Source organism: Artemia franciscana, chromosome 20 (assembly GCF_032884065.1).
Source record: "Artemia franciscana chromosome 20, ASM3288406v1, whole genome shotgun sequence".
NCBI classification, from domain to species: domain Eukaryota; kingdom Metazoa; phylum Arthropoda; class Branchiopoda; order Anostraca; family Artemiidae; genus Artemia; species Artemia franciscana.
The window spans coordinates 33,736,674-33,799,983 of NC_088882.1; the positions used below are offsets into that span (position 1 = coordinate 33,736,674).

General features: G+C 36.3%; 2 protein-coding genes across 2 annotated transcripts; both read right to left on the reverse strand.

The window, feature by feature from the left end:
- Nucleotides 1-38,587: 38,587 nt before the first annotated feature.
- On the reverse strand, nucleotides 38,588-45,121 carry LOC136040297 (calpain-A-like). Its single transcript, XM_065724540.1, has 2 exons — nucleotides 44,719-45,121; nucleotides 38,588-42,645 (listed from the first exon to the last, which is right to left on the reverse strand). The coding sequence occupies exons 1-2, from the start codon at nucleotides 45,119-45,121 to the stop codon at nucleotides 42,437-42,439; spliced, it is 612 nt and encodes a 203-aa protein (XP_065580612.1). The 3' UTR covers nucleotides 38,588-42,436.
- An 833-nt stretch (nucleotides 45,122-45,954) lies between these two features.
- LOC136040153 (protein disulfide-isomerase A6 homolog) lies at nucleotides 45,955-47,533 on the reverse strand. The gene has a single exon (XM_065724269.1). The coding sequence runs from the start codon at nucleotides 47,401-47,403 to the stop codon at nucleotides 46,117-46,119; it is 1,287 nt and encodes a 428-aa protein (XP_065580341.1). The 5' UTR covers nucleotides 47,404-47,533; the 3' UTR covers nucleotides 45,955-46,116.
- Nucleotides 47,534-63,310: the final 15,777 nt, after the last annotated feature.

A 63,310-nucleotide genomic window follows, 5' to 3' on the forward strand; every position in this document is an offset into this window, starting at 1 on the left:
TGTTACTGTATTACAGATCATGGAAGAAAACTTGGTCTTAAAAGCGACGCATAATATGACAAGCATGTACTCTAGAATAGGAAGAATTCTTTTCAAACAGAATTCCTAAGGTTTGGATCTTTGATGCTCTAACATCGAAAGATGGGGCTTAAATACTCTAAGCGTCACTAGCAGTGTATAGTGACTAGTGATTTGATTATAAAGTTGATTAAATAAATAAAAAACAGATTTTTTTAACTGAAAGTAAGGAGCGACATTAAAACTTAAAACGAACAGAAATTACTCCGTATATGAAATGGGTTGTCCCCTCCGCAATCCCTCACTCTTTACGCTAAAGTATTTAATTGTTTTAAAAAGTAGAAATGTGGCAAAGAGTCAAACTAAAGAAATGAGAAATGTGGCTAAATAAATGAGAGAAAATAGTTTCTGGATATTCTTAAATTAAAAACAGGAACTGGGCTTCATTTAGTGATAAATAAATTGACGAGAAAAGACTGAAAGAACATTTTAAGAGTGTGTTAAATTTTGATAAAATTGTAGAATGTAACGTAGAAATAATAAATACATGTCTGACAATTTGACATTCTGACAATAAAAACTGGTTTGAACCAGTGATCAGCTGGGTGATCAATGATTAGCTAGAACTGTTGATCAGCTAGTGTTTCTTTTCGTTTTCTCTTTTTTATGAAAATGGTTCAGTAAAAAATATTTCTTAACTAACCAATCATCTTTACAATTTTTACTGCACGTAAAACTCTAAAACCAAAGCATTGCCACTGAAACCTTTCTTAGAAACAAAAACTTTTGATTAAGTTATTAGGAAGAGGATGTTACTGAATAATTTCATTTTGAGTTATTTAAATATTAAATAGTAATCATTTTTAACTATTGTGGACAATTTTTCCAAGTTCAAGAAAGGAAGTCCTAAACTTGGAATATGACTGTTAACGGTCTCAATTCATATGAGCTTTGCTTTTGAGAATACCTCGTTACGTTATACTAATAATTTATCAGCTACCTTTGCTAATTTGTATACTTCCTCCAGCCCTAATAAAAAGACACTTTGTAAGTTTTGAATAATGTTAAGTTTTGAGACACTTCATCTAGAATTGGATTATAGTAGTCCATGATTTGTCCGTTAATGCAACAGATATATGTTCCCACAATTTCAAATTGTATGTAAAATTAATGAGTATTTCTGTGGTAAGCTCAATATGACTAAACAATTTTATCATCAAAACCTTTTTAGGGACATTTAAAAAATATTTCTACAGATAGCAGAAGCTAGAATTAATTTATTTTTGTTTAATTAATCTCTGAAGTACTTGTATATAATAAAAGTCACCACAAGAAATCTGACAAAAAAAATACAATTATAGTCATAAAAAATAGCTTAAAAGGATAAAAAAAAATCAAATCAGACAATACAGAGTGCAAAAAAAGCTTTCGCACCTAATCGTCAATATTATTGGGGTAGAATCCTGTTCAAGCCCAAAGCTCCTTGGAGATTTTCTTAAATGGAGACAGGAAAATGTGGTGAAGCTTGAAATAGAAACATTAAGACATGAAGGGTGACAGATTGCCAAGGTGACAGATTAACCAAGATTGTCCTTGTCTGGCAATCATCTAGGACCAAAGCGAGTCGCCTCCAAATGTGGTGGGAGTTTATTGTAAAGAGAGATATAAGAGAAACATGAACTTTTTTGGAGGGTGTATGGAGGTAGGCTTTAAATAGCTAGGGACGGAGGGGGAGCATGCGAAGCTGTGTATGGTCTAATGTGGCTTGGTGTTCTACTAACTTGCTAGTGATAGCATTTTTAAGCTAGTTGCTTTGTCTTTCCTGCCTGCTATACACCGGACTGCTAGAAAAAGATTTTATTATTTGTTAATCCTCGTTAATATTTTCATTACTAGCTCCTAAGGTTTCAATCTATAGTCTATTCAAAAAAACTTACTTTGTGAAAATTTTTCGGCGAAGTCCCAGAAGATCTGGTTTCAAGAGGTCCCAAGATTCCTGTACTAGTGCTTTCTCTGCATCAGTGATGCCAGTGACAGGGTCCTGTTTGTAGCTCTGTTGAAGTCCTTCTTCAATATATTCCACGATGACATCATAAGCTTTGTGCCATGATCTGGTGGCAAAGCTTGAGAACCTTTGACCTAGGTCATTCTCGAGGAGACGGACAAGAACTTTTCCGAAGCTCTAAAAAAACAATTTTAATATAGAAAATATTGCAAATTCATTGGATAAGCTTGACATCCATTGTGATAAAATTAAACCTTTTCTGATAAAAATATAAAGCTATTAGGTCTTAGGGTCAAAAACAACGTCTAATGCCCTTAGGTATTGGGCCCACAGATTGGAGTTAAAGCTTGAGAAACTTTGACAGAAGCTGTTCTTCAGTAGAGGGACGAAAGCTTTTTCTAAAATTATAAAAAGATAATATCAAAATGGAAAACGTTATAAATTCATAAGAATAATCTTGACGTTCATCTGGGTTAAAGGCTTTGTTTTGTATATGGCACTTGTGACGAGGCGAGAAGAGCTAAGAGCCAAGAGATCATATGGTATAAGCTCTAACAAAATTCTATGAATCAATTGATTGATTTAAAAAGGAAAATAAGAGGCTTAATGCCGGTCAAGATTTAAAATAAGAGCTCTGAGTCACAAAGTCCTTCTAAATATCAAAATTCATTAAGATCTGATCACCCACTCGTAAGTTATAAATACCTAATTTTTTCTCTCCCTTTTGCCCCCCAGATGGTCGAATCTGTGAAAACGACTTTATCAAGTCAAATTGTGCAGCTCTCTGACACGCCTACCAATTTTCATCGCCCTAGCACGTCCAGAAGCACCGAACTCGCCAAATCACTGAACCCCTCCCCCCAACTCCCCCAAAGAGAGCGAATCCAGTACGATTCTGTCAATCACGTATCAAGGACATTTGTTTATTCTATCCACCAAGCTTCATCTCGATTCCTCCACTCCAAGTGTTTTTCCAAGATTTCCCCCTCCAACTTCCCCCAATGTCAAAAGATCTGGTCGGGATTTGAAATAAGAGCTCTGAGACAGAAATTCCTTCTAAAAATTAAATTTCATTACGATCCAATCATCTATTCGTAAGATAAAAATACTCCAATTTTCATGTTTTCCAAGAATTCCGGTTTCCCCCTCCACCCCCCACCCCCCCTCCCCCCCCCCGAATGTCACAGGATCTGGTCGGAATTTGAAATTGGAACTTTAAAGCACAAGATCCTTCTAAATATCAAATTTCATTAAGATCTGGTCACCCTTTCGTAAGTTACAAATACCTCAATTTTCAAAATTACCCCCCCCCCCCCAATTCCACCAAAGAGAGCAGATCCGGTCCAGTTATGTCATTCACGTATTTTAGACAGGTTTCTATTCTTCCCATCCAGTTTCATCCTGATCTCACTGCTTTAGGTATTTTTTAAGATTTCCGGTCCCCCCCAACTGCCCCCCCCCCCAATTACACTTGATCCGGTTGAGATTTAAAATAAGATATCTGAGTTACGAGGTCCTTCTATATATGAAGTTTCATGAAGATCCGATCACTCCTTCGTAAGTTAAAAATACGTCATTTTCTCTTATTTTTCAGAATTATCCCCCCCCCCCCAATTGACCGGATCCGTTCCAATTATGTAAATCACGTATGAGAGAGAGAGAGAGAGAGAGAGAGAGAAAGATGGGTTTATTAATATAAATAACAAAACAAAACAAGCAAATGGCCCGAAGTAAAGCTTGTTTGGGCTTACAACCCCAATACACATACAAATAAAACAATACGAAAAAGAAGAAAAAATAAAAAGAAAAGAAAAGGAAAAGAAAAAAGAAAGAAAGAAGAAGAAAAAATCAATTACCCTGCTTTTCAATCAAAACGGATTTACACTTCAAAAGAGACAAAACAGAAAGAAACTAAAACCACTTTACCAGTATCGCCAAAATCAAAACCAACATCTTGGCTCCACTTGAGGTCCACTCAACTATCAAAACCATAAATATTAAGGCAAAATAGCTTTAATTCCCGCCGAAATTCAAAAAAACTATCCATGTTTCTCAAAGTCGTAGTTAAACAATTCCATGCATGGGGTCCTATATGCCGAACAGAAAATTGAGATCTACGGGTAATAGCAAGCGGACGACGAATTATATCAGACTGTCTAGTAGAATGTGTATGAATATCACTTCCTAATTCAAACATACTTTTAAAACATGTTGGTAAACAATTTTGAAAATATTTATATATAAACAGGCTTCGATAAAAAATAATAAGTCCTGCTAAAGGCAAGATTTTGCATTCAATATACCTCTTTTGTACCGAGTCTTTAAAACCTACACCACATAACACTCGAAGCGCTTTATTCTGCAAAACTCGAACACGATGGAGATGAGAAGGAAATGTACTACCCCAAACATTGCAACAATATAGCAGATAAGGATGAATTAAGGAATAATATATTGTTCTTAAAATATCTCTTGGGAAAATATACTGCAACTTTCTTAAAATGCCAACATTCCTAGCGAGTTTAAGACTAATATAATCTATATGTTCTCTAAAGCTGAGACATTCATCAATTAAAACTCCTAGATATTTTGTACAGTTTATGCTTAAAATACTCATATCAGCAATATTAAGTCTGTCAATCCAAGGGTAATAATTTGAGCTCCTACCATACAATAAAAAGTAAGATTTACTATAATTCAAATTTAACTTATTAAGCTTCTTCCAATTTTGTACAAACTCCAGACAAGAACTAATACGACTCAACAGCTGAATTCCTGTTCGTGCAGCCACAGTTATATGAGTGTCATCCGCAAAGCTGGGAACAATTACTTTTTCCCCGTCACATCCAATGTCAAGATCATACGAAATCATATTAAAAGCTCTACATAAATCATTTATAAAAATTAGAAATAACAGGGGACCAAGAACAGATCCTTGAGGTACTCAAAATTTAACACTACTGACTGAAGAAACATTATCTCCTAGTTGTACATATTGAGTTCTTTCAAGAACTCAATATATGCAAGATATGCAAGACTTCTGCTTATTTTTCCAACCAAGTTTCTTCCCAATCCCTCCAATCTAAGCGTTTTCCATCATTTTAGGTTTCCCCACCCCAAACCTCCCCCAATGTCACCTGATCCGGTCAGGATTTAAAATAAGAGCTTTGAGACACGATATCCTTCTTAATATCAAATTTCATGGAGATCCAATCACCCGTTCGTAAGTTAAAAATACCTCATTTTTTCTAATTTTTCAGAATTAACCCCCCCCCCCCCAGCTACCCCAAAGAGAGCGGATCCGTTCTGGTTATGTCAATCAAGTATCTAGGACTCGTGTTTTTTTTCACCAAGTTTCATCCCGATCCCTCCACTCTAAGTGTTTTTCAAGTTTTAGGTTTCCCCATCCCAACTCCTCCCCAATGTCACCAGATTTGGTCAGGTTTAAAATAAGAGCTCTGAGCCACGATATCCTTCTAAATATCAAATTTCATTGAGATCCGATCACCCGTTCGTAAGTTAAAAATACCTCATTTTTTTAATTTTTCAGAAATACCCCCCCCCCAACTACCCCAAAGAGAGCGGATCCATTCCGTTTATGTCAATCATCTATCTAGGACTTGTGTTTATTTTTCTCACCATGTTTCATCCCGATCCCTCCATTCTAAGTGTTTTCCAAGTTTTAGGTTTCCCCCTCGCAACTCCCCGCCCCCGTCACCAGATCTGGTCGGGATTTAAATAAGAGCTCTAAGACACGATATCCTTCGAAACATCAAATTTCATTGAGATCTGATCACCCGTTCGTAATTTGAAAATACCTCATTTTTTCTAATTTTTAAGAATTACTCCCCCCCCCCCCAACAACCCCAAAGAGAGCCAATCAGTTCCAATTATGTCAATCATGTATCTGGGACTTGAGCTTATTTTTCCCATCAACTTTCATCCCGATCCCTCCACTCTAAGTGTTTTCCTCGATTTTAGGTTTACCCCCCTCCAACTCCCCCCAATGTCATCAGATCCGGTCGGAATTTAAAATAAGCGCTCTGAGACACAATATCATTCCAAATATCAAATTTCATTAAGATCCAATTACCCGCTCATAAGTTAAAAATACTTCATTTTTTCTATTTTTTGCGAATTAACCGACCCCCCACTCCCCCCCCCCAGATGGTCAATTCTGGAAAAAGACTATTTCTAATTTAATCTGGTCCGGTCCCTGATACGCTTGCCAAATTTCATCGTCCTAGCTTACCTGGAAGTGCCTAAAGTAGCAAAACCGGGACCGACAGACCGACAGACAGACCGACAGACAGACAGACCGACAGAATTGGCGACTGCTATATGTCACTTGGTTAATACCAAGTGCCATAAAAATGGAACTGTGTCAAAAAAATTGACAATTTATTGGGGAGGATGACATCCCCCACCCAATTGCAGCTCTCAGCACAAGGGTTGTAAGTTATGCCCCAAGGGCACATAAACTTTTAATGGAAAGTGTGGTCACAAAAACTCCGGAATGGACTCATTTGATTAGAAATGGAATGTTCTATTGCCCTTTTTGTGAGTCCAAGTGGTTAGAGGGCAGACAATCCCCCCCAACGTCGTATTTTCCACAAATGCATCCAATAATCCATTTTCAAGGAAGAGCTAGAGAAAAGAATTGTAGAAAGAAAGCAAGAGAGCTAGTATGGATAATAAAACGAAGGAAATTATTAGAATAATTTAATAATCAGTTCAGTTAGGCTTCTACATATTCTTATTTATCTTATTTCTCCAGTCATTTCAAATAGAAATGGTGGTTGTATAAAGTTTAGAGGGCTTGTGAAATTGGAAAGTTCGAGCGTCCTTTTAAAGAGACGAAAGTGGTTTTATTTATTCTAAACAAAGGTTTAAATATTTTGCATATAACAAATTTGCCTTCGATGGCTGAATAGATGACTTCATCCAGAGGTGACCAAAAGATGATATTGTTTATTATAATTAAAAACATATATTAAAAACATTACAATTAAAAACAGCAGTGGTGAAACTTACTGAAGAAAACAAGGAAGCAACGGGAGCTAATAAAACAAAACATGAACATTTTATCGTGACTTTAATCACTAGGTTTAATCATAAGACATGTCATGGCTCTCGGGTTGAAATCAATATTCAGAAACTACAACATAATTTAAAGTTTTACTTTGAAAGGGTAGGTTTAACCTTAAACTTTTTTTTTTTTTTTTTTTTTTTTTTTTTTTTTTTTTTTTTTTTTTTTTTTTTTTTTTTAGGAGATACACTCCTACAACAATTTATACGTGATTAAGAAGCAAAGACTCGAAAATGATGAGGTAAAGCCAGAAAACTTTCTAAAACTTCACAAGCATTAGCATCTTTGTCAAATTCAAATATCAAATATTTAAAGTTTGTGGAATTACAGAGCTTTTTACTGGATTCTTGAGGAGCTTGAAACCTCTACACTAGGCTCCTCTGATACGCCGAATCTGATGGTGTCATTTTCATTAAGATTCTACGCCTTTTAGTCCTTTTTTCGAAAATTAGACAAATTTTCTCAGAATCGTAGCTTTTGATGGGTAAAACCAAACTTGATGAAACTTATATATTTAAAATCAGAATAAAAATCCAATTCGTTTTGATTTATCTATTAGTATCAAAATTCCATTTTTTTGAGTTTCGGTTACTATTGAGCGAAGTCGCTCCTTACTACAGTTCAATACTACGAACTGTTTGATGATTAGAATTTAAGCTACAAGAAATAACTATTCTCTGCTTGGTCAGTCATAATATTCACTTCTTAATTTTATGCACATAAAACTAACTCACAGTTCTTAAGGCATTCTGAGCTTGGAAATGTAAAATATCAAAAAACTGATGCAGCCATCTATGCTGTTTATAAAAACATATTTCTTTATGGATGGCGTTGATTGTAAAATAATTCCCACTAAAATCTTTCCATCCATCTCAGTTTTCTACAGTTCAGAATTTAATTAAAAAAATATTAATTTTTGTCTCGAAACTATGCTGAGAAAGAACAAAAAATAATCAAAAAGTATGCTCGGCCTTTGTCTATCAGTTATGATATCTTGTATGCATGGACCTGCCACAACCGACTCCCTACCCTTCACTTTTTTTCTATTGTTCGCTTGCATGCTATGATTTTAATATTAAGATAATACTAATATTTAACTAAATGGAGTCTAATTTCCAGTTTACAAACCAAGAAAGATCAAAGCCCGTAAGATACGTCTGTTTTCAAAAATCACAAACAGTAAAAAAAACTGCAAGCCAAAGTTTAGAATCTGTCCAATACCGTATTAATCCAACTAAATGAATTAGCAGGAGAGTCCCTAGAAACATATAGTCAACATTCTATGCACCGTCCAATAAGATCCCCCTCATTCTCCCCCTTACTTCAGATAAATTTAATTATTTATTTATTAATAAATATTCAAAAAAAAAATTACTAGCGATCAGATGAGAAGTGAAAGGGCCTAAAGTTGCAGCCTTCTTCATTTACTGTGTAAAATATGTTCGTATTAATGCATTCACTCAATGATTTTAGCGACATTAATGGATAATCAAGTGTGAAATGAAAGAGAAAAAATGGGAAGTAAACAAAATGGTGGTACGCTCCATCCTCCTGCGCCCTGTCTGTGTTGATCATTTTTGCAAAGAATTTTCATTCATATATTCTTTCCTGTACAGGATAAAGCATTAAGTTTGCAAAAACCAGACACAGTAACAAATAGCAAACTTAAGTTTATTTTTCGGTCAATTTTTTACCCTAAAAAATGGATTGAATTAAAATGTTTTAATTCCAACAACCTCTGCTCTACGGAGTCCCATAATTTCCTCCCCCAATACTTTTGACAAAATAAATTGCTTATGTGCTAGAGTTAAACCATTTTTCAGGTTCCAATTACCAGGGACTAGATGAAAAGTTAAAGGTTCGAAAGGTGTGTAAACGCAAATCCCAGGAAACTAGAACTGCATGTCTATGATTGACATTTATAAGAAATGTATCTCAACAGCCCTAAACAGACAATTCCAATGTCCCCTTGACTTTAACTATCCGTCTAGCCTTGCATGAAAGGTCTTTGCCGAACTTACTCGGATGTTAGAGTTCGAACTGAGAAGTTTAAACCTCTAATTGACCGAAAAGGGTACATCTCAAGCCAACTCAGACTATACATACCCTTTCTTTTCCTCTGGGTGTCATATTAAGACCCCAGCAAAGCTTCCCAGTCAATCGGCTTTAAACTACCATATCCATTAAATCAATTCAATAATTAGTTCCATTTAAATTTTTTTTATAATCTATTTATACTATTATTATATCTCATACAAACAATAAAACCAAATGCAAGTATATTAAATTCGATTAAATAGTTCAATTATAATACATTAATTATGTTAAAATACTAAAACAGACTTTTTTTAATTTTAACCAAATCATTTTTCAGAATAATGAAAGGTTTAGAGTTGCACCCATTTTCGTTGCCATGCTAAACTGTGCATAAACATTAGCAAGTTAATTAAGTTTTATTTATTAATTAGCAAGTTAAATTTGCAAGTTTATTATTGATTAAGTTTGACAACTTTTGATCAATAACAATTCAAAAAGTAACATCCCCAGAATCAAAAAGGCAGCTATACCTTTCAAGGAAAGTTAACCTTTTGAACTGACTGATGAAATCTGTTTTTAGCCTTTTTTCTTCTGATACGCCTTTTCAATGAAGTGCAATTTTCTATTTCTGTCTTTAATCGTTGGTCTAAACAATCTCAGACAAACAGAGATAAATACAAAAATTATATCAGTTATAGAAAATACTTCTCCAGAATAGCCTAACTATAGAACAAACATATCAACTAAAGAACATATAAATCATAGGCAGCTCCATAGCGCTTCCAAGCTAAGAGCTATGTGGGTAAAATGTATTATCATTTTAAGTTTTTTTATACCAGGGCATTTCGTACAGAAGCTGTAGTAGAAACTTCAAAAAGGGCTCATTCGATTGGAAACTCGAATCACACCAATCACAATTTTGAGATAGCCGTTTTGTTCAAAGTAATTATGTCTTTGAGGACAAATTCCCCCCCCCCTCGAACTATCAGGGCAAAGGTTGTAAGTTATGCCCTGGGAGCCTATAAGGTATATACAGAAAAGGTGATCGTATAAACTTCGGAGGGGGTCATATGATTGGTAATCAGAAGTTCTCGTGCCCTTCTTAAGATTCAGAGTGATAGGAGGGTAGATCCCCTCCCCCTAAACTACATATTTTCCAAAAATAAATGTTGTAGAAATTTTGAGATGGCCATTTGTTGTCTTAGAAACTTCAAAAAGAGCTCCTTCGATTGGAAATTACAAGGGCTAGTGCTCTTTTTAATAGTCAAAATTGATTGGAGGGTAACTAACCTCCCCCCCTCCCACACTACCACAAATTCCCCAAAGACATTCAATCAATATTTTCAGATAGCCATTTTGTTCAACCTAATTAAAAGGTCCGGAAAGTACTTCTTTGAGAAAGATAGCTCCCCTCCTCCCCCCGAGCCCTCAGGGCAAAAATTGAAAAATATGCCCTGGGCTTATAACGTATATATGTATATTGGGTGATCGAAAAAACTTCAGAGGGGATTCATTAGATTGGCAATCCCAAGTTCTGGTGCCTCTTTTAAGATTCAGCAGCCAGAAGGTGAATACCTCCCCCCCCGCCATCACGCACACCTCATATTTTCCCAAAATGCTACTAATAGAAATATTGATATGGCCATATGTTGTCTTAAAACTCCGAAAGGGGCTCGTTCAATTGGAAATTGAAAGGGCTAGAGCATTTTTTCATAGTCGAAAGTGATTGGAGGGCAACTATTTTCCCTCCCCTGCCCATCATTTCCCCAAACCCAATCAATAAAAGTTTTGAGATAGTCCTTTTCTTCAACGTATTTGAAAGGTCCAGAAATGATGTCTGAGGATGACAACCCTCTCCCCCCTCCAAGAGCCCTCAAGACAAGGGTTGTGTTATACCCTGGGAGGTATAACAGTATCCTAGTATCCCTTTTAAGATTCTAGTATCCTTTTTAAGATTCAGAGTGATCGAAGGATGGATACCCACCCACACCTCATATTTACCCGAAATGCATCTGAAAGAAATTTTGAGATGGCTATTTGCTTTTGTAGAAACTTCGAAGAAGCCTCATTCGATTTGAAATGTAAAAGATTTGTGGCATTTTTATTACTCAAGAGATTGGAGGGCAACAAGCATCCCCCCCACCCAGCACATCAAGTCCCAGCACATCTAGTCAAAATTTTGAGATAACCATTTTTTCAGGATGGTTGAAGGGTCTGGAAATTATGCCTTTGAGGATGACATCCCCCACCCAATTACAGCTATCAGCACATGGGCTGTGAGTTATGCCCCAAGGGCATATAATCTTTTTATGAAAAGCGTGGTCGCAAAAACTCCGGAATGGACTCATTTGATTAGAAATAGAATGTTCTATTACCCTTTTTATGAGTCAAAGGGGTCGGAGGGTAGCCAATCCCCCCTCCCCAGCGTCGTATTTTCCACAAATGCATCCAATGGAAATTTTGAGATAGCCATTTGTTCAAGAAAACGTCCAAGGATCATATAATAAGGCCTTTGGGGTTGACAGAATCCTCCAGAATCTGAGGGTAAGATTTGTAAGCTATGCCCCAGGGACATATCAGGTTCTTACGAAAGGGGTGATTTTTCAAACTTTAGAAGAGCCTCATTTGACTTAAAATGAAGAGTTCAAGTTCCCTTTCAAGTCAAACATTATGGAGAGCAGCTACCCCCCCCCCCCTCTCCCTGACGTCCTCTTTTCCCAAAACGTATTTAGTCGAAATTGTGAGATAGCTATTTTGTTACCAAAATTCCAAAAATCATATAACAATGTCTTTAGGATGGACCTAATCCCCCCAGAGCCCATGGGCAACAGTTGCAAGTTATGCCCCAGCGCATATAAGGTTTTTATGGAATGGTTTGTCGTATAAGCTTTGGATCGGTTAGAGCTCATTTCATTGGAAGTCGGAAGTATTAGTGTCCTTTTTAAGAGTAGAAAACTAATGGAGGGCCATCAGTCCTTTCCAAGCCTATCCTTCACCAAAACATATCCGATCAAAATTTTAAGGGATTTATTTTCTTCACCCTTGTTGAAAGGTCCAATAATTATGCTTTTGGGGATGTAAGCTTCCCCACAGTCCTCGGGACAATGGTCAACTAATTATAAATTCCGAAATACTTGATTTTCTGCTAAGTTTTGATTTTCAGTTTGGATTGAAGCGGGTAAACCACGCGATGAGTGGCTGCAATATTTGCTACAAATACTACTAAAACTACCCCCACTGCTAAAACCACACTACTCCATTTGGCGTATTAAGGGGAAATTTGAACTAAACCAAAACACTCCATATGCAAGCACATTGTAAAAATAGTGTATCCCAAGAATTGATTTTTGTATTAAGTTGGAATTTTTGAGAATAATTAAAGGGAAAGATCATTTCAACTACTGCTAATACTACCGTTACTGCTGCATTTACTACTAGTACAACTACTTCTATTGTAACTACTTGTAGGGCTAAGAGCATTGAGGTGAAAGTTCCAAGAAGTATATGAACATACAGGTTATCAAAGGTCATAGCAATGTCATAACGATGGCTAATTGTATTAAGTTGAAACTTCCTGGACTTTATGAGATGGATGTTCTACTGACCAAAATGAAAAAGGATGATTGTAATGCTGCCGCTATTCAATATTATTACTAGTGATATCAATACTACTACTGTGACTACTATTACAACTGTGCCTAGGGTTATGAATGTGAAATTAGTACACGCCCTCTACATGCATATTGTCAAAAGTGTTAAACAGCAAAATCTTAGGAACAGTTTGTTATGTGAAGTTGAAACTAACAGGGCTTGTTGTGAGGGATGTTGAACTAACAAAAAGAAAGTATTTGCAGCTTAATAATACTGTTTCTACTCATACTACTGCTACTGTTACTATCATTACTACTGCCACTAAAGCTCAGGCAACTACAATTTATTTTATTGCTACTGCTACATCAAGTAAAAATAAGGATATTAAAGCAAAAATCTTTGAATATACAGAAACTGTATGCAACTAACTTGAAACACACTAAGCCCACACAGGTTGTCAAGCAGACGCATCAGAAATACTTCAAGAGCGGTTGACGGTGTGTATTAAGCTGAAACTTTCCGCGAGTGTTGAGGGGAATGTTGAAGAAACCAAAGGTGCTATGCGTATACTGCTACCACAATTAAACGAAAAACTGTATGCATGCAAGTTTTCAAAAGGGTATATAAACAATATCATAGGTAACACCGCTCTGTAATAGCTACGAATATAATTGACCTTTAAAAGGAGCTAATTTGATTCAAAATTAATAGTTCTGATGGCTTTTTTAAGTGTAAAGAGATTGGAGGGCAAGCAGTCTTTCTCTCAAACCATTCATTTTCCAACCGCGTCCACTCAAAATTTTGATACAGTCGGGCTCAGCATAGTAGAACGGTCCAGTAATAATGTTGTTAGAGATATTAGGTGTGTCAGCCTCCCACAATGATGCAATTGGCCCATTATGTATTAAAACCAAATGTTGCTTTAAAATAAATCAAAAGGCATTGTGTTTATAGTTGCCAATAAGACACCTCAGCAATATATCGAGAACAATTGGGGGTTCTAAGTTGAAACTTTATAAGATACTACTATTCCTACTTCTGCTCTTACAATTTAAATATATCAAACAGTTCGTGGTAACCAACTGTAGTAAGGAGTGACCCAGCTCAATAGAAAACGAAACTTTAATAAACGAAATTTTAATGCTAAAAGATACATCGAAAGAATCGAATTTTTATGCTGATTCTAAATATATATGCTTCATCAAATTTAGTCTTTTTTATCAAAAGTTATGAGCCTGAGAAAATACGCATTATTTTGGAAAAATAAATAAGTAAATAAAACAAAACTAGTAATAAATAAATCAAAACTAGTAGTTTTGAACTTAAAAACTTAAAAATAAATAAAACAAAACTAGTTTTTTTTAACTGAAAGTAAGGAGCGACATTAAAACTTAAGGTCAATCTCCTAGGTTGAAAGCAAATTCTATTTCCAATAACATTGAAATACGTTACGAGATTTCCTCCTTTCTCATTGGCTTAATTGCTCCTTGAGGGTTGTACCAGAATATCTAAAGACTGTTGACTTTCCCTGAACATTGCCACCGGATTTAAAGGGAATTTAGATTTTTCACATGTCTAATTGGTAACAGCTGACCATTTGAATTTGGTTGATTACAAGTCAGATAACAGTTTAGCATTTTAATTTTCACAACGGGCAGAAAAAAAAATACAAAAACAAAAAAGGGACGGGAAAACCTGAGACATTAGTAAGTTCTATCTCAACGTTATAGTAGAATGTATTACTCTTATTCGTTTACAAGTTACTATTTCAAACAGTTCGTGGTAACAAACTGTAGTAAGAAGCGACTAGGCTCAATAGTGACCAAAACTCTAAAAAACAAAGTTTTGATACAAGTAGTTACATCAAAAGAATTGCATTTTAATGTTAATTTTAAATATATAAGTTTCATCAAGTGTAGTCTTATCGGTCAAAAGTTACGAGGCTGAGAAAATGTGCCTTATTTTAGAAAATAGGCGGAAATACCCTCTAAAAGTCACAGAATCTTAAAATTTCACACCATCAGTCAGCATATCCGAGAAACATACTGTAGAAGTTTCAAGCCCCTATCATAAAAATGGTGGAATTTTGTATTTTTGCCAGAAGACAGATAACGGGTGCGTATCTTTTGTTTTTTTGTTTTTTTTTCCTCAGGGGTGATCGCGTCGGCCTAGTTGTCCTAGAATGTCACAAGAGGGTTCGTTCTAACGTAAATTAAAAGTTATAGTGTCCTTTTTAAGTGACCAAAAAATTGGAGGGCACCGAGACCCCCTCCAACACACATTTTTCTCCAAGGTCACCGGATCAAAATTTGAGATAGCCATTCTGTTTAACTTAGTCAAAAACCTAACAACTATGTCTTTGGGGATGACTAAATTCACCACAGTTCCCGGAGGAGGGGCGGCAACTTATAATCTTTGACCATCGTTTACACATAATAGTTGTTAATTATGAAGTGTACAGACGTTTTCGGGGGGACTTTTTTGTGTTGGGGTTAGGGTGGGTCGGGGGGGGGGGGGCAGGTTAAGTGGGATGATCTTTCCACGGAGGAATTTTTCATGAGGGAAGAGAATTTCCATGAAGGGGTCGTAGGATTTTCTAGCACCATTTACAAAAAGACAATGAGGAAATTATTTTTTTTTCAACTGGAAGTAATGATCAACATTAAAACTTAAAACGAACATAAAATATTACTTATATAAGGGGGTTCATCTCTTCCACAATACCTTACTCTTTACGCTGAAGTATTTGTAGTAACTCTAACTAGTTATTCTACGGCCTTTGTGATTCAAGGGTCATTCTGAAAGATCTGGGACAAAATTCAAGCTTTAGTGTAAAGAACGAGGTATTGACGAGGGGGCAAACCCCCTCACATACATAATGAAAATACACAAATATATAAGTTCGTTACATAAGCTAATTCGTAAGGTACGTATGTTTATTACTAACAAAAACGTTTGTAAAAAAATAAAACAAATCTAGTTGTATTTTTAAGTAACCAAAAATTGGGAGGTAACTAGCCCTCCCCTCCCACCCCCTTTTCTTAGCGAAATCGTCCGATCAACCAATGAGAAAACCATTTAGCTTGTAATTAACATAAAAATTGCTTCTCCAGACTAAACATCCGTATGAAATATGGGTAGATTATTGCAAAATATATCGTGCGAAGAGTACGTTCCGGCAGAATATGCTTCAATCTTTTGAGGATGCCAACTCCAAGTGCAACTTTGGTGGGGATAATGTCGTTATGATACTTCTACGATAGATTACAATCAATATGGAAGCCGAGGTACCGCAGTGATATAGCTTGTAAAATAGGTTTTTCACCAAATAGAGCTTTACTACTTACATCAACAGAATCACCCACTCCACAGAATTTCAGTAAAAAAATTTCTTTACATTCACACACAGCAAACTTAAACTTGTAAACATCTCGAATCTTTTGAGAGTAATATGAGCTTTTGCTATTAAATTATCTGCAGATTTTGCAAATTTTGTTAGCAATAATGTTAGTAATATATGTATTCTTTAGATAAACGCGCATCATGTTCACGTAAACTAAATAAAGTAAAGGGCCCAGCACAGACATTTTGCTATTTATAATGTTAGATATTGTCGTATGAGTGTCTACACCAGGTAACTACTTTAACCCATGAAATACAAGGCTATCAAGCATGGACTCTTGATCATAATTATCAAGCTTTTTTTCTATTCGACCAATTCTCTCCTCCAAATTTTCAATTTGAAATCTCAGACTACCTAGTAGAGCCTGCTCAATTTTTGCAAACTATGGATTAAACTCGAGCGTGATTGAATCATAAACCTTGCTGATTATCAGTTCAGTACCTTCTTTGTTCAGTGAATTTGAATCATTGAACTTTTCAGTAACTGAAAGTAAATGAAAGTAAGGAGCAATATTTAAAACAAACAGAAATTACTCCGTATATGAAAGGGGCTTTTCCTCCTCAACGCCCCGCTCTTTACGCTAAAGTTTGACTCTTTATATTAACTTTATTTTTAAAACAGTAAGAAACTTTAGCGTAAAGAGTGGGTCGTTGAGGAGGAAAAAATCCTTTCATATACGGAGTAATTTCTGTTCGTTTTAAGTTTTAATGTTGCTCCTTACTTTCATTTAAAAAAGCTTGTTTTTTTTATTTAATTTCTGGACGTTTTTTAATTAATGCATGTTTTGATCTTGGCTCTCCATACATAATAATTAAAGCGAAATTTGCATATGAATTAATTGCAATTAATCGGAATATTTTGAGAAAAAGGAGCGAGGGAGGAGGCCTAGTTGCCCTCCAAGTTTTTGATCACTTAAAAAAGCAACTAGAACTTTTAATTTTTTACAAACGTTTTCATTGGTAAAAAGTATACGTAACTTACGAATTAACTTACGTAACGAACGTCTATATTCGTATGCTTTTAATGCGTATATGAGGGGTCTCAACCCTCGTCGATACCTCGCTCTTTACATTAAAGCTTAGATTTTGTCCCAATTCCTTAAAAATGACCTCTGAATCACAAAGACCGTAGAATAAATAGTTGAAATTACTAAAAAATACTTTAGCGTAAATAGTGAGGTATAACGAGAAGGTAAACCCCTGATATGCTTAATAATTTTTGTTCGTTTTAAGTTTTAATGCTGATCCTTACTTTCAGTAGAAAAAAACTTTTTATATTTATTTTTTCGTTGTTTTTTCAAATAATGCTAGAAAATCCTGCGCCACCTTAATTGAAATTCTCTTCCCCCATGAGAAGTTTATACATGGATATATCCTCCAACGTACCCCCCCAAACTCTCCCCCTAAACCAAAAAATCCCCCTGAAAACGTCTGTACACTCCCCAGTAACCATTACTATATGTAAACACAGGTCAAAGTTTGTGACTTGCAGCCCCTCCCACGGAGACTGCAGGGGAGTGAGACGTCCCTAAAGACATAGTTATTAGGTTTTTCGACGATGGTGAATAAAATGGCTATCGCCGAATTTTGATCCAGTGACTTTTGGGAAAAAATTAGTGTGGGAGGGGGACTAGGTGCCCTCCAATTTTTTGGTCACTTAAAAAGGGCACTAGAACTTTTAATTTCCATAAGAATGAGCGTTCTCGCGACATTCTAGGACCACTCAGTCGATACGATCACCCCTGAAAAAAAAAGGAAAAACCAACAAAAAAAAAAAAAAACAAATAAACACGCATCCGTGATCTGTCTTCTGGCAAAAAAATGTGAAATTTCACATCTTTGTAGATAGGAGCTTGAAACTTCTACACTATAGTTCTCTGATACGCTGAATCTGATGGGGTTAAGATTGTATGACTTTTAGGGGGTGTTTCCCCTTATTTTCTAAAATGAGGCAAATTTTCTCAGGCTCGTAACTTTCGATGGGTATAACTGGTCTTGATGAAACTTACATATTTAAAATCAGCATTAAAATGCGATTCTTTTGATGTAACTATTGGTGTCAAAATTCCATTTTTTAGAGTTTCGGTTACTATTGAGCCGGGTCGCTCCTTACTACAGTTCGTTACCACGAACTGTTTGATTGGTTATATTTTCCAGCAGATGACTTTTATTTTCTCAAGCTGGGCTTCAGTTGTAGCTAATTGTTCGTAAATCAGGGTGATACTTGAAGACACCAAGTTAGACCCTAATTTATCTCTTGCTTCCAGGGCTTAAAAGGTCTTAGAAAAAGTTTCATAAATTTATGTGGTATTAGCAAGTTTTTGTGGCCTTTTGTATTTACGAAGTGACATATAGTGATCGTAAATTATGTCAGTCTGTCTATCTGTCTTTCCCTGTTTTGCTAGTTTAGGCACTTCCAGATAAGCTAGGACAATGAAATTTGGCAGGCGTATCAGGAACCAGACTAGATTAAATTAGAAATAGTCGTTTCCCCAATTCGATCATCTGTGGGGAGTGGGTAGACGGTTAATTCAGAAAAAAAGACCGGTTTGAAACTTGGTGGAAAAAAATGAGAAAAAATGAGAAAAAATCCTAGATACGTGATTGACATATTCGGAACGGGTCCGCTCTCTTTGGAGAAGTAGGGAGGAGGGTTAAATTTGAAAAATGAGAAAAATCAGTACCAGACAAGATTAAATTAGAAATAGTCATTTATCCGAATCGACTGTCTGTAGGGGGGGGGAGTGGAGGGACGGTTAATTCGAAAAAATTAGGTATTTTTTAGTTAGGAAGGAGTGATCGAATCTTAGTGAAATCTCATATTTAGAAGGATCTTGCAACTCAGATCTTTTATTTTAGATCTGGCTGAATCCAGTTTCATTGGGGGGAGTTGTGGGGGGGACAAGAAATCTTGGGAAACGCTCAGAGTGAAGAGGTCAGGATAAAATTTGATGGGAAGAATAAGCACACATCCAAGATACATGACCGACGTAACTGGACCAGATCCGTACTCTTTGGGAGAGTTAGGGGGGTAACTCGGAAAAATTAGAAAAATGAGGTATTTGTAATTTATGGACGGGTGATCAGATCTTAATGAAACTTTATATTTAGAAGGATCTTGTGCTTCAGCACTCTTGTTATAAACCCTGACCAGATCCGGTGACAGTAGCCAGAGGCGGAGGGGGAAACCGAAAATCTTGGAAAATAATTAGAGTGAAGATATCGGGATGAAACTTGGTGGGTAGAATAAGCAGGTAATTAAGGTATTACCTTAATTATGGTGGATGAAACTTGGTGGGTAGAATAAGCAGGTAATTAAGGTATTACCATAAGGGTAATTCCTCGCTCTTAACGCTAAAGCTTTTAATTGTTTTAAAAAGTAGAATTGTGGCAAAGAGTCAAACTTTAGCGTAAAGAGCGAGGAATTGCGGAGGGGACAACCCATTTCATATATGGAGTAATTTCTGTTCGTTTTAAGGTCGATCTCCGAGGTTTGAAGCCAATGCTATTTTCTTATAGCAGTGAAATGCGTATTAACAGCAGACATGAGCAGGTTCTTTGATGAAAAAATTATTGTGGCTTCATTGAAAGCTTCAACATGAATAGGCCGAACAAATTTGCATTTTTATTCTTTAGAGCTTCATAAAAAATTAATTAGTGGGGACACCTCTAATTTTTAAAAGTAGTAATAAAATTACTTTTAGAAGATGTAGAGAATTGTAAAGTAGCCTCTCGATTTGATACAAGATTTAAAATTTTTGGCCGTGAATTTTTTTTATTATTATCATCAGTTCCCTTTAAAATTTGCCATTTAAGATATTCTTCCTTTACTATTTAAACGGGTTGTACTAATCATACAGCCTTGATTTTTGTGTCGTTTTGTAGATCTTATATTGATAAATAATCCCAAAGATTCTTAAGTTTTTACTTATGAGAGATGATTTTTAGCAATAATTCTTAGTATTCAAGATTTTCTCCTTTCTCATTGGCTTAAGCACTCCTTAAGGGGTTTACCAGAATATCATTAAGAATGTTGACATCTCCTTAGCATTACGACCAGATTTAAAAGGAAGTTGAAAACATGTATAATTGGCAACCACACCTTGAGGCAATATCATTTTTAACACCTCATACGAATGGGAATTTGTTAGGTTACAAAGCTGTTACAAAGCAGATAACATTATTGGCCTTTAAAAGTAAAGAAACACCGATTGTAGGCCTATAAAATGTATGAACATTATTTTTAAAAAGAACATTATTCTTAAAAACACATCATTTTAAACATTATTGGCCTTTAAAAGTAAAGAAACACCGATTGTAGATCTATAAAATGTATGAACGTTATTTTTAAAAAGAATATTATTCTTAAAAGAACATTATTCTTAAAAACACATTATTTTAAACATTATATGCCTTTAAAAGTAAAGAAACACCGATTTTACGCCTATAAAATGTATGAACGTTATTTTTAAAAAGAACAATATTCTTAAAGACACATTATTTTAAACATTATTGGCCTTTAAAAGTAAAGAAACACTGATTGTAAGCCTTTGAAATGTATGAACATTATTTTTAAAAAGAAAATTATTCTTAAAAAGAACATTATTCTTAAAAAGAACATTATTCTTAAAAACACATTATTTTAAACATTTTTGGCCCTTAAAGGTAAAGAAACAGCGATTGTAGGCCTATAAAATGTATGAATGTTATTTTTTAAAAAGAACGTTATTCTTTAAAACACATTATTTTAAACATTATTGGCTCTTAAAAGTAAAGAAATACCGATTGTAGGCCTATAAAATATGCGAACATTAGTTTTTTTATCTAAAGTTGTAGGATATTCGTCCATTTTAGTTCCACGGGATCTCATTTTATTCCCAATAGTGCCGTATCTTAGAATATTTTGGTTTTTCCCCAACATCTCATATAGTTGACGATTTACAGGCTCGTTCATAAATGACTGATTACCCCGGTTTGGAACCGGGGTAATCATATACTTTGCTTTACGGAATAATGCATATACTATTAAATTAATGTCATTTAAAGTCATATGTTCCTGAAGGTACATAATAAACATTGGGCAACCTTGCCCTGGGGTCATAAATACAGGTAAGGGAGGAAGGAAACCCCTTAGGGGTATTTAATAAATTTTTGAATCTACTTATATTTATATAGTATTCGTCAAAAACAAGAGCTAAGAGCTCATATGGCACTTGTGACGAGGTCAAGAGGAGCCAAGAGCCAAGAGCTCATGTGATATGAGCTCTAGCAAAATTCTAAGAATCAATAGCTTGCTTTAAGAGGAAAATCAAAGACTTATTGCCGGTCGGGATTTAAAACAAGAGCTCTGATTCACGACGTCCTTCTAAATATCAAAATTCATTAAGATCCGATCGCCCACTTGTAAGTTAAAAATACCTAAATTTTTCTAATTTTTCCTCTCCCTTCAGCCCCCCAGATGGTCAAATCGGGGAAAACAACTGTAAAGAGTCAATTAGTGCATCTCCCTGACATGCCTACCAATTTTCATCGTCCTAGCACGTCCGGTAGCACTAAAATCACCAAAGCACTGAACCACACCACCTAAGTCCCCCAAAGAAAGCGGATCCAGTCCGGTTGCGTCAATTACGTATCTACGGCGTTTATAAGCGTTTTCCAAGATTTCCGGTTTCCCCCTCCAACTCCCCCCCCCCAATGTCAACAGATCTGGTCGGGATTTGAAAGAAGAGCTTTGAGACATGAGTTTTTTCTAATTATCAGATTTTATTAAGATCCGGTCACCCATTCTTAAGTTAAAAACACTTCAATTTTTCTAATTTTTCCAAATTAACAACTTCCAGCTCCCCCAAAGAGAACGGATCCATACCAATAATGTCAATCTCATATCTAAAGCTTGTGCTTATTCTTCCCATCAAGTTTCATCCCGATCTCTCCACTCTATGCGTTTTCCAAGATTTCCGGTTTCCAAGGTTTCTGTTTTTCCCTCCAACCCTCTATATCATTGGATATCACTATATCACTTTCCTAAGTTAAAAATACCTCATTTTTTCTAATTTTTCAGAGTTAACCCTTCCCCCCAACTCCCCCAAAGAGAGTGGATCCGTTCAGTTAAGTTAATCACGTATGTACGATATTTGCTTATTCTACCCACCAATTTTCATCCCGATATCTTCACTCTAATTATTTTCCAAGATTTTCGGTTTCCCCCTCCGCCTCTGGCTGCTGTCACCGGATCTGGTCAGGGTTTATAACAAGAGTGCTGAAGCACAAGATCCTTCTAAATATAAAGTTTCATTAAGATCTGATCACCCGTCCATAAATTACAAATACCTCATTTTTCTAATTTTTCCGAGTTACCCCCCCCCCCCAACTCTCCCAAAGAGTGCGGATCTGGTCCAGTTACGTCGGTCATGTATCTTGGATGTGTGCTTATTCTTCCCGCCAAATTTCATCCTGACCTCTCCACTCTGAGCGTTTTCCAAGATTTCTGGTCCCCCACACAACTCCCCCCAATGAAACTGGATTCAGCCAGATCTAAAATAAAAGATCTGAGTTTCAAGATCCTTCTAAATATGAGATTTCATTAAGATTTGATCACTCCTTTGTAACTTAAAAATACCTAATTTTTTCGAATTAACCGTCCCTCCACTCCCCCCCCCCTACAGACTGTCGAGTCGGATAAATGACTATTTCTAGTTTAATCTTGTCTGGTACTGATTTTTCTCATTTTTCACATTTAACCCTCCTCCCTACTTCTCCAAAGAGAGCGGACCCGTTCCGAATATGTCAATCACGTATCTAGGATTTTTTCTCATTTTTTCTCATTTTTTCCACCAAGTTTCAAACCGTTTTTTTTTCTGAATTCACCGTCTACCCACTCCCCACAGATGATCGAATTGGGGAAACGACTATTTCTAATTTAATCTAGTCTGGTTCCTGATACGCCTGCCAAATTTCATCGTCCTAGCTTATCTGGAAGTGCCTAAACTAGCAAAACAGGGAAAGACAGACAGACAGACTGACAGAATTTACGATCTCTATATGTCACTTCGTAAATACAAAATGCCACAAAAACTTGCTAATACCACAGAAATTTACGAAACTTTTTCTAAGACCTTTTAAGCCCTGGAAGCAAGAGATAAATTAGGGTCTAATTCGGTGTCTTCAAGTATCACCCTGATTTACGAACAATTAGCTACAACTGAAGCCCAGCTTGAGATAATAAAATTCATCTGCTGGAAAATATAACCAATCAAACAGTTCGTGGTAACGAACTGTAGTAAGGAGCGACCCGGCTCAATAGTAACCAAAACTCTAAAAAATGGAATTTTGACACCAATAGTTACATCAAAAGAATCGCATTTTAATGCTGATTTTAAATATATAAGTTTCATCAAGATCAGTTATACCCATCGAAAGTTACGAGCCTGAGAAAAGTCATACAATCTTAACACCATCAGATTCAGCGTATCAGAGAACTATAGTGTAGAAGTTTCAAGCTCCTATCTACAAAAATGTGAAATTTCACATTTTTTGCCAGAAGACAGATCACGGATGCGTGTTTATTTGTTTTTTTTTTTTTTTTTTTTTGGTTTTTCCTTTTTTCAGGGGTGATCGTATCGACTGAGTGGTCCTAGAATGTCGCGAGAACGCTCATTCTTATGGAAATGAAAAGTTCTAGTGCCCTTTTTAAGTGATCAAAAAATTGGAGGGCACCTTGTCCCCTCCCAGTCAACTCTTTTTCAATGAATTTGGAACCAATTTTATTCGAGAACACCAAGACTGCTTTCGATGTGTTGTTTTTTGAAATGCAAAATGAATTGAAATGCCAATTTGATTAGGTCAAAGTTTGTTGGGAGTATATCAATTTAGCAAAGTTTTTATGTGTATGTTTTACTGTTAATTCAAAGGGTGGGTGGCGAAACAAAACAAAAGACCCCCCCCCCGCCCACAGCCCTAGAGAAAAGGTCTTGAAGTTAAAAAAAAATCGCATTGTTTACGCATAATATTTGTTATGAAGATGCAGGCCTAAAATTTTTTGGGGGTAGGGGCAAAATTTCTGCAGAGGGTTTTTCCATGGGGGTATTTTCCATGGGGAGGGAATTTTCTAGGGAGTGAATTTATCAGGGAAAATCATACACTACGGGAATTTGCCAGAATTCTTGTCACTTAAAAAGAGCACTAGAACTTTTAATTTTCTTTAGAATGAGCCCTCTTCTGATATTCTAGGACCACTGGGTTGATGTGGTCACTCCTGGGGAAGACAAACAAAAATAATAATGTGGAATTTTGTTGTTTTTTTTTTTTTGCTAGAAGAAAGATGACGAATGCGTGTGTATTTTTTATTATTATTATTGTTATTTTTTTTTTATTATGAAGTATAAAGACGTTTTCAGGGGGACTTTCATGTTGGTGTGGGAGTGGGTCGGGGGAGAGGGTTACGTTGGAGGATTTTTCCATGGAGGAATTCAACATGAGGGAAGAGAATATCCATGAAGGGGGCAAAAGATTTTCTAGCATTATTTAAAAAAAACAATGAGAAACTAAATAAAAAAAATCACCTGGAAGTAATGAGTAGCATTAAAACTTAAAACGAACATAAAATATTACATTTAGAAGGAGGGTTCTTCTCCTCCACAATACCTTGCTCTTTACACTAAAGTATTTTTAGTAATTTCAACCATTTATTCTATGGCCTTTGTGATTCAGGGGTCATTCGTAAAGATTCGGGATAAAATTCAAGCTTTAGTGTAAAGAGCGAGGGATTGACGCGGGGTCAAACCCCCTCATATACGTAATAAAAATACACAAATAGAAAAGATCGTTACATAAGTTAACTCGTAAGGTATATATGTTTATTACTAACAAAAATGTTCGTACAAAAATAAAAAATCTAGTTGGATTTTTAAGTAGCCAAAAAGAGGAGGGCAACTAGGCCTCCTCCCCCACTCATTTTTTCGTCAAAATCATCCGATCAAAACTATGGGAAAGCCGTTTAGCAAAAAAAATAATAATATACAAATTTCATTTTAATTATTCATGTGCGGTGAGCCATAAACTTTATCTCATTATTTGCATGAAAACAGTTTGGATAGATAGTTTACCAAGATGTAAAAATCGTAAGCAACAAGACTTTTTTCAGCCTTACTGTTTTTATATACCATTTTATAATAAAATTAAATAAAAAAACAAGTTTTTTTAACTGCAAGTAAGGAGCGACATTAAAACTTAAAACGAACAGAAATTTCTTCGTATATTAAAGGGGTTGTCCCCTTCGCAACGCCTCGCTCTTTACGCTAAAGTTTGACTCTTTCTATCAACTCTACTTTTTAAAACAGTAAAAACTTTAGCGTAAAGAGCGAATTCCTCCATGAAAAAATTCCCCCACATAACTCCCTCTTCCCAACCAAAAAATCCCCCTGAAAACGTTTGTACACTTCCCAATAACCATTACTATATGCAAACGTTGGTCAAAATTTGTAACTTGCAGCCCCTCCCACAGGGACTCTGGGGGAGTAAATCGTCCCCAAAGACGTAGTTATAAGGTTTTTCGACTATGCTGAAGAAATTGCTCTCAGAATTCTGATCCGACAACTTTGGGAAAAAAATGAGCGTGGGAGGGGCCTAGGAGCCCTCCAATTTTTTGTCACTTAAAAAGGGCACTAGAACTTTTAATTTCAGTTCGAATAAGCTCCCTTGCAAAATTATAGGACCACTGGGTCGATACGATCCCCACTGGGAAAAAAAAACACGCTTCCGTGATTTGTCTTCTGGCAAAAAATACAAAATTTCAAATTTTTGTAGATAGGAGCTTGGAACTTTTAGAGTAGAGTTCTCTGAAACGCTGAATCTAATGCTGTAATTTTCGTTAAGATTCTATGACTTTTAGGGTGGTTTCCCCTATTTTTTAAAATAGGGCAAATTTTCTCAGGCTTGTAGCTTTTGATGTGTAAGACTAAACTTGATGAAACTTATATATTAGTTAAAAATTATATATATATATATATATATATATATATATATATATATATATATATATATATATAATGAGGTATTTATAAACTTATATATAATAAACTTATATATATATAGAAAAAATGAGGTATTTATAACTTACGAGTGGGTGATCGGATCTTAATCAGTTTTGATATTTAGAACGACCTCGGGACTCAGAGCTTTTATTTTAAATCCTGACCGGCATTAAGCCTCTGATTTTCCTTTTAAATCAATCTATTGGTTCTTAGAATTTTGCTAGAGCTCATATCATATGAGCTCTTGGCTCTTCCGGCTTCGTCACAACTGTCATGTGAGCTCTTAGCTCTTGTTTTTACCAGTAATTCCAACCGAGTAGACGTCTGACGGACGATGATAAAGGCCCTACTCGACAGGTAATTTTGACCCCTACATGCTTCTTAGAATCTGTTGTGACTGCGCCAGAAAATAGGGCCATATGGCCAAAAATACTACGGATCTTAAAGAGCCATCTTATAACCCCTCTTATAATTTAAAAATGAGCGTTTACCCTAGACCACACTATATAATAAAACAAAGCTCATTTAGTAACAAAAAAAAATTATGCTGATCTTCAAAAAAAATCATGTTGTCAATAATAACATGTAGAATGATTCGTCTCAAGCACCCATTCCAACTGTATGAGGGGTTGCCTAAGGCACGTTCATTTCAGTTTTAACTAAAATATGTTGGTAATTCCGAATCAACTACCGCTGAAGCCTGTCGGACAGCACACATAGAAAAGAACAAAAGCCGTAGCATCAACTCCTTCGTAAGGATAAGAATAAAATCGTTTCACCCAAACTCCAGCATAAAATTTTTAGTCACCTTACTTAAGTAAAGAGCGACCCTTGTCATTACTAACTGACACCCTAAAAACAGGGAGTTTCATATACATATAGAATAGATCTTGCTTTTCACGTTTATTTATTTCAAAGATGCAATATTTATTTGGGTACTTGTCGGTTATGGAAACACATTCAAGGACTACGCTTAGGTTACATCTCAGAAAACCGTTTTCATAGCTACAAAAACAAGTGAGAGATGATAAAATGCCTGGTAAAATTCTAGTTTAGTGACTTCTTGCTATCTCGGAAAGGGGTTAGGTTAGGAAAAATGAAACTTTCAGGGATGGGTCTACAGGCTAAATTATATCCCGCGGAAGGTATTTTAAAGTACGCACCTCCACTCCTTCTCCCTCTAGAGGGCCGAAAACCTATTTTGCAAGGTTTCACTTTTATAACACACATATTTTTAAAGGTCATCAGAGGTCAGGACCCTCTAGAGCGAGAGGGAGTGGAGGCAGGTACTTCAAAAAACCTTCCTGTGACATACTTTAGCCAGTAGACCCATCCCTGAAAGTTTCATTTTCCTAACCTAACCTCTTTCCAAGATAGCAAGCCTTGATAGCCTTGGACTTAAAATGCACTGGACTTGTAATTCATTATATTTTCATTTAATCCATACACGGTATTCTTGACTTAATAGTGCGCCCTCCCCCCCCCTACACACGGGAATGAGATTTGTATGATTTATACGATTGTTGATTCATCCACTAAATTGTCTATTATTCACACTTTCTTTAAGTTGTGCTCCTTACTATAACACAGAACCCCACAATGTGCCTTGACAGCTGATCAAACGTACAGAATTTACGTTGGTAGGCTTTAAGTCTTCCATCGGCAAAAGAAAAAATTCCAATTATAGGCCTACGACGTCTATTGAATCACGACAGCTTATTTAAAAATCGAGAAGTGTTTTTATTGATGAGTAAAATATTAGTGGGCACAACACTGGAAAATCTCATTTTCAAAACAGAGAGAACTTAAAAATCAGTAGTTATGTGTGATGTAATACACACTCGAGAAATGAAGTTTGGTTAATGTTAATCAAATAAAGCAAAGTATAATGAAAATATAATACTTTATTAACTAAATTGTAAAAACTACAACTTAGAATTAAGCGCCCAGAACGCAGAAATGTCCTCCAAAATCGCGTTGAAATGAGCTCTACCTTCTGTCTTTACTGCCGCCCGCCATATTTGATGTTAGGATACCTCGGTACCGTTGGAACCCCGTATCCAGGAAAAATATAATTGCCTGTTCGTCGGTCCTTGGGCAAATCCCAAATCTGAATTTGAACATCCATGATGAGACACTATATTCTATCAGTATAAATTGCAAACGATACCGGTTATCGTCCTTTATTATCTTCGCGGTCGAAACTCTCGAGTCTAAAATTCTCGATTGTGTACTATATAATACATAAGTACATAAAAATCCACGGTTCTTACGTATTATACGAGAAACATTCGAGACATTTTCCGGTTTTGATCATGGGTAGTTTGCAATGTATGCAATGCAATGTAGAATATAGTGTCTGACCATGTATAGCTATATTTTAATTAAATATTTAATTGGTATTTTGGGTAGGCCCAGTTTGTTTAGGTTACGTATTTAACGTATGCTATACTTTACCCCCCCCCCCTCCCCCCTGATGTGCAAATATATAACCCAAATTTGTTTCTAAAATATTTATTTTTATCTTACTTAGGTATATTTCATTAGCATTAACCAAACTTCATTTCTCGAGTGTTTCTCGTATAATACTTAAGTACCAAATCCAGTAGCCCCACAGGCCAGCACACAGGGTGGGAGTGAATGGGTAGGTATTCAATCTTCATCAAGATTTGTACAATAGTTCTTGCAAATCCCACCGTATAACTCGGGTATTCTGACATATTTCTAAGCTTGTCCCCGCTACTCTGAATAATTTGTCCCTACGAAAAGCATTTCTATGTATATCCCTAATTTATCCGACCGAGAGATTCGTGTGTAACCCAGCTTCTATCCCTTTCTTACTTCCGTGATTACCTATACATTCCTTTCAAAATAAAAATAGCCTTTTAATTTGGTTTAACGATCTTCGATGAAAGCGTAACAGTTGTCTTACTTTGAATTATTGTAGTCTAGATTTTTTTTTTCAGGGTCATTTAACTTTTAATTCAACTAAAAATCTATAGTAGAAAGAATGGCGTAAAACCCTTCATCTAAACTTCACCTAATTAAAATTCAGTTTCAAATCGGAGAGCAAATTCAACTTACAAACAAATTGGAACTGATTCCAGAGGACCTGTCAAAACTTGTTTTCACCCTCTTATCCAACCGTCTTTTTTCCTTCGAAAAGCAATTACTCATAAAGAAAAATATTAATCAGTTGATACACACGTATAGGGGAGATGATGGGTGTCTTTAATCCCAAGGTTCTTACAAGTTTCATAATAATTTCCAATACGTTTCATATAGGGAGTCGGTTTTTATGGCGCTTGGTATTAACCAAGTGACATATAGTAATCGCAAATTCTGTCGGTCTGTCTGTCGGTCCCGGTTTTGCTACTTTAGGCACTTCCAGGTAAGCTAGGACGATGAAATTTGGCAGGCATATCAGGGACCAGACCAGATTAAATTAGAAATAGTCGTTTTCCCAATTTGACCATCTGGGGAGTGGGGGACCGGTTAATTCGTAAAAATAGAAAAAAATGAAGTATTTTTAACTTACGAACGGTTAATCAGATCTTAATGAAATTTGATTTTTGGAAAGGTATCGTGTCTCAGAGCCCTTATTTTAAATCCCGACAAGATCTGGCGACATTGGGGGAGGGAGTTGGGAGGGAGAAACCTAAAATCTTGGAAAACACTTAGAGTGGAGGGATCGGGATGAAACGTGGTGGGAAAAATAAGCACAAGTCCTGCATACATGATTGACATAACCGGAACGGATCCACTCTCTTTGGGGTAGTTGGACGGGGGGAGGGGGGTAATTCTGAAAAAATAGAAAAAAAATGAGGTATTTTTAACTTACGAACCGGTGATCGGATCTCAATGAAATTTGATATTTAGAAGGATATCGTGTCTCAAAGCTCCAATTTTAAATCCCAACCGGATCTGGTGACATTGGGGGGAGTTTGGGGGAACCTAAAATCATGGAAAACGCTTAGAGTAGAGGGATCGGGATGAAACTTGGTGGGGAAAATAAGCAGAAGTCTTTGATACGTGAATGACAAAATTGGAACGGATCCACTCTATTTGGGGGAATTGGGGGGGGGAGGCTTAATTCTGAAAAATTAGAAAAAATGACGTACTTTCAACTTACGAAGGAGTGATCGGATCTTCATTAAACTTCATATTTAGAATGACCTCGTAACTCAGATCCCTTATTTTAAATCTCAACCGGATCCAGCGTCATGGGGCGGGGGTTGGAAATCTTAGAAAATACTTAAAGCGGAGAGATCAGGATGAAACTGGATGGGAAGAATAAAAACAAGTCTAAGATACGTGACTGACATAACCGGACCGGATTTGCTCTCTTTAGTGGAGTTGGGGGGAGGGGCGGGTAATTCGGAAAAGTGAGGTATTTTTAACTTACGAACGGGTGATCAGATCGTAATGAAATTTGATATTTAGAAGGATCTTGTGCTTCAAAGCTCTTATTTTAAATTCCGACCAGATCCAGTGACATTGGGGGGAGTTGGAGGTGGAAACCGGAATTCTTGGAAAACGTTAAAATTGGGGTATTTTTATCTTATGAATAGGTGATCGGATCTTAATGAAACTTGATATGTAGAAGGATCTTATGACTCAGATGCTCCATTTTCGACTCGAGTTGGATCCAGGGACATAGGGGGTTGGAGGAGGGAAACAGTAATCTTGGAAAACGCTTAGAGTTGAGAGATCGGGATGAAACTTGATGGGAAGAATAAGCAGAAGTCATAGATTTCTGATTGACATAATTGGAAAGGATCCGTTCTCTTTTGAGGAGCTGGGGGGGGGGGTGTTAATTTGGAAAAATTAGAAAACTTGAGGTATTTTTAACTTAACAACGGGTGACGAGGTCTTAATGTTATTTGACATTTAGTAGAAATCCATGTCTCAGAGCTCTTATTTCAAATCCTGACCAGATCTGTTGACCTTGAAATGACCCCCTACAGCCCTGAAGGAAATGTTTTTAAGTTATAAAACCTGCCCGTTCTTTTTTTCTTTTTATTTGTTATTGTGTTCATACGTTTTTTGGTGGGGGAAGGGAGGACAAATTTTCTGCTGGGAGATTTATCCATGGAGAGAAAAGTTCCCAGGAGGTGAAATTTTCAGGTGAAATTTTACACTGGGTGAATTGGCCAGAATTCCTATAGGAAATTTTTTTATATGTCTTGTTTTCTATTTAGTGATTCAATTTTTCGCGTGGAGATGTTAAGGGTAATTTTTCCAGGGAAAATTTTTGTTAGGGTTGAATTGTCCAGAAAGCATTTCTGTAGGGTATTTTTCCGTGGAGGCGGAGGAAAGTATCCTGGCGCTAGTTAAAAACGATCAGAAAAAAACAAGGTAATTCAAAATCAGAGTAATTTTTCAGGGAAAATTTTTGCTAAGGTTGAATTTTCCAGAGGATATTTTTATGGGGAGGGTTATTTTTCCTTGCAGGTGAAGCAAGGTATCCTGGCGTTATTTGAAAAATGATCAGAAAAAAACAAGTTTCTTCAACTGCAAATACAGTGATAACAGTGGTCAAACATGGTTCTGAAGCATCTGCTATCTGAAAAGCGGGTGAATAATTGCTATATGATTTTTAGAGAAAATGCTTACGGACTGTTCTGGTTATCCAGCTGACTGACCAAATTTCAAACAGTAGGCTGTACGAAAAGAGTAGTTCTATCCTTTTTTCCTAGGCTATAATAACAAAAAGGTATAATGACAGCTAAGCCAGAGACACCAACAAAAATAACGAATAAATCTAATTTCGGCGGTTAGCACTACGACTTTTGTGACTGCATGTATATGTTGTGCCTCGTGAAAATGCAAACAGTGACGTCATATTGAGTTCGCTTCAGAAATAGGGTTTCATTGAACAGGAGCAAAAGGAGGAGAATTGGGGTTTTCTTGCTTTAGATGAAGGATGAAAAACATATGATAAGAAAGATAAAACATTACCTATGTAATCAGACGGGAGGGTCAAACCATCCCAAAAATACTTTCTGGGGTGTATACAACAACACATCCAGAGAGCAAATACAAGTAGCATTATGACCACGTGTAGGGCCATAATAGTGCATGCCACATACAATGCAAAAACAACGAAGTTGGACAAATCTGTAAAGAACCATTTTTTTTTTTTGCCGCCCCAAATAATATTTAATACTAATTTATAAAATAGTTACGATTCCTTAATCAGCTATAATGGCAATTAATTCTCGCTTATCATTTTTTTAAATGGCAACTTGTTTTTGTTATTATCATGCTTTGTCAAATCCTTACTAGGATGCACCTTCTGCTGCAGCCAGGATCAAAATCATAATTACCATTCCAAAATTTGCTTGAAAGAGCTATTGTTGTGCCCTTAAATATTTTAGCCCGATACATAATAGCAAAAATCACTTATCCCTAAAATTGGTTATTCCTAAAATCCAAATGTTGTTTTGAATCTCTGGTATAACAAATACTAACTAAATTTGAAGAAATTAGGTTCATATGTTTTCAGCAAGAGATCAAGAGAATCAAATCTTTAATTAAGTGTAATGGTGAATATGTCATATGAGAAGGCTTGTCGAGTTTGTACCGAGTTGGAAACTGACGAACCATTAATCTGCCCTTGTGATTGTAAAGGAAGTATTGCTTATGCCCACAGAACTTGCATGACGAAATGGATTTTTATATCTGGGTCTGACATGTGTGGAATATGTAAAATTAAACTGGGGAAATGGACCAAACGTCATAGCCCAATATATCTGTTGTATATTGCCATAAAATACTTTGTTTTACTTTACATACATTTTAAATTACTTTATGCAGTTATCCACATGATATTATTAGAAGTCTTTAGAAGCCACTGTATTAGAAGTCATTATTTCGTGCTAACAACAGTAACAGTAATAGTAGGCTTTTCCTCCTCAACGCCCCGCTCTTTACGCTAAAGTTTTTTACTGTTTTAAAATGTAGAGTTAAGTAAAAGAGTCAAACTTTAGCGTAAACAGCGGGGCGTTGAGGAGGAATAGCCTTTTTCAAATACGGAGTAATTTCTGTTCGTTTTAAGTTTTAATGTCGCTCCTTACTTTCATTAAAAAAAAACCTTTTTTGTTTTGTTTAATTCTCTCGAATATATCCAAGTAGTTGCGTGGTAAATATTAAATTAAAGTTTACGTTAAAAATTTAATGAGATGGATGTGCCTATTTGTTATTGCATAACAAATCAAATCTTGGTGTAATGTTTGAAACTGCTGGACGTAAGACCTCTTCAACATTTTTTATCGGGATTTAATGTGTGTTAAAGCTGAAAAAGTAACTTCACATAAATATGTGGTGTTGAATGGAAGAAGTACATTTAACGCCATACCAGATCTGTTGACATCTAAAAATATTAATAGGACGATTTTAGGAAAATGGTGGCGTGGGAGGGGCCCTAGCTGTCCTCCAATTTTCTTGTCACTTTAAAGGGACACTAGAACTTTTCATTCCCGTTTAGAATAAACCCTCTTCCGACATTCTAGGCCCAATGGGTCGATGTAATCACCACTGGAAAAAACAACAAACAAATAAAGACACATCCGTGATTTTTCTTCTGGCAAAAATTACAAAATTCTACATTTTGCAGATATGAGCTTGGAACCTCCACAGTAGAGGTTCTTTGATACGCTGAATCTGATAGCATGATTTACGTTAAAATTCTAATACCTCAAGGGGGCCTTTCCCTCTTTTTTGAAAATCTGGCAAATTTTTACAGTCGCGTAGCTTTTGATGGGTAACACTAAACTTAGTGAAACTTATATATTTGGAATCAGCATAATAATTCAATTCCTTTTTTATATCTATTGGTATCAAAATTCGGTTTTTTAGAAATTTGACTACTATTGAGACGGGTCGGCCCTTATTTAGAGTTTGTTGTCACTAACTGTTTGATTACCCATCAAAATCTAGATAGAGATCATTGAAATATTGATTGTTTTTCTCTGCTACCAAATGTTTTGTATTCATAAAACTTAACAGTTTCATGAAATGTAATTAAAAAAATAGAATAGGTTTTTCAACTAAAGTAAGGAGCACGTTTATAACTTAAAACAACTATAGATTACTTCTTATATAAGGGGGACTGTCCTCTTCTCGACACCTTGCTCATTAAACAAAAGTTTTTTAGTGTTTTGAAAAATCTTTTTTTTTCCAACTGCAAATCTCCTTAAAGAATTTGGTAAAAGCCAAACCTCACAGTAAAGATTTAGGAGCTAAGAAGAAGGCAACTCCCTTCAAATTAAGAATAAATCGCTTTTAGTTGAAGAGCTCTTTTCTATTTAATTTCTGATTGTTTTCCAAATCATACCCAGGCCTAACCAAGAAATAACTTGTGGTACCAGTCCCTTAAATCCCTGGTTAATTGCTTTTAAAATGTGTAAATCAATAATTTTACTTTGATTAATATCGTCCTATGTTTGAATTTGCAATTTTAATGTTGGAAAAGTTTTAATATACTTAAAACACTGGCGATGAATAGTATTTATTTTTGAAAAACCCTTGTTAATATTGGGTACTAAAGGATTTCGGTTGGGTGAAAGGGAATATTATTGTTTTGTATGGATGGAAACTCTGTGAGACTTTTGATCCTTTACATAACTGAAACAACCACAACCTTTACAGCAGAATTTTTTATCGATAAATACATTACATACATTTGTTTAAATACATTGAAGTACTTCATATTAATAGAAAAATAAAATATTACTATTTATGATTACTGAAAACTAAGTTTCAAGCAGTATTTGCCACCCCAATGAAATTTCCTGGCGGGGCCGATGATGACCTGCCATGCCTTTTCCACCTCTGTGCTGGTAGACATGAGGATGTAGCATTTCAGCTGTATAGAGAAATATTTTAACTAATTCCTACTCCCCCTACTTTTTCCAACATTTACCTGTAGCCTCGTGAAGAGTAAGTTGTTTTTTCACTAAAATGTGCTTTTATAGGAATCTACCCTACCCCCACTTAAACAATGACTCACCCCCTTCCGTCATTTTGTAGATGATACACAATTACAGATCACCAAACGTAGCCAAATGTCATGACAAATAAAGTGAGGAAATAATCCAATAGTGCCGCCATGTGTGCAAAATTCTTTTGCAAACTGGAAGTCTAATATATAGTTATTTATACTTTTAAATCAATTAAGTATAATTAATATTAAATATTTTAAAGTATAAAAAAGTATTAAAGTATAATTATATTAAATCAATTAAGTTTTAATTATACTTTTAAGTTGATTGGATATTCGTCCTCTTTGGGGTAAAGACAAATTTGCAGAAGTAGATTGCACAGTTATATTATGGTATATGGTATATAAATGATTTTATATCGTTAGATTCATTAGTTCTACATTTGCCAAGCCATATTTTTAACCAAATTAGTTATGTTATAATTAATTAACTTTAATAATCATAATTATATAAAATTAAATATAAATATTATAAAGTAATTATAATTAATAAAAAAAAATTACTATGTCAGTGAGCAAGAAGTTTTTCTAAGCCTCTTCCAAAATCTCCCTTATAAATGTATTGCAGCCATTTCGAAGTTGCTTACAGTTCTAGTTGAAAACATCTAATTTAGAATAATGTCATAATATGATACATTTTACAGTAAAAAAACGGATTTAAAAAAAAACCAGTTGTCTTATTATTTATAATTGGATATAAACATTAATATAGACATTAGATTTTAAGGAAATAAAAGAAATACCATTTTTCAACTTAAAACGGTTATATTTTTTTTACATTTAAAGGTTAATCCTCTATACAAAATTTGGTACTTGTATGGTTGCACTGAAGGGATTCTGAGATAGCCAAATTCTGAGATAGCCATTTTATTCAGCGTAGTCAAAAAATCTTATAACTATGTCTTTGGGGACGCCTTACTCCCGCACAGTCCCCATGGGAGGGGCTACAAGTTACAAGCTTTGACCAGTGCTCACATATAGTAATGGTTATTGGGAAGTATACAGACGTTTTCAGGAGGATTTTTTGGTTGGGGAGAGGGGTTTACAAGAGGGTGGTATGTTGGGGGAACTTTCCATTGAGGAATTTGTCATGGGGGAAGAAAATTTCCATGAAGGGAGCGCAGGATTTTCTAGCATTATTTAAAAAAAACAATGAAAAATAAATATGAAAAGTTTTTTCAACTGGAAGTAAGGAGCAGCATTAAAACTTAAAACGAACAGAAATTATTACGCATATGAGGGACTCACCTCCTCCTAATACCTTGCTCTTTACGCTAAAGTATTTTTAGTGATTTCAACTATTTATTCTACGGTTTTTGTCATTCAGGGGTCATTCTTAATGAAATGGGACAAAATTTAATCTTTAGGGTAAAGAGAGAGGTACTGACGAGGGGGGTGAACCCCTCATATATGTAATAAAAACATGAGATTACGCTAAATGTTTTTACTGTTTTAAAAAGCAGAGTTGAGAGAAAGAGTCAAACTTTGGCGTAAAGAGCGGGGCGTTGATGAGGAAGCAGCCCCTTTCATGTACGAAGTAATTTCTGTTCGTTTTAATTTTTTAATGTCGCTCCTTACTTTCAGCTAAAAAAAAACATGTTTTTTTTATTTAATTTACTATAGGGACTGGATATTGCAATATACTAGAGACGACCTCTTAATTCTCCTGTATTGCTATATTCTCCCAGTTCTTATGGCTCAAATTGCATCGGAAGCAGTGAGGTTTAATTGATGCATTTATTATGTCGTGTTTGGGCTTTTTTTTGCAGTTTTAAGAGCTATTCATAGTTTAACGTTAGCAGTGCTCTTATTGTTAGTGAAATGAGAAATACCAGAAATATAGTAATTATAATATTGTACCAGGAAATTGGCGAAAATAATCCATACTGACTTTTCAAATATTTTACTCTTTGGTCCTCATTAGTAAAGAGTGGTATATGTAAATCTAATGCCTCCTTTAATTTTGTCAATTGTATTGTACCTTTGATTTTCTTGATTTCTGGCCTGATAGAGGATTTTGATTCCTCATTGTTTATATTTGGGATTGCGAATGACAGATTTATTCCTTGAGAGTTTATTACTTTCTAGTCGGTAACCTTGCTTAATAGTGATTGTTCCAACGTCCTGTAAGAGTAGTTCAGTTCGATGAATGGAGTCAATTTTCTCTGTACTGTTGTAACAGGATAGGGTTCCTACTGTCTTTTGGGTACAGTAAATAACCATAGAATATTTCGTAGATTGATAAATTTTTCTCTTTTCGTGCTTCCTATTAGAGCTTCACACGAGTTAGGAATATCTTGTTACTGTGATTCTTTTAGAGAAAGGTCCAAAATACATGATCCTATTTTCACGTTATAGATTGCGAAAAGTTGTTCATTAATTTTCGTGATATGCACCTTCTGTTTGATATAAAATAAAATAAGTTTGCAAATTTTGGCTCTACTAGCAAATGAGCACCAAATGTTAAGTGGGTTTTTATTTTATCTAGAATATTTTTCAAGCTTGAGGGGTCAACTAAGTCGTAGGATAGACTTCCTGCCGTTAGTTCAAATAGTGCGAACTGGATCTTACTGATATCAGTAGCCATATTTAATACTGACATTGTTACTATATCAACTGAAATCATCGTTAAGCTTGAATCAGAAATCACTTTTCACAATCTTCAAGGGTTATACGGAATCGACGATTGGTCCAAAATGTCTGTAAAATGTTTCGGCAACCACCAGCAATTGCTCCGCGAACCCAAGCTCCTTCAAAGCTGTTTAGCTCCCACTTTTTCTTGCACTCCTCATCTTCCACTACCTCGTCGTAAATTTCTGGACTTGAGTGGACTATCTCCATCCTTGAGAAATATTTTTTGTAATCCTTAAAGCTCATCTAAAACTCCCCGTTAGTGTTGAAAGTCAGGCCAACTTTTTTTTCTTCGTCAGGTATATTTTGCCGTTGCCCCATTGATTTCTTATTCGTACCATAGGGATCTTACCACTCAAACGAGGAGTTTGAATACGGATTAGCCTGATGTCAGTAATAGTGTAGGCGTGACCATTGATCAATCCAACTGGTGTTTCTGCTGCGACAACGTTTGAGTCTGGCTTAATCGCACAACTCGTAAGAGATTATCTTTCAAAAGATTTGACCGTTATTTTGAAAATAATAATAATAATAATTTATTTATAACCCACAAAAAACATAAAACTGTGGAGTAACCAAACACAAAGAAAAAGAAAAAAACAAGAAAAAATAAACATAACAATATAAATAACATAACAGCATAACAACATACAACATAAATAAATTACCTCAATTCAAAAAATGGCCAAAGAGGGTCAAAAATACCAATCATTTACTGAGTTTTAAGAGATATATTCTTCAGATAAATGTTTCAGTCGCGAGGGCGCATCAATGATGTCAAATTTAGAAACGACTGTATGATTCTGATGCCACCGAGGTAGACGCATGGACTATCTCACGGATGGACTATCTCCATCCGTGAGAAATATTTTTTGTAATCCTTAAAGCTCATCTAAAAATCCCCGTTAGTGTTGAAAGTCAGGCTAATTTTTTCTTTTCTTCGTCAGGTATATATTGCCATTCTGATGATTTGTCACTCCAAGCTCCATTCCACTCAGCCTCGTTGCCCCATGGATTCCTTTTTCGTACCATAGGGATCTTACCACTCACACGAGGAGTTTGAGCACGGATTAGCCTGACGTCAGTGATGCTGTAGGCGTCACCAGGTAATTTCTTTGTATCCTTATTGCGAAGGAGGAAAGCAAAACCAGAAAAATAAAAAACAGCAGGGGCACAAAAACTAGAGTAAAGACGGCAAAGTCCTTTTCGGTTATACCGACCACGATTTGGTGAAATTTTTCCGTAACCAGCTCGCATACTTTTCAGCAAGCTGGACGTAATAGCTGAGCAAGTAGACGAAAGTGACGTGGAAAACGAGAGACCCAACCATTTAATAATTGCTGAACATGGTATAGTTGAAGAACCCAAGCAAAGGGGTGATGCTAGTAGAAGACTCCCAAAACACAAAAACTCACATTTAGAGGCATTAACTGAAAGACCTACTGTGGATAGTGCGGCTGAAAGCCGGTCAAAGTTGGTAATTAGACCAAGTTTTGTCTGGCTAAGAAGCAGAACATCATCAGCATATGCAATGTGACTAATGCCTAAATTATCATTGTAAAAAATTGACGGTTGAAGACACGAAGCTAAAACACATTTAAATATGCTCGGGGATAACACGGTACCCTGCCTAACGCCTTTTTTAACAGGAATATACACCCTTACAGTACCATTTCACTTCAACCTAACTGAAGAATTAGCATACCAATACTTAAGCACGGAAACAATAGAAATGTTAACACATGAGGCTGCTAGAGAAAACAAAGCATTTGAATGAACTACATTGTCAAAAACACTAGATATGTCAACAGTCAAACAATACAAGGGACTTTTTTGAGCAACAGCTTCTTTCATAGCCGACCCACAATATGGTGAGCTTGAACGCAGCCCATACCTTTTCTAAAACCAAGCTGGAAGGGCGTAAACTTGCACATGGAGTTAATGGCCGGTAGCAGTACATATTCAAATAGCTTACTAACAAAACAAGACACAGTGATAGGATGGTAATTAGAGCAAGCACTGGGGTCTAATAGCTGCAAATGCTTCAGCAGTTCAGGATAATCATAAGCAAAAAACTTGAAGCAAAGACCATCACTATCCAGAGACTCGGACTTATTAACTTGCTGAAGAGCTCGAAGTATAACACCAGATTCCACCGATAACACTTGAGATTGGTTCATGCGAATTGGGAGGATGGATTTGACAAGCTTTGTAAAATGATTGTGGAGATTAACATTAAATGAAAGCAGAATAATTTTATAATGTAAAACAAAGTCACATAGCCGAAGAGACGAATTAATTGGAGGTGAACACTTTACACTGTTTATAACACGATCCCAGGATTTCTTGTCACAAGGACCATCCCAGGCGTTCAGTCTCGCTCTACGCGGGGAATATTTGTACTCTCGTTTGGTTTTCTGTTTTATTTGATGTACTGAACCAGGAGGAGGACGATCACAGGCTATCTACGGAGCCAGGCTATCACTTACGGAGCCAGAACTTAGCTTTTTGTTTAGCCATCTTCACTTTAGGATCAACTTTCCAAAAGGGATTGCGAGTACCCATTCGTACGCGCTCGGAGGGGACAGCTTTTTTAGTGGCAGACTTGAGACAGAACACTATTTGCTGATAATACGAGTTTATATCTATCCGAGTTGAAGTTGTACATACAGATGTTTGCGATAAGTGGAAAGGCACTTTAATAGATGATAATAACTGGGACAATGTCAATACATAAAGTGGAACATTGGTATTTTCCCAATTTAACTTTGAGAACCACTTGGGAGAGTTACGCTGCACAAAGCTCACCATGGAGCAAGATAGTTGGCACGTGATGGGTGAATGATCGTCGTCGATTTTAGAGTCCACATGAGCTATTGATGAAAGTAGAGTTGAATCTGACACAATTACATGATCAAGGTTGGAATTAAGACCACCACGATTGTGAATATTAGTAAATAGAAGATCTTTATCACCAAGATGGAATCCTCCGGGTAGTGAATCGAGAAAGATTTCAGATCGATCAGAATTAGATAATAAGTCCGTGTTAATGTCGTCGGCGAGAACCCATTTGGTATTTTGTTTTGAAAGGTCTTTAAGTAGTTTTCGTAGGCGATTACATGCTTGTGAAAAAACTAGACAGTGACTGCACAGTCTTTTTATTACAAGGGAAATAAATGTTTATAAATGTGGTATCACCACATTTTATTGCTAAGATGTTAGCGTCACTTTGCAATAATATCGGCTGAGTCTTGTGTCTGAAATAGATGACCAGACCTCCTGATGGTCTACCACAGGTTTTCTGGGTGGATCTCAAAAAGATATAATGGGTCAAAAAACGCTTTAGGCGATCAGCATTCACTTTAGAGAGAAGGTGCTCAGGTAAAAACACAATATCATTTTCAAGCAGCTCACTAATCAGTAGATTCTTGTCTTTTGTACCATTAAAATTAAGGGACACAAAGCTAAACACAGTTTGAGTATTTATTTATTAGCATTGTTTGGAGCTGATTGGAGAATTTTGCATTTAAGACTAAAACTTACGTGTTCCATAGTGCAATTTGCACATTTTAGCGAGGCTTGGCAAGGGTTTTCTTTGGAGTTCACATGAGGGCCAGAACGTCTGGAACACTTGGGATGTGCTGGTGAGCCGGGACAAGCTCCAATCAGGTGATCAGTACTTTGACAGCGAAAGCATCGACTCGGAATGAATTGAAAGGTTTTTTTTAATCCCATCATTTTATAAATAAACTGAAGTGAGTGAAACTGGATTGTGATAGCTATTGGCAGTGTTAGTTCTGAGGATAGAACTAATTGGAACTAAATAATCTTCAATCCCTTCGCTGTGATTATCACTTTTGTATAATAAAAGTCTTGATAAGCTGTTGCATGGAATGCCATATTGGAAAGGACAACAGCATACTCAGCTAAAGCGAACCAAGTGTATACATAAGGTTCACAATATTTGTTATGACGCACATAAAGATAAACAGCAAATGCAGCTCCAAGGCAATTGACGAGAAAAGTGGTAATTTGTAACTGTCGACTTTTCCTCTCCAAAGTGGATTCGTTACTTCTTCTGTAAATGTGCAACAGGACTAATGTGAGCAACATGTATAAAGTAGCGCATATTACAAACAGTGTAAAACAAGCAGCATGAAGTTCATGGATAAAAGTAGAAGAGATCAATGAAAGGCCCAAAAGTGATAAAATCTCAGCAACATTTAATACTACCGTCATCCAGGTTAGCCGTATAGATGAAGGTACTAAAATTGTCTTATAATGTTCTAGGTAGACAGACGCCACAAACAATCTTGGGGCAGTGTTTAGTGCTATTCCTAACTTCCAAACATGGCTTTGGGGGTAATGACCAATGGCACTTGAAATAGAGGGCAGATAATTGACAACACCACAATGAGTAGCAGTAGTTTGTCTGAAACTGAACAAAAGAGACCAGATTATTCAAAATGAAAAACAAAAGAAGGGTAAAGAAAGTGTAGCTATGGCCGCAAGACGAAAAGAAAGTCTTATTCTATTTCGAAAGACCGGCTCCCTCCCATCTCCTTCCTCCTCTTCTTCAAAGAGACTTTTCATTTCATTTGTGTAAAACAAGCTTCCTTTGAGGAAAGTCAAACATGCTTTTTATTGTTTAGTTCATACAGTTCTGCCACTCCCTCAGTAAAGTCCTCCATGGCTTCAGAGGTGGTGCCACTTTTAAGGGCTTCATAGCTACCATATAATTTTGCATCAGCCTTCTCTAACAATGCACTCCAAAATTCATTTTTCTCTTGGGATTGAAGGTAGACTAACTTACCGTTATACGTTGGTAATTTGTCATGCATGACATCATCCACCCGATGGCCATACTGTTAAAACCTGAAGTGGAAAATTCCAGCATACTCGCCATCGTCAAAGGACTGATCATCAGGTAAAATTCGTTTAAAAAAAACTGTATTGATTGTAAGATTTGTCATATCAGCCAATATCCACCAATCACCAAGCTCTCCTTTTTGAGTATCAAATCTTCAAGCATCGTTCACCACAAACTTTGGATCTGAACATATTTCATGGGGATAATTGCTGATTTTTTATTAACTTCACATTCCAGAATACACGTTTCAAAAATCATTTCTACATTCCAAATCATTAGGTCTCGTCTTATTTTCGATTTTAACTCTTTTCTTATGATAAATTCTAATCCACTATGCTGATGGTGTTTTCTACCCTCATGAACAAAATCATAGTCAAGAAACATAACATCATTAATATTCCAATCATTTAAGAAAGTTTCGCTTAAAGCTAAAGCTTCAATTTTATTTTTATTAATTATGTCATCTTTGAACTCAATGCTACTAAGTAAACCTCTGCAGTTAAAACTATAAAAACCTACATTACTGCATGCGAGGATAGAATCATCCATAAATGAATATTTGTTTTTCGGGGCTATCTTCCAAAATTACTGCTTCTTCATCCTTAACATCCCTAATGCACTCCAGTATCTCAAAAGGATTTTCCTCTAACAGTTTAGTTCTGCTTGCAAGATCAGGTAAATTATGTAAACTCAATATCATAAATCAACAAAAAAGCCTCAATTCAGTTGATCAACAATTTAACAAAAGACCACTCAAAAAAGAAAAAAAAGAAAACACATAACAACCGCACACGTCGGAGAATTCCATTGCTTTTCGGTGGAAGTATGTTCATTCTATTCAACAGAGAACACGCACATTTTGGCAACAATGTGCGCACACCAACACATTTGCGCATTTATGTAGTGACTATTATGAACAAATCCTAACAAATACCTAATAATGACAAAAAAAAAAACACAATTTATTCGACTGGTGGGACGTTATGCCACTTCTTTATTTGTTTCACTCCGTCCTGGTCTATGTAGCATAATGTGGTTGGTACCGTGGGTGGGATCCATGCAACAAAACCTTTATCTTTCATTTCTTTCTTTTTTTGATTCAGCGTAGTGCGAATCTCCCTGCTGGTTTGACTAACATCATCACTGAAGAAAACTCCATTGTAATCAAATTTTGTCGCTTTATCAAGTTTTTTTTTCCAGGACTGGGCACGTAATTTCTTATTCGCTTGAAGTACCGAGAATTTGTCATCCGAGTTCATGAGTCGTATTTTAACAAATTTGTCATGTACTTCTTTAACTTCAAAATTAATTTTTAGTTGTAAGAAGGTTTCCAGCAAATGTTCCATTTTCGTCGAGGCCTCCGGTACTGAGGCAGCCTTTAAATTCCAAGCAATAATGTTGTCTTTTTTTTCCAAATTCTCCAATATGAGGACCCTATCAGTGAGAGGGCCTAATCCATGGGCTTCTTTCTTTCGTATATCTTTTAATTCTGCCTGAATCTTTGTTATTGTATCCGAGTGGGTTGCAGTTACGATTTCAATATCATCTACTTTGGAAGTTAGACCACTAATGTCTGAACGGATTTCGGATAATTCAAATCTCAAACATCGTATTTCTTACCGCGTTGCTTTAACTGTTTCTAGAATCTGATGGACCGAACTGGTCAGCACGTCAATCGAATCACGTATTGTCCCTTGGGCTGTTGAATCTTCCACAGATAATCGTGTGGATTCCATATCATTACGTCTCTTTTTCCTGGTCATAATAACTATTCACAGGTGTTCACAAGATTAGCATAAAATAAGTCAAAATGCGCGCTCTCTGATACTGAGATGTTAACTCGAGGAGAACATTGAATGAACATTGAGCATTGAAATGTTTAGTTCATACATTTCTGCCCCTCCCCCAGTAAAGTCTTCCATGGCTTCAGAGGTGGTGCCGCTTTTAAGGGCTTCATAGCTACCATATAATTTTGCATAAGCCTTCTCTAACAATGCACCCCATAATTCATTTTTCTCTTGGGATTGAAGGTAGAATAATCTATGACATCATCCACCCATTGGCCATACTGCCAAAACCTGAAGTGAAAAATTCCAGCATACTCGCCATCGTCGAAGGACTGATCATCAGGCGCAATTCGTTTAAAAAGAACTATATTGATTGTAAGATTTGTCATAGCAGCCAAAAGCCAACAATCACCAAGCTCCCCTTGTTGATTATCAAATCTTGATGCATCGTTCACCACAAACTGTGGATCTAAACATATTTTATGGGGTCTTAGCCAACGAACTCTTCTAAATGGTCGTTTGCTGTAGAATAAAGAGAAGTCTTCAGCTGGGAAAGACGAATCTTCGAAAGGCTTCAGCCAAGCAGTATTCTTTGCTTTTTTCGTAGTCTTGGGGACTGGATCTGCTTTTTCCAGGTATGGGTCTTGTATGTTCATCAATCAACATAACTGGACAAGCTTTATGGTTGTGTCCAAGGTAGCAAACATCCACTTTACCACGGTTGTAGTTGAACGACGGGGTAGCACTGGTGGCTTTTTCAACAACGAGTTTTGTCAGGCTATCAAGCAGTCCACTTTCACTTCCCTCTCCTCCTCCGGCACTTATAGACTCAGGGACAACGGTAAATGTGATAAATGCATCCGTGTTTAACAAATTGGCCAATTATATTTAATGACGAATGAGTAATATATGCCCCAATGTAACCGGACGTGATCTAGACGTTATAGGATCTGTGTATCTAACTATACACAAGGATAATGGGAACTTTCCTAGTCAATTTATAATTTGCAAAAACCATATAGGCAATAATAGGAGCAAATTTTTAAAAAGGAAATAAAGTATTATTAGATGTAGCAAATACAAAATTGGTCTACCCGACGGATAAATAAACAATCATAAATAACATCCAAACTAAATCGGTAAAAGCGAAAATAGGCAACATGAAGGAATATAGAGAAAAACAAATATATATCTCTATATATATATATATATATATATATATATATATATATATATATATATATATATATATATATATACGACAAAAATTCCAAATAGAAAAAGGAATTTTTCCCATGACAAAATTTTTGTTTCAAATTTATAAATTAAGATATTTCTAATACTTGGATATTGTTGTTTTGCATTTTTTTGTTTTTTTTTTCTGCATTTACGAGAGAGAGTGTACAGCTACCTATTATATGCCAAAATAAATGATCATTTGTTTTAAATGTGGCTTGGGTTTTATTCTAAAACATTGTATACGAAATTTATTTCTTAGCAAGAGTTACAAAAACTGACTAAACACAAGCAAACAACTTGTAAAATATTTCTAATTGGAAAAATAAATTTCCAAGAAAAAAAGGAATATCAGATATTTAAACGGTGAATTAACACAACTATCAAAAAAAACTATTTGATTTAAAGCGGCGAATTATAATTCATCTTTCGGCAGTTCATCCAATTCGACGTCGGAGAGATCAATGTCTTCTTCGACTTCTAAAATAGCATCTTTTCCATCCCAAGGTTCAACATCCCAAATTTTGGGCAATTCAGCACCTCGAATGGGAGCTGTCGATCCTTTGCCATACGAGAGATCCCTTAAAAATTCATTGATTCCATCACTAGAGAAGGGGCCACGGAACGTCAAATACTTCATCTTCTTATGACTTATAACAGCCATAGCTGGAAATCCAAAACCACCAAGTTCTAGAGCTTCTTCTAATTCTGGCTGACTGCTTGCTTCAGCCCAAAGCCATCCCCACATTTTCTTTTTGTATTTTTCTCCCATGGTTCTGAGAATTTTCAAGTAGTTATTGCGACATTCAGATTGACAGTCGTATATGTTTGGCAGAATTGAAATAACGCAAAGTGGATGATCGACACAGGCAGACTTGAAGACTGACTCAGATGTTATCTGTTCTATTTCCGGAGCCGGTACACTTTCTGCTGCTTTCTCAAGAGCCCAGGAAACAATATCTTGTGAAACTCTGCCACCATCATAATCTTGTGCTGAATGTTTATCCTTCTTACCAGATGGGAAATACTTGATTGTTGGGTAGCCTTGAACACCATACTCTTGCGCCTTGATTGAGTGAACTGTCGCATCAACAGCTCCCAGTTTGACTTTGCCTTTAAGTCCAGTGGCTGCTTGAGCCCAATGAGGTGCCAAGTTCTGACAGTGGCCACACCATGGTGCATAAAATTCGACAAGCCACAAATCATCGGATCCAAGAACAAGTTTGTCAAAGTTGTCATCAGTCAGTTCAATAACATCGCTACTACCCGAAGAGCTACTCTTTTTTCCATCCATTTGATTATTGACTTTCGCTTTTAAAGCTTTGAAAGCAGCATCAATGAGCCCATCAGCAGTTCTTGCTCCATTGTAATCTTCTGGCTTCTTTTTATTTGCTCCAAAAATTGTAATTGTTGGGAAACCACGCACACCGAACTCACCACCAAGTGAATTATGCTCGTCAGCATTTACTGCACCAACTTTCACAACACCCTTCAAACCTTTTGCAGATTTAGCATATTCTGGAGCTAAACTTTTACAGTGTCCACACCAAGGAGCAAAAAATTCTACAATCCAAATGTCATCACTTTTTTTCACAAGAGAATCAAAATTTGAAGGGGTCAATTCAACCACATCACTATTGGAAGGATACAAACATGATCCATAGTGGAGCACAAACAAAATACCTAAGAATTTAAAGTTCATTCTTCGACAGCCTTTTGATGAAGATTCAGAAAATTTTCTTTAAATTGTCAATATATTCAAGTCAGCTAGTTCATATGTTATCTTGTTAAGAAGTCAAACAGATTTCAAAGCAAGGAATATCAAGTTTTAAATTTTACCAATTTTACTGAAATGCTTAGCAAATAATTCTGCGATATTCTTTTTTTCAGTTGATTCATTAGCGTCATTTCCATTATTAAGAAAAGTCGGTATAGCTCTTTGTTTATTTTTATTTAATTTATCACGCAAGATTTCCCACATTTTCTGCTGGGACGCAGCTGAAGATATTTCCTTCTCATAATAATTTCTTTCACTTTCTCTCAAAGTTCTAGTCAGAGTATTTTTGTAAAATTTGAATTTCTGGATGTTTTCATCAGACGGATAGTTGCATTTAATATTGTATAGTCTATTTTTTTTCATTAATATATTTTAACAGTCTCCGGGATATCCATGGTTTTTGTGGCATTGACTTGAGTGTTTTCCTTTTAACTTTCGGATATATATAATTACAAACATCATTATTTTTAAAAAGGAAATAAAGGAAAATTTTTAAAAGGAAATAAAGTATTATTAGATGTAGCGAATACAAAATTGGTCTACCCGACGGATAAAAAAACAATCATAAATAACATCCAAACTAATTTGGTAAAAGCGAACATAGGCAACATGAAGGAATAATGAGAAAAACAAATATATATATATATACTAGCTGTTGGGGTGGCGCTTCGCGCCACCCCAACACCTAGCTGGTGGGGTGCTTCGCCCCATCCACACTCCAATATGGATTAAAATATACATATACATATATGTATATATGTATATATATATATGTACATATGTATATATATACATATATGTATATATATATATATATATATATATATATTTGGGGTGGCGCTTCGCGCCACCCCAACACCTAGTTGGTGGGGCGCTTCGCCCCCCCCCCAAGCCCCCCCGCGCGCGTAAGTCGTTACGCGCCATATTAGTTACGCGCCATTGTAGTTGTGTCCCTGTGTCCCACCTGTGAATATAGATAGATTTATATATGTGTTTCAAACTACGTAAAAATTGCGAATATACAACATTTTTGGCTTTCCCACTACTGGGAGCTTTCCGTTTCCAATTGTCAGCAATTGATCTGAAAATGTTTGACCAGAGTCATCGTTTTGCAATCGGACACGCATATTTGTAGTTAATTTTAATATTTTTACGTGTGCCCATAAATTAGAATTTTTCAGGCAAGCATTCATTCCGTCTGCAGGAGTTAAACTACGTAAAAATTGTGAATATACAACATTCTTGGCTTTCCCATTGTCTGTGCATATACAAAGCCGTATGCACTAATAATGACGTCATATGCAAACGCTCTTTTTACAAACAAACAAACATGCATACACACAACTCGTTTTTATATAGATAGATAGATAGATAGATACAATACAAATTAACTGCGTAAAACTTGGGAATATACAACATTCTTCGCTGTCCAATTGTCGCTGCATATAAATAAATTGTCAGGTTTACCGACCCTCGAACATGCAACCTACAATTGTCCATGGGAAAAACAATCAGTATTAAGATCTATACCACATTTTTCTAATGATTGACCTTGAGCTTTGTTAATGGTGATTGCAAATGCTAATCGGATTGGGAATTGCAATCTTTTAAATTGAAAAGGCAGATCCGTTGGAGTCATGGGAATGCGAGGAATAAGAACAGCCTCACCCTCAAAAGGCCCTGTCAAGATTGTGGCCTCTATTAGGTTTTCCATTGTTTTTTTTTTTACGGCAAGTCGCGTGCCATTGCAAGGCTTTGGTGGGTTGATATTTCTTAAAAGTATTATTGGTACGCCTATTTTTAGTTGTAGCACGTGTGGTGGAAACCCTGAAAGATCTATGGAATTTAAAAATTCAGATGGATAATTAACCGCTTCATTTGGTTCCAAAACTGTGTCGACTGACTTGCAAAGGACTGCCTGGTCTCGAATCTTGGTCAAAACAATATTGTTGATTTCGTGGACGTCTATATTTTTGGGTGCGAGAATCGCTCTTTCACTTAGCCATTTATTATTTTTATAATTTTTTAGAATATTCGGAAATACTTTTTCAATCAATTCATTTTTGGACGTCACTAAATTACAGAAATCAGCAGGTAGTTGTATACGTCCTGAAATTGAGTCTATCGTATCATAAATGTCTTTTTGTTCCGACGTTAACTTGGAAATGTCATTTTGTACATACGACAATAGATCACTCGTAATGTAACTTTGTTCACGATCCAATTCTACACAGGTCGAAACAGCAGCGATACGGTTAGGTGAAGGCATTCCCAAATCCTGAAGAGGTTTGTTTGCCATACGTACGCACAAATCTTCTATAATAACTAAAGTGTAGTTATAAATTTCTGATGTAAAATCAAAAGTCATATCTGACGTCTCTAACTGTATTCGATGGAGTATATCTTCGGACATTTTTGACTTATATTTTTCCCATAACTCTGTAGGAGCTGATGGAGAGAAAGTGCACGAATTTGACTTGGGGTTGACGTTTCGCACGCGTCATTGATGCAGTTATCCCAGTGTTGGTCATTCTCCAATAAATTCAGAGCTTGGCATGCACTACGGTAATTGTCATGTATAGTACTGTTTACAGTTCTCAAATACTCAAAGGATGTCGGACCGGGTACATTCACCAAAAGCAGGCGTAGAAAGAAGCATTCATGTCGATTGGGGTGAACGGTGTAGAGTCTTCCTATCGTGGTATCTTTGAAGATGGCAGGTTGGCCGTAAACCCACTGGTTATCTACTTCGATGGTGGTACCGTTGCCATTGTAGGTTCTTCAGTAATTTTACAATTAGAAATTTCTCTTTCAACGGTTTTCTTACAATTAAAAATTTGTCTTTGAACGATATTCTTAAATACCTGTTTCCTGGTCGTCATTTATATTCCCTGTGTCCCGGTCGTCATTTGTGTCCCGGTATCCCAGTCTGTAATTTCTCTTTGATTTCTCTTTGAGTGTTTTTTCTTTTTAGTATTTTTTAGTTTTTTACATTTTTTCTTTTTTCAGTTTTCTTTTTCTTCTTTATTTTTCAGCTTCACTATGAAATACATATCGCCGAACCTTTGTTTTTTTAACTAAAATCTGGTAGGCATTGATGACCTTATCCAAGTCAAAATCCCAAACCCAATCATCATCACTATCATTTTCAATTTTGATATGTTTTGACTCTCGCTGTCCAGGTGGATCTTCATCTAACTGCGCGGTTTTGCGTTCTTTAGCCTCAAGCCTGTTTCCTTGCTGTTCTTTTGATTCCTCGGCACGCTTTCTTTTCTGACTTTCTCTATCAGCAGCAAGTTTTTTGGCATAGACTCTTTGAGCATCTTCATCGGCTTTTGCCATGGTAAGTTCATCAGTCATTGTAAACTTAAACATTAATAGATTTCTATGTGAACATATGTCTTAAATATCTTGAATGACGTCACCGTCAAAGCAAAAATGACGACAACTAATTTCATGACGTCAGCCGACACAGAAACATGACGTCACCTGATCCACAGATCCACAGACAGACAACTTATTTTTATATATATAGATATATATATATATATATATATATATATATATATATATATATATATATATATATATATATATATATATATATATATATATATATACCCCAACACCTAGTTGGTGGGGGCGGTTTGCAACACACACACCCCCAAGCCCCCCCGCGCGCGTAAGTCGTTACGCACCATATTAGTTACGCGCCATTGTAGTTGTGTCCCTGTGTACCACCTTTGAATATAGATAGATTTATATATGTGTTTTGAACTACGTAAAACTTGCGAATATACAACATTTTTTGCTTTCCCATTGTCTGTGCATATACAAATCCTTATGTACTAATAACGACGTCATATGCAAACGCTCTTTTTACAAACAAACAAACATGCATACACACAACTCCTTTTTATATAGATAGATAGATAGATAGATACAATACAAATTAACTGCGTAAAACTTGCGAATATATAACATTCTTCCCTGTCCAATTGTCGCTACATATAAAAAGATTGTCAGGTTTACCGACCCTCGAAATGCAACGTACAATTGTCCATGGGAAAAACAATCAGTATTAAGATCAATACCACATTTTTCTAATGATTGACCTTGAGATTTGTTGATGGTGATTGAAATGCTAATCGAATTGGGAATTGCAATCTTTAAAATTGAAAAGGCAGATCCGTTGGAATCATGGGAATGCGAGGAATAAGAACAGCCTCACCCTCAAAAGGTTCTGTCAAGATTGTGGCCTCTATTATGTTTTCCATTGTTTTTTTTTATGGCAAGTCGCGTGCCATTGCGAAGCTTTGGTGGGTTGATATTCCTTAACAGTATTATTGTTACGCCTATTTTTAGTTGTAGCACGTGTGGTGGAAACCCTGAAAGACTTGTAAAGGACTGCCTGGTCTCGAATCTTGGACAAAACAATATTGTTGATTTCGTGGACGTCTATATTTTTGGGTGCAAAAATCGCTCTTTCACTTAGCCATTTATTATTTTTATAATTGTTTAGAATATTTGGAAATACTTTTTCAATCAATTCATTTTTGGACGTCACTAAATTACAGAATTCAGCAGGTAGTTGTATACGTCCTGAAATTGAGTCTACTGGGAGCTCTCCGTTTCCAATTGCCAGTAATTGATCTGAAAATGTTTGACCAGAGTCATCGTTTTTTAATCGGACATGCATATTTGTACTTAATTTTAATGTTTTTACGTGTGCCCATAAATTAGAATTTTTCAGGCAAGCATTCATTTCGTCTGCAGGGGTTGATCTAGGTATTATAGGTAATGTTTGCCTGAAATCTTCCACAAGCAATATTAATGTGCTGCCAAAAAGTTTCGAATTCCCTCGCAAATCTTTCAAACATTGATCCAGAACCTCGAGGGATTTTTTGTGTGCCATTGTGCACTCGTCCCAAATAATAAGTTTGCATTGCTGCTATACTTTACCCATCCCAGATGATTTGGAAATATTGCACGTGGGAGTTTCTGTAGAATGCGAATTCAGAGGCAATTTCAAAGCGGATTGAGCAGTTCTTCCACCAGGCAGCAACGTTGCGGCTATTCCAGACGACGCAATTGCCAATGCTATATCATTTTTGATCGAATTGATGCCAGAATCAGTTTTATCACAAACGTTTTACCAGTACCTCCTGGCGCATCCAAAAAGAAAATTTCTCCCACGTTGTTATCGACAAAATGCATTATCGTATCATAAATGTCTTTTTGTTTTGACGTTAACTTGGAAATGTTATTTTGTAGTTACGACAATAGATCACTCGTACTGTAACTTTGTTCACGATCCAATTCTACACATGTCGAAACAGCAGCGGTACGATTAGGTGAAGGCATTCCCAAATCCTGAAGAGTTTTGTTTGCCATATATACGCACAAATCTTCTATAATAACTAAAGTGTAGTTATAAATTTCTGATGTAAGACCAAAAGTCATATCTGACGTCTCTAACCGTTTTTGATGGAGTATATCTTCGGACATTTTTGATTTATATTTTCCCCATAACTCTGTAGGAGCTGATGGAGATCAAGTTGTTAGTATGATGCCAAACAATGCACGAATTTGACTTGGGGTTGACGTTTCACACGCGTCATTGATGCGGTTATCCCTGTGTGGGTCATTGTCCAATAAATTCAGAGCTTGGCATGCACTACGGTAAGTGTCATGTATAGTATCATTTACAGTTCTCAAATGCTCAAAGGACGTCGGACCGGGTACATTCACCAAAAGCAGGCGTAGAAAGAAGCATTCGTGTTGATTGGGGTGAACGGCGTAGTCTTCCTATCGTGGTATCTTTGAAGATGGTAGGTTGGCCGTCGACTGACTTACCCTGTTTTCGACATTCAAATACTTTATTTTTAGTATTTCATGTGGAATACGAATGCACTTCAGTATACAGCAGTTTTTTTGCAAAAGAATCATTTTTGCATAGCGAAAAGAAAGCAGTTAACTTTGTATCCGGTGGATTCAGGGCTCTTTGTTGCATGTTGGTGTCGAAGAAATAAACACGTTGACCATTCTGTAAATGTACCACTAAGTGAACAACGGCTGGACTACGTTCATGTATCGGAAATGAAAGAATTCGCCAAACAGCTTCATTACTGCTTATGTATCTTCAAGCCTGATATTGTACGATTTCGTCGATATCTTTGATTTCGGACTGCAAGAAAAAACTGCCATGTCACTGCCTTTGTTGACGTATTTACATATGTATTTGATTGCCTTTACGGAGTTACAATATTCAACGTTTATGTGTGCATTAAATGTTTTTGATAATAATGGGGAATATGGAACAACCCACTGGTTATCTACTTCGATGGTGGTACCGTTACGCTTCTTTATTATTGCTGTTTTACCGCCATCTTCAGTAGATCGTCTTCTATATTGTGGGTAACTATCATTGCCAGTAATGCTGTTGGATACTAAACGTCGAGGATATTGCTTTGTGCACCTTCCTTTGGCCATGCATGGTGAATTTACGTTCAATGCACCGCAAGATCCATGTATCATATTTTTTACAACAATATCATATAACCCCTTATCGACATTTTCATCAGGTATTTCAGCGGAAATCACATCATCAATTTCGTTAGACGTAATTTTATTATGTAGCCAGATTAGTATATATGCGTGTGGCAAACCTCGTTTTTGCCATTCCACTGAATACATCCAGCATCGCACTGACCCAAACACTTCAAGTTTTACTATGTAGTTTATCAGTGATTTCAACTTTTGCTGGAAGACACGGGCCGTAATGTCATGTCTATGAACCTGCATCTCACAAATGAATGTATTGTTCAGAGCGGAGCTTGGTCTGATTCAGGCGGATATATAGCAAACGTTCTGATTCAATTGTTGCATACATATCAACGATATATTGGTGAAATCGTTCATTCAATGCTTTCCTCGAGTTAACATCTCAGTAACACTTGCTGGTAAATTTCTTACAACTAAAAATTAATTTTGAAGTTAAAGAAGTACATGACAAATTTGTGAAAATACGAATCATGAACTCGGATGACAAATTCTCGGTACTTCAAGCGAATAAACAATTGCGTGACCAGTCCTGGAAAAAATACATTGATACAGCGATAAAATTTGATTTCAATAGAGTTTTCTTCAGTGATGATGTTAGTAAAACTTGCAGGGAGATTCGCGCTACGCTGAATCAAAAAAAGAAAGAAATGAAGGATAAAGGTTTTATTGTATGGATCCCACCCACGGTACCACCCACATTATGCTACATAGACCAAGACGGAGTGAAACAAAAAAAGAAGTGGTATAACGTCCCACTTGTCGAATAAATTGTGTTATTTTTTTTATTTTTTTCTCATTATTAGTGATTTGTTAGGATTTGTTCATAACAGTCATTATATAAATGCACAAATATGTGTTGGTGTGCCCACATTGTTGCCAAAATATGCGTGTTCTCTGTTGAATGAAAAAGAATGAACATACCTCCACCGAAACGCAATGGATTTCTCCGACGTATGCGGTTTTTATATGTGATTAGCTTAGTTTTCTTTTTTGAGTGGTCTTTTGTTATATTATTGATTAACTGGAGTGAGGCTTTTTTGTTGATTTATGATATTGAGTTTCCTTAATTTACCTGATCTAGCAAGCAGAACTAAACTGTTAGAGGAAAATCCTTTTGATATACTGGAATGCTTGAAAGATGTGAAGGATGATGAAGCAGTAATTTTGGAAGATAGCCCGAAAAACAAATATTCATTCATGGATGATTCTATCCCCACATGCAGTAATGTACGTTTTTCTAGCTTTAACTGCAGAGGTTTACTTAATAGCATTGAGTTCATAAATGACATAATTAATAAATATAAAATTGAAGCTTTAGCAGTAAACGAAACTTTCTTAAATGATAGAAATATTAATAATGTAAAGTTTTTTGATTATGATTTTGTTCACGAGAGTAGAAAACACCATCAGCATGGTGGATTAGGATTTATCATAAGAAAAGAGTTAAAATCGAAAATAAGACGAGACCTAATGATTTGGAATGTAGAAATGATTTTTGAAACGTGTATTCTGGAATGTGAAATTAATAAAAAATCAACAATCATGATATCTTTATATCGCCCACCTTCCGGAAGTACAGATCAATTTTTGATGCAATTTGAAATTTTATTAAATAAAATATCACAGATGAATAAGCAAATATTTATTTTTGGTGATTTCAACCTAGACCTAATGAAAATTCAAGCAAAGCAAAATGATTCGAAGATAAGAAAATTTTTTTAACTAATGCTTTGTCAAGGACTGCTCCCATCATGTCTGATTTCAACTCGAATAGATGATATTGGAGCAACATTAATTGATAATATTTTTTCTAATAGTATTTGTTTTTCAAATTTTTTCATATTAAACGATATCTCAGATCACGGTTTGATAATTTCTGAATTTAATTTGGCCAGATCTAAAAAAAATAAACATAATGAAAGAACAGCTCGTATAATAAATGATGAATCAATTGCACGTTTAATTATTAAGCTAGGAGATATAGATTGGAAGGAAGTAGTCAGTACTGAGGATGCAAACAAGGCATTGGAAATGTTTTATAAATCATTTAATGATGTTTATAATGATATATGTAAGAAAGTTAAAAGGAAAACACCCAAGTCAATGCCACAAAAACCATGGATATCCCCGAGACTGTTAAAATGTATTAATGAAAAAAATAGACTATACAAAATTAAATGCAACTATCCGTTTGATGAAAACATCCAGAAATTCAAATTGTACAAAAACACTCTGACTAGAACTTTGAGAGAAAGTGAAAGAAATTATTATGAGAAGGAAACATCTTCAGCTGCGTCCCAACAGAAAGTGTGGGAAATATTGCGTGATAAATTAAATACAAATAAACGAAGAGAAATACCGAATTTTCTTAATAATGGAAATGACGCTAATGAATCAACTGAAAAAAAGGATATCGCAGAATTATTTTCTAAGCATTTAAGTAAAATCGGTGAAGAATTGGTTAGAGATCTTTTGGATAAGCCTTCAGATTATACACGATTTATGCCCCAAAATGAAGATAAATCATTGTATATGCTATTCATCATTTGATGAATACCAAAAAGCTATTAGTGATTTAAAGAGAGGAAATTCTGCTTCAGTAGATGATATATCGACAAATCTCTTAAAGAAAATATCAGGTGTAATATATGAGCCTCTTGCAGATGTTATAAATAAGAGCATAAGAAATGGTGTCTTCCCTGATCTTCTGAAATAGGCTAAAATAATCCCTGTATTTAAAAAAGGGGAGGCTCAAGATCCCAATAATTGCCGTCCTATTGCACTCCTTTCCCCACTGGCTAAAGTTTTTGAAAAAAATATGAAATATAGACTTACATCATTTCTGGAAAAGATTAATTTTTTTTCGAAGTTCCAGTTTGGTTTTTTAAAAGAAAGATCGACAGAAGATGCTGTCGCAGCAACACACATTTTCATTAATGATGCTTTAGATGATGATTGTTTAGCAGCTACATTGTTTTTTGATATTAAGAAAGCTTTCGACACTTTAAATCACGAAATTCTATTTAAAAAACTTGAAAATTCGGGAATAAGAGGAGTACCTTTAAAATTAATCAAATCATATTTGCACAATCAAAGGTTTGTGGTAGATATTGATGGTGAATATTCGTCTGAGACATCGAATAATAATATCGGTGTACCGCAAGGTTCAATTTTAGGACCTCTGTTATTTTTAATATATATAAATGATCTCCCTAATTCTACTACTGAAAATGCATTAACAATTATGTTTGCGGATGATGCTGCAGCAAGTTTAAAAGCACCAACATTAGATGCACTGAAAGAAAAACTGATTGAAGTTGCAAAATCCATCACAAATTGGTTCCAAATTAACAAACTTGTCCCTAATTTTGTTAAAACAGAATTTATTACTTATGGAAGATCAAATCAAAATGAAATTGAATTCAATTGAAGATCAATTGAATAGTATCAAATTACCATTGATACTATTCATGAAATCAAAAGAGTATACACAGCAAAATATTTAGGTATCGTTTTTGACCCTACCATGAATTTTAAAACACATATTTCGTTGTTGAGACTAAAATTATCAAGATATATAGGTTTGCTCCACCGACTAAAATTTTCATTCTCATATAAGGTTCTAAGAATCCTATATTTTTGCCTAATTGATGCACAAATCCAATATTGCTCAGCTATATCTTTGCTGACTTTTAAATCACATATTAAACCACTACAAACCCTGCAAAACAAAGCTATTCGAATTCTAGATAAGTTTTTACAACACCCAAGGAGTACAGATATCCACTCTGAAACACGTACCTCTTACCTGTTTCTAGACATAATGACTCTTACACAGAAATCTCATCTCCTATTATCTAGTTGGTTTTTTTAAGATTCAACATGTACATAATTTCTTCTTTGACCAGAACTTACCTTACCTTAATTATCTTAATTTGCACTTCGGAGCAAATTAAGATCTGTAGATCTGTTGAATGCTCCTGAGTTGAATCGGTGATGTCTCATAGCAGGTATGAGCAGGACGGAATGTCCCACTCATACTTCCAGTCTTTCGTGGCCCACTCTTTGTCCAGTGCCTTCTTGAATGCTTCGGGGGTGGGGGCTGAGACTGTTGCTTCGCACAGTTCATTCCAGGGGTTGACGACTCTGTTGGTGAAGAAACTTTTTCTGGCCCTGGTTCTGACTGACTGCTTGAACAGCTTCTTTGAGTGTCCTCTGGTGCACTGTGGGGGGCCTGGGTGGATGGGCAGGATCTTGGCATATGATGAGTTCAGCAATTTGCGGGTCATCATCATGTCGCTACGGTTGCGCCTGTACACGAGGGTAGGGAGGTTGAGAGCCCGTAAACGATCTTGATAAGGTTTGTCTCCAAGGTTTGTGATGGCCTTGGTTGCTCTCCTCTGGACTCCCTCAATTAGCCTGACATCTCCTTTGTATGTTGGGAAGGCAGCGCACATGCCAAAATCCAAAACGGGTCTGACTAGTGCCTTGTAAAGTTTCAGGAAAACTAGTGGGGATCTGCTGGTAACTGTTCTTTTGATCAGACCTAAGTTTGTATTTGCCTGGGACACGCTCTTGATGGTGTTGGCATGGAACTTGAGAAGGCTGTCAACGATGACCCCAAGGTCGCGTTCCTCTGTGCTGGTCTTGATGGGTGAATCGGAGTTGGAGGCATGTTCATGCATATGGTATTGGGCGCATGGGTTTGAGGGATCCAAAGTGTAGCGTGCTGCACTTGCTTATATTGAACGATATAGCCATTTGTCTGCCCACAGCTGGATTTTCTGGACATCTGTTTGCAGGGATTTTACATTCACTGCTCCAAATAGCTTTGAGTCGTCAGCATAGAAAGACAAGTTGTTTTCCACCTCGCTGAATATATCGTTGATGTAGATGTTGAACAGTGGAGGACCAAGAACAGTTCCCTGCGGTACTCCACTGATGACATCACAGGGCTCGGAAAAGACCTTTTCACCTCCAGCATCAAATAGCCTGACTCTCTGGGTTCGTCCTGACAGGAAGTCCATAAGCCAATCAACCAGGTTGGGGTGTAATTGGGCAGCAGTAAGCTTTTTTCTTAGCCTTTTGTGTGGGACTTTATCAAAGGCCTTAGCAAAGTCTAGTAAAACTAGGTCCACTGGCAATCCTTTGTCAAGCAAATCTGTAATGATGTCATATGTTTCCAGTAAGTTTGTTTCAACTGACTTTCCTGGTTGAAACCCATGCTGATTAGGGGATAGGATATTGTTGACTTTCAGATGTTCCAGTATTGCATCATTGACCACTCTTTCAAGGATTTTTGCGACTACTGATGTGAGACCTATAGGTCTGTAGTTTTCTGCTTTAAGTCTGCTGCCTTTTTTGAATATTGGGGTCACAAAAGCAGTTTTCCAATCAGATGGGACAGATTTGGCATTAATAGACTTTTGGAATAGGTCAGACAGTGGTCCTGCGATGATGGTTGCCAGTTCCTTCAGCGGTCTTGGGTGTAAGTGATCTGGTCCAGCCGATTTATTTGTGTCAAGATTTTGAAGCCGTTTGAGGATGTTGGAGGGGTCGATGCTGACTTGCTCCATCGTTGTGGGGGCTTCATAGCCCGGGCAGTTTGGCAGGGGGCCTTCCGGTTCACAAGTGAAAACTGAAGCAAAGTGCCTATTTAGTTCATTTGCTACATCAGTTATGTTGGTTACGGTAGTGCCATAGGGTTTCACCAGTCTGGATATAGTTCGACGGGAGTGGTTCTTGCTAGAGACATAATTCCAGAATTTTTTAGGATTTGTCTTACTTTCTTTGGCAAGATTGGACTCCAGATTTTCGTAGAGTTTTCTGGTGAGGTTTCTCAGCTTGTTTCGTGCCTTGGTGAAATTTGTGTGTTGCTGCAGGTCTCCTGACTGCCTGAACTTTTTCCATGACCTCTTTTTCCCGTTTATTTCTCTTTTGATGTCTTTTGTCATGTAGGGGAGGGATCTAGGTTTTGGTTTGAAACTGGTCTTTGTGTGGGCATCCTGAGCTTTCAGCAAAACACCCTTGAATTTGGTCCATTGTTCGTCAACTGTGCCACTTAGTACATTCGGCCAGTCTGTAGTGGATAATTCATTTTGAATAGCAATGTAGTCGACAAACACATTTTTGACTAGCTTGTTCTTAAGTACTTTCACTTTCAGCATGAGCTCTATAGTTAGGTGATCGCTTTTACCAAGGGGTGGTGAGTAATCAATACTTTGAACTAAGCTTTTGTCATTCAAGATAACCAGGTCAAGTATTGTTGGGCGCTGAAACAATCTGTATCTAGTTGGTTGGTCAACTATCTGGTGTAGGGACAATTCACTGAGGCAATTTAGGAAAGGCTGTTGCTTGTCTTGTTCGGTTGGAGTGGCACCACATCCAAAACCGTTTATCCAGTTTATAGATGGAAGGTTGAAATCGCCGGCAATAAGCAGATGTCCTTTGAGGTTCGAATTTAGTGTGCATATTATTTCTGCTATTGCTTGTTCGGTTACAACTTGGGATGGGGCTGAGGGACTTCTGTAGATGCATCCGATTCTGACTGTCTCTGACACATGGCTCCCTGGCACACATAGATCAAAGCAAACTGCCTCAACAAAGGGGCAAAGGAGAGGAACATCAATTATCTTTGTATTGTATCCTGCTTTAGCGAGGGCTAGTGTTCCTCTTTTGCAACCTTGGGACGACAGATTTGAGAGAACTTGGTAACCCGGGATTTTCACATGGGAATCGTGAAGTTTGTTACTACTGTTTTTAGGGCAGACTTCAGTCAGTAAGATCACATCGAACTTTTTTGAGTCAATTAGGGTTTTTAGTTCATCAATTTTGTTGGGCAACTGGTCAACGTTAGTAACACATACACTAAAGTCAGAACTTACGGTTGCTGCTTCTGGTTGGCTTCTGTCCAGTATGGTTTGTCTGTTGTTATTTTCACCAGAGTCACTTTCTTCCTCAACAGAAACAAAGCTCAAGTCTTCTTCTTCTTCCTGGGAAGCCTCCGCAGTTACAAACGAGTCTGACGATTTATAACTAATAGTGTCACTAAGGGTTACATCAACATTTTTATTTTTACCAGAAAAAGCAGAACTAATTACACTATACACTAATGGTGGGGTGAAAATTGGAATCACACCACCATTGCTTCCAGGTTTTTTTGGACGATTTTGTTGCCCCTGATAACCAGATCGAGTTCACCGTTGGAGACACGATCACGCAGTTCTGCCAATAGTAATTTTCTGCTGTCCCTGTCAGCTTTAACTTTGTCGTGGCGGAACTGTACAGCGTCTTTGTTATTTCTTCTTTCGTAAGACGTGTTCACGATTTTCCTGGGCAACGAAGGGTTGTTAACCGTGAAGACAGTTGGTACCGTGGTGTTGGACGGATCTTGAGCAGACGCTGAAGAAGGTTGCTTATTCAGCCTCCTTACATTTGTGACAGTAACAAGCATGCCGTATTCTTTCTGTAGGAATTCCTCGATGAAGGCTTTGTCGGCTGTGTTTTGCGCTTCAACTGACAGAGAAGGGTTGATTGGGACGCCGAATGCGATGAGATTGTTTTTACGCTTTTGTCTTTCTCTGTCAGTTTGTAGCGCCTCGGCTACCTTCTTATCTATTTCACTGGCTAGTGTCTTTGAGATAGCTTGCAGGCCGTTGTCTAACTACTTTTTTACTTCAGTCCGCATGTCATCCGTTGTGCAGAGTTTATCCATTTCACTTTCAATTTCCCCAACTCGTTTTGTAAGACCAGACAGCATAACTTACAGTCCAAACATCAAAATTCACTGATAACTAGATGTGTTCACCCATACAAATTACCTCTGGTGAAAAATGAAAGATCCCGTTTCAACCTCCGGTATATGATCCCATCAATAGCCAAAAAATATTCATTAAATAAATTTGTTGAGTTACCAATAGGATCTTTCAAGAGACGATTAAAAAGTTATATAATGGAATCTGCTTGCAAGAACGGTTGGTAAAAATTTCATATTTTTTATTTTATTTTGGCCTCACTCCACTTACTCCACCTTAAATACTCTAATTAAAGATACTCTTTTTTTATTTATTGATGAAATAGTGGTTCATTTTTTGTTTGTTCTGTATCAATGAGGATTGTTAAATTTTGTTTATATGTCTTGCCCAGTAGTCGAGCTTGTCTCTCCATTTGGGCAAGTGGAAGATTTTGATGAATATGAATTTTTGAATAAATGAATCTGAATCTGAAACAATTGACGGCATTTTAAAATATAATTCTCTTCATCCTGCCGAATCATTAGTCTATAGGAATAATAATGCATTGCACTGCATTTCTTATTCATTTCTTTGTTAGTGGCTGGATTCATCAATTTAATATTAAAGTGATAGCTGTCGACTCCATCCCAAAAAATGATAGGATATTGTAGGGCATCGTAGCATCGATGAGTTTCAGCAATTCTTACTAACTGAGCGTTTCGCTAATGAAGAATTCTCGAGGTAAAACTGATCACCAACCATAACGATTGCCACTTCGTCGATAGTTGGAGCATTGTATCTACGCACATGTTGGCCAGGAGGCGTTTTGTCAGCGGAAATAACAATTTTTTGCGTATCATTAGGCATCAAATCGATGGCTGTTTTGAACAGACGCACTAAAATATTATTTTTGTGAAAAAGATGTTGCAATTGGGAAACGATTGTCCTTTCAACGTTGGGAGAAATTTCGCAACGTGCATTCAATTCAGAATTTCTATCACTGATGAAGTACAATTGTAAAAATTTATGATTTTCGCCTGATAATGGTAGAAGGGACACTGCTTTATGATAAATTTGCCCTTTTACTTTGAAAGTAGGCATATATTGATCTGGATTTTCGATTTGGGCACCAAACGATGTCATTTGGAAACATGAGTTATATTTTCTGATCTGTGATAAAAAATACTTAGATTCTGACGTAGTTCCAGCAAGCAAAGTTTTCAATGGCTCTGATGGTGCAGCCAATAGAGGAAGTTTAACTTTTCCTGAGACGCAACACATTCCCATTGTTTCACCATTGAATTTCAAGGCCTTGCAATAGAGACAAATTTTAGACATAGTCCCGATTTGAACACATCTACTATAATCATCGACTGAGCTGTACCTAATTCCTCGGCACGCCTTCTTTTTTTATTTTCTCTTTCAGAAGCAAGTCTGGTTTCGCGTTGCTCTAAAAGTTCCTCGACACGCCTTCGTTGACGTAAATTGCACATTCTTAATCTGGCCCTTTCTCTTTGAACCGCAAGCCTGGTTTT

Excerpts from the sequence above, each read along its gene's own strand:
- LOC136040297 (XM_065724540.1), bottom strand. The coding sequence starts at position 45,121 with ATGAACATACAAGACCCATACCTGGAAAAAGCAGATCCAGTCCCCAAG. Across the intron at positions 42,646-44,718 it reads ATGGGTGGATGATGTCATAG|ATGACAAATTACCAACGTAT; the intron begins ATTATTCTACCT and ends ATGATGTCATGC.
- LOC136040153 (XM_065724269.1), bottom strand. The coding sequence starts at position 47,403 with ATGAACTTTAAATTCTTAGGTATTTTGTTTGTGCTCCACTATGGATCA.